General features: G+C 34.9%; 5 protein-coding genes and 1 long non-coding RNA gene across 12 annotated transcripts; 3 read left to right on the top strand and 3 right to left on the bottom strand.

Moving 5' to 3' along the window:
• The first annotated feature begins 5,260 nt into the window (after positions 1–5,260).
• Positions 5,261–13,783, top strand: LOC101255773 (CDK5RAP3 protein homolog). 2 transcript variants are annotated; one of them, XM_010319579.4, is made up of 10 exons: positions 5,261–5,417; positions 5,518–5,652; positions 6,654–6,748; positions 6,837–6,931; positions 7,037–7,172; positions 7,265–7,417; positions 7,508–7,888; positions 8,290–8,498; positions 12,679–12,811; positions 13,489–13,783. In XM_010319579.4, the coding sequence occupies exons 1-10, from the start codon at positions 5,357–5,359 to the stop codon at positions 13,615–13,617; spliced, it is 1,527 nt and encodes a 508-aa protein (XP_010317881.1). In that variant the 5' UTR covers positions 5,261–5,356; the 3' UTR covers positions 13,618–13,783. The 2 variants fall into 2 exon arrangements, with proteins under 2 accessions (XP_010317881.1, XP_004234786.1); XM_004234738.4 differs by having other exon boundaries at positions 5,262–5,417; positions 7,508–8,056.
• A 381-nt stretch (positions 13,784–14,164) lies between these two features.
• Positions 14,165–18,676, bottom strand: LOC101261495 (protein STRUBBELIG-RECEPTOR FAMILY 2). Of its 2 annotated transcripts, none has more exons than XM_026029856.2 (17): positions 18,532–18,676; positions 18,351–18,437; positions 18,146–18,278; positions 17,996–18,070; positions 17,854–17,919; positions 17,705–17,776; positions 17,552–17,623; positions 17,351–17,422; positions 17,211–17,276; positions 17,064–17,129; positions 16,654–16,982; positions 15,855–16,123; positions 15,499–15,764; positions 15,144–15,291; positions 14,883–15,022; positions 14,657–14,813; positions 14,165–14,547 (listed from the first exon to the last, which is right to left on the bottom strand). In XM_026029856.2, exons 2-17 carry the CDS (start codon positions 18,430–18,432, stop codon positions 14,353–14,355), a joined length of 2,208 nt encoding a protein of 735 aa, XP_025885641.1. In that variant the 5' UTR covers positions 18,433–18,437; positions 18,532–18,676; the 3' UTR covers positions 14,165–14,352. The 2 variants fall into 2 exon arrangements, with proteins under 2 accessions (XP_025885641.1, XP_019068258.2); XM_019212713.3 differs by having other exon boundaries at positions 18,512–18,672.
• Positions 18,677–20,879: 2,203 nt separating this feature from the next.
• LOC101255473 (carbon catabolite repressor protein 4 homolog 1-like) lies at positions 20,880–31,925 on the top strand. Of its 2 annotated transcripts, none has more exons than XR_740420.4 (12): positions 20,880–21,446; positions 26,664–27,384; positions 27,643–27,729; positions 27,798–27,881; positions 27,978–28,064; positions 28,156–28,242; positions 30,317–30,370; positions 30,448–30,539; positions 30,677–30,791; positions 30,975–31,122; positions 31,259–31,475; positions 31,562–31,925. XR_740420.4 is itself a non-coding variant. In XM_004234737.5 (12 exons), exons 1-11 carry the CDS (start codon positions 21,289–21,291, stop codon positions 31,402–31,404), a joined length of 1,779 nt encoding a protein of 592 aa, XP_004234785.1. In that variant the 5' UTR covers positions 20,880–21,288; the 3' UTR covers positions 31,405–31,410; positions 31,562–31,925. The 2 variants fall into 2 exon arrangements, 1 of the variants encoding a protein (XP_004234785.1); XM_004234737.5 differs by having other exon boundaries at positions 31,259–31,410.
• Positions 31,926–38,119: 6,194 nt separating this feature from the next.
• On the bottom strand, positions 38,120–47,713 carry LOC138347752 (large ribosomal subunit protein eL38-like). Its single transcript, XM_069296060.1, has 2 exons — positions 47,626–47,713; positions 38,120–38,402 (listed from the first exon to the last, which is right to left on the bottom strand). Exons 1-2 carry the CDS (start codon positions 47,677–47,679, stop codon positions 38,247–38,249), a joined length of 210 nt encoding a protein of 69 aa, XP_069152161.1. The 5' UTR covers positions 47,680–47,713; the 3' UTR covers positions 38,120–38,246.
• A 2,326-nt stretch (positions 47,714–50,039) lies between these two features.
• Positions 50,040–53,997, bottom strand: LOC138347751 (uncharacterized). The gene is made up of 4 exons (XR_011220286.1): positions 51,671–53,997; positions 51,239–51,365; positions 50,736–51,019; positions 50,040–50,610 (listed from the first exon to the last, which is right to left on the bottom strand). It is a non-coding gene; the product is annotated as an uncharacterized lncRNA (long non-coding RNA).
• A 6,251-nt stretch (positions 53,998–60,248) lies between these two features.
• LOC101254878 (probable galactinol--sucrose galactosyltransferase 2) lies at positions 60,249–70,422 on the top strand. 4 transcript variants are annotated; one of them, XR_011219928.1, is made up of 15 exons: positions 60,280–60,452; positions 60,598–60,788; positions 60,858–61,084; positions 61,161–61,251; positions 61,369–61,417; positions 61,493–61,584; positions 61,664–61,774; positions 61,872–61,970; positions 62,162–62,714; positions 62,875–62,942; positions 63,033–63,167; positions 63,315–63,363; positions 69,378–69,577; positions 69,684–69,772; positions 69,851–70,422. XR_011219928.1 is itself a non-coding variant. In XM_010319577.4 (14 exons), exons 2-14 carry the CDS (start codon positions 60,598–60,600, stop codon positions 70,157–70,159), a joined length of 2,214 nt encoding a protein of 737 aa, XP_010317879.2. In that variant the 5' UTR covers positions 60,249–60,452; the 3' UTR covers positions 70,160–70,422. The 4 variants fall into 4 exon arrangements, 2 of the variants coding, with proteins under 2 accessions (XP_010317879.2, XP_010317880.2); XM_010319577.4 differs by lacking the exon at positions 63,315–63,363 and having other exon boundaries at positions 60,249–60,452; XR_011219929.1 differs by lacking the exon at positions 60,280–60,452 and having other exon boundaries at positions 60,459–60,788.
• The last annotated feature ends 926 nt before the right edge of the window (positions 70,423–71,348 follow it).

Genomic DNA, 71,348 nt, shown 5'->3' with positions numbered 1-71,348 from the left:
TTTGACAGATTTTTCAGTAAATAGAGTCCTTATGTAATTAGGTTTTTAGTTTTTTATAAATAGTTCGAAAAATCTCGTTATTGAGGTTAGACTCTGCATTATTTGGTTATGCCCTTGATTATTGTTAGATTCTTGATTATTTTGAGATTCTTTTAATTGATTGTTGGTGATTTTTGTTGATTAATTAAGCGAACTTTCGGATTTTACTCTTTCTCATTGACGTAAGTACATGAATTCTTATACCATATATTTGAATAATGTGATTATGACTATGGTAACTAAACTCCATAACTAGGGTTGTGGGAACCATAGGCAAATAATGAGGTAAAACCTAACTAAAATAACAATTCTAGAATAGTGTCTTGCATGTATTGATAACTCTTTTGCTTAGAAGTCTTTTTAACGGATGGCCAACGATAGAACTCGCCTTAATGCTACTTGCCGGACCAAGGAGGTAGATAATAGGAAAAGAATTATCAACATAGATTTAGTGTATACTATCTAATAGGCTAGTATTGATTGGTACGAGATAATAACTTAGTCAAATATCGAATACGATGCTTAATATGAGGTTAAGATAAGGGTTAGGATAGCAACACACGTAGCCAGACCAAGGTGCGGAGTGAAATTTTCTAGATGTCGGAACAAGGATTTAGAAATACATAACTTATCACTTTGCATGCAAGATACTAGGAAAGAATTGTTATAGTTAGAGTTATCAAGTTATGAACCTGTAGGGAACACGTAAACCCTAGTTACTTTGATTGATTGATTAAACTCCAACATTCGAAGCTGTTAGTTGTCTCCTTTAATTTCGCTAGTTATTTTCATTTATTTAGAAATAGAAACCCCCCTTTTATCATATTGCTTTCCAAGGAAGTAATTGAATGAACAATAATAATAATAGATTGAAGTTAAGTCTAAACTATTTTCCTCATGGGAACAATCCCAACCTCATTAGTTGGGTTATTTACTTGACACGACCGCTTTACTTCTTATTTGAGAAGTAAGTTTGAGCATATCAAATATTCACGACAAGTGTTCAAAAAATACCTGATTTTTAATGAATCAATCACAGTCAATAAACACTTCCTTTGCATGAAATTGAAGAAAGAAAAAGGTGTGCTTAAGTGTTTTAGTCAATGTGACAAGATTTCTCCTAAGACAAGGGTTATCATTTTGTCGGCATGATGAAAATTGATCTTTTGAAATAGAGGTATCTTTATTAATCTTTTTAAATGGTATAGGGATATTAAACACGATGTTGGGAGAATTATTTTAGAAAATTCTCCTAAATGAAATGATGTGCTATCCAAGTATTTAAAAGGATATTCTTGATTCTTGTACTGAAGAAACAACCAAAGCCTATTATAGAAGACTTAGATGGAGATTATTTTAAAATATTAGTTGATGAATCGAATGATATATCAGAAAAGGAACAAATGACGCATATGTCACGAAGATGGAGACGTAATAGAGTGATTTGTTAGCATTATTAATGTTAGTGATACATGTGTTTGTTTATTAAAGGAGACAATTTATTATTTTCTTTCAGATCACTCATTAAGTCTAAAATTTTTGAAAAAAGTTATGATGGAGCTAGCAACATACAAAGGGAACTACATAACCTTAAGACTTTGATTTTAAATAGACTTCATCGGCATATTGCATTCATTGTTTTGACCACCAATTATTGTTAACACTTGTAGCTCTTGCAAAGTATGATTCAAATGTAGATGATTTTTTTAGTTACTAATGTGTTAAATATTGTTAGAGCATCTTTTAAGCGCAAAAAATTACTTTGAGAGCATCAAGCTGAAAAGTTAGAAGAATTGTTCATATCATGTGAAGTGCATACTAATCGAGGATTAAACCAAGAATGTATACTTTAATGTCCAAGTGATACTCACTAGGTTCTCATTATAGAACATTGGATAACATTATTGTTCTATTTCAATCATTTATTCATGTGCTTGAATTTACCGGACATGAATGTTCAAATTATACTAACAGATTTGTTGCTAAAAGTCTTGTGAGCATGATTTATAAATTTGATTTTACTTTTATGTTATCATTAATGTGAAAAGTTCTAATGATGAAAAATGAGTCGAACTCCTTATTAATGAAGTATGGATCAAGATATTGTCAATGTTATGAGATTTCTTTCTCTTACAAAGCAACGATTACAAAATATAAGAAATAATGAGTTATTAATGGATGATGTCTCTTTTTCTTTGTGATAATCATGATAATATAATAATTTCGGTATTGAATAGTGGTTACTTTTCATGAAAGTTCGAGCATTCTCGTGTTGTATATTTTTATTATTTGCGCGTTGAAATTTTTTATGTTATTAATTTGCATCTTCAAAAGCTTAAATACCATTTTGATTTTGTGAGTAGCAACTTGGTGTGACTAATTTGAATCTATTTAATTCATTTGGTGATTTTGATAAGAGTTGGATAAAGGAATTTACTGAGTATTATATGAATGAGTTTGATAGCAATAAGTTTCGAAATCTCAGTTATCAGCTTGATAATTTTATAATTTATAATCGTAGTTCTGACAAGATGTTCTTCAACTTGAAAGGACTTAGTGACCTTGATAAAGTATTGATGAAGTCAAAATTGCATCAAACTTGCCCACTTGTTTATTTTCTTATCAAGTTGACTCTCTTTTTTATGTTGCTTCTGCTTGTGAAACAAATTTTTTCATCCATGAAGTACATCAAAAATAAACTCGCAATAGTGTAGGTGATAAATTTTTGAATGGTTGTTTAGTTTGTTATGTTGTGCGCAAGAAAATTACAATCATTAGTAATGATGTTATTATTCATCGTTTTCAACATATGAAAAGTCGTCGAGCACAATTATGACTTTAAAATTAGAAGTCACTACGTCATTGTGACTTGTGATTATAAGTTATTTTTTTGATGACAATAATATTCATCATTGTTTTATCATTTACTTTTTTAATGGCATATTTCATTAGCTATATATTTATATTGTGTGATTGTAAGTTATTTTATATTAAAGGAAATGAACACCCACAACCTTTAAATTCTAGATATGTCACTGAATATGAAGCATAATTAGACAAATCATAACTAAGAAAAGTTATTAAATTTGATCTCTTAACTATCTATGAAATTTTCTGTATCTTAAATCAACATTGTAAAATAGGAAAACTTACATAAATATACTAGATTAAGAAAATATTTTTACCATTTATAACAATAACATTTTCTTTCACTTGATCATTTTTAATACGTTTATAATACAATTTAATACATATTACAGAGAACAATTTATAACACATATAATACAAGTTTATTGATGGATAATATATTTACACATTTTTATACACTTATAATATATTATGTCAATTTCTTACCAAACAAGCATAATATATTTTAAAACAGTTATAATACGCATATATTGCATATATAATTTACTTTTAATACATATTGCAAATTTATCATGATATTGCTATAGGAAAAAGACATAAATTCACTCCCAAAGTTTTCTCAAAAGTCAGTTACACGCTTAAACTAATATGGTGACCTATTACACATCTCTGCTACTAAATGGTGAATATTTATACTCCTGAGATGTGTAGCACCATGCTCACAATGAGATGTGTAGCACACTTGTGCCACATCAATGCCATGGCATTGCCACATCAGATGTCATATCAAATTTTGACTAAAATTCTCGAGGTCATTTAATTGTTTCTTCTTCAATGAACACCACCATGAAAGCACAACTATTGCCACCATATACCACCAATTTCACCATAAAATCAAAACGGTCACCACATATTTCACCACCTACAATGAAATCCACCATCAAAATCATAGTATCACCGTTATTGTCACAAAAGTTATAAAGATCCACCACAAAATTTGACATCCATAAACAAACTCATCAACAAAATTACGTCATCAGCATCAAAACGTACAAACCCGCCACCAAATATCACTAACATCATTGTTAATATTGATTTCTTCTTCTTCACCACCTTCAATTCCCATTTTTTTGCCACCCCTCACCAATAAATCCATCAATGTATTTTATTTTTTAAAACTTAATCATCAAGTTTATCAACCATCAACAAAGTCGAAGAAAATCAAATGCAATGAAAATAGTGAAATCGAATAAATATTAAAATAGAATATGATGAGGGTGGGGGGAGAGGATTTTGGTGGAGGTATAGTGAGGTGGATGAAAATTGGATATGAAAAAATAAAGAAGACAATTGTGTGTGAAAAAGAAGAGGCGTGGAGGGTGGGGGTAGGGTGGTACTAGAAAGAAGATTTTGATTTATTTAGTTTTACTTTTTTTACTATCAAACACACTTTCATTTTCTTATTTTTGTCACGTTAGTTTTAGGGGGTAAAAAAATTCATTTTTAAACCGTAAAGATGTGTAATAGATGTCATGATGGTTTAAGCGTGTAACTAACAAGTTGAAGGGTGAATTTATACCTTTTTCCTATTGCTATAAATGATACTGATAAATAAAAATATGTTACGAAATCGGTAATTATTTATTAGAGAAAATTACGCGTTAAACAAATTTATACTACTTAATTACTCATCATAGTTATAGTTTGCTATAATTATCACTAGTGACTAACATTATACATTAATTACGTGGGGTGACTTCGAACATGTATAATTAGCCACGTTTGTATATGTATAATTCGCCAGAATACACAATTACATATGAATAATATCCAATTATCTAATTGATATACATATGCAATTCACCTCTCTCCCACTCTCTGCCCTCTCTAACTTGCCTCTCTCCACCCTTTCTCAATCTCTCTTGCCATATATACTCGCTCGCTTCTCTCCTCCCTGTCTCAATTTCCCGTGCCATATATACAAATGTATATGTATAATATATAATTATCTAACCGGTATACATATACAATTCACCTCTCTTCCACTCTCAGTCCTCTCTCTTCTCTCTCTCAATCTCTCTTGCCATATATAGAAATGTATATGTATAATATATAATTATCTAACTAATATACATATACAACTCATCTCTCTCCCACTCTTTTCCCTCCCTCGCTCGCCTCTCTTCTTTCTATAACATATAGTTACGAATTATGAATCAAACTATAGTTATGAAGAGTAATTGAGTTATTTTTTATTAGCTGAAAGTTACTCTTATGAAAATGTAACCATTTTTCTGTAATGTCTGCAAGGCCCAAAAAGACCTTTTTGTGTTGGGCTTTGTTAAGGCCCATGATATTATCTAACCCATTATCTTACTTGTTGACAATCGCGCAAGTTAGCATATCGGCCGATTTGTTTGGGGAACTCCGGTGAATATTTTTGGGCGAAATGCAGAAGGAAGAAGATATTCGCAATCTTCCAATCGACATAGCATTCACTCGACTCGGAGGTAAATATCAACAAATAAACACTTCGGATAAAAGTTGCGATTTTTCATTCTAAAGTTTTTTATTTTATTTTATTTTCTGTATATCCATTTTCTCATGAAGAGTGGCTGGTTGATCGGAAAAGAATTCCGGCCGATTGGCGGAAACGACTTGCCGCCGTTAGAGCTAAGATTACGACGTCGTTTGCCTCGCTGCCTAGAGACATTGATCCTTACTTCCACACTCTTGATATTGAAGGTTTACTTCTTTTCCTTTGTTTTTATGCAATCAAATTCAGGGCTTGTAAATTATGCCTTTTAAGCCCTACATATATGCTCATCATCATGTTGCGGCATCTTAAATAGTATCATTAGTTTGTTTTATGCAATCAAACATAGGCTTGTAAAATTATGCTTTTAAGTCCTACATCTCTGCTCATTGTCATGTTGCGGCTGTCTTAAATAGTATCAATTGTGTTAATTTTCTATTGTTAGTCTACTTCCAAACTCATCTGTCAACTGCCTGAACAACTCTAGAACTTGAAGTGGCATAAGCCCATAATTTTTTTGTTTGATCTTTTCTATAACATCAACGAGAACAGGCAATCTTAGTTCTTTGAGAACCTATAAATAAATATATACATATATATATATATATATAGGTATATATTCATTCTACTTCCGAACTCATCTGTCAACTGCCTGAACAACTCTAGAACTTGAAGTGGCATAAGCCCATAATTTTTTTGTTTGATCTATTCTATAACATCAACGAAAACAGGCAATCTTAAATCTTTGAATATATATATATATATTCATTCAGGCTCTCAAAGAACTAAGATTGCCTGTTTTCGTTGATGTTATAAAATAGATCTCTTGGAACAATAGTTATTTTATGAAGAACTGAAAAATGTTGCTTACAGTTTTGGATAGGCATACATCTCCTGGTTCTTTAAGAACTTATTTTGCTTTTTTGTGTTACTAAAACCAGGAGGAGGATGACATTTGAAGAATTTTAAATATGTTTGTTCTTTGCTTTCTGACCTTTTATATGCCCCCCTTCATAGGCCTAAGTGGTATCAGGTGATGGAAATTTTACTTGTCAAAAAACAGAAACAGAAATTGGTGGAAATTTCATCTACTGCATACCATCGAGTGACAGTTTTGTTGCATCAATTCTCTGTGGTTCTGAAGAGGATCTTTCCTACACTATACTTTTGCGGAGTGTAAAGTATCTACTGATTAAATATTAACTTTTAGGGATCGGTTATTTGGAAGCCAAAAAAATATATGAGATTCTTCTGAAGTCAACTCAAGAAAGCCGTAATATTTTTGGTCGGCTTTCAGGTGATGCTGTAAGACCAACATCCTCTGTCTCTCTCTCTCTCTCTCAATATGTTGTGTGTTTGTTTCCAATAAAGGTTTTATTTCGACTCTTGACAGGGTGTTTGGGAAGCAGTAGTGCGTGCCTATGAGAAGGAATACATTTTTCTTGGTGAATCCGCTCAGATTATGGTTCAAAATGTTAACTATGAGATGTAAATTAACTAACTTTATTCACTCTATATGAAAAAAATTGAGTTATGATTGGACTCTAGTAATTTTCTATCAAGATGTATAATAGCAGTATGATTGTTTTGTAGCCCCTATCAAAAGAAGCAGATTCAGAAGACACAGCAGCAATTAGCTGAGTTGGAGCGCAAGGAAGCAGATATAAAAAGAAATGCAGCTCTTTCGGCATCTAAATATGTAGAGGCTTGTCAAGAGTTGGGCCTGCAGGTTTTAGTTTGCTTAACTCGATTTCTTTCATATAGCCTTTATCTTCAGTTTTCTTTCCATTTATAATATATTGACTTTTCTCTTCTAATCAGGGAGTAAATGTGAGGTCAGAACTTTTGGAAACTTCCACTATATCTCTTCCAAGCACATTTAGCAGAATCTTGGAAGTACTTACTGGTGATTCTGTCTCACGGGCTATTGAGTTCTACTCAGAGTTCGTCAAAGATGTTCATACGGAAAAGGATGTACGCGATGAACTTCCCTAAATCCATTGTTAGTGCAACATCAAAGTTTTATGTAGCGTGTTTTGCTAAAGTTCTTTGTTTTGGTTGCAGAAAACAGTAGCAGTTGTGTTATCAAATCTGAGAAGTGCTCGTGAAAGGCCCCCAGCGATTGATGTCTCTGTTAGCACTGAAGTTCTGGAAGTTATGAATGCTCAAGCAGGCTATCATGGCTTAAGTCAAATAACTGTAGAAACTGACACTGTAGCTGATGGGGTTGACTGGGATATTACTTTAGATAGCTCTCAGATTGATTGGGACATTGGCACCGTGGAAGAAACAGAAGAAAATGGAAATGGTTTGGGTCCCTATGAGATTGTTAATGCTAGCGATATTATGTCATCTCCTCGTAAAGATGATGTAAAATCTCATCAGACCTCAATGGAAGAAGGATTCCTTGCTCCTGAGGTCTCTGCATCAGAAATATCTTGGAATGTAAGTGTTGACAATCCTCAAGTTGATGTGATTGATAAATCACAAAATAATGCAGTGGAATTGCACTCTCTTCAAAATAATTTAACTGCCAACCCAGTAGCTATCCATGACAGGAGTCCTCTACTGGAGACAGAATACAGGAATAAAATACTTGATGACTTATTTGAGGTCTGTATGAATTGCAAAATCCTTTTTTTTTCATGACTAGTGTCTTTGAGATGAATTTTACTTTGTTTGGCACTAGTTTGTCACCTTTTGCTCTGGAAATAGGGTCTATTACTTTGGCAGCTTTATTACATTGTCGGTCATTTGGACTAACAATGTCTTCTGTTGAGTCATCTGGCCTGGCAGGTTTGGATGGTTTCTGACATCTGAACTTCTGTTTGATGCTTGAGCATCAGGTGAAAGCCTTCTTGAATCAACGGTTTATTGAGCTAAGGAACGAAGATACTACGTCTTTACAACATCAAGTCCAGGCAGTTGCTCCACTTGTTCTGCAGCAGTACTCTTCTGATATAATTCAGACAATGCTATCTGACGTTTCTTCAGCAATTTCATTGCTTACAAATAGGAAAACAAGGGATATGATCATGATCCTCAACTCCGTAAGGTACTTATAAGTTATGGTTTCCATGAATTTTGTTGCTTGTGCAAGTTTAAATTTTCTTCCTTTTTCAAATTGTTTTGACATGCTAAGTTCTTTAATCTGCATCCCACATGTGCACTAAGTTGCGGATTCTTCACTCTCGATGACGCACCCATGTTGGATTCTCCAAAAATATATTACTTTTGACGAATCCGACACGCTCCTGTTGACATTATTGAAGAGTCCGAGCATCATAGCTTTCTCATGGAATCTTCTTACCTAGTAACATTAAAATAAAATAACACTAAAGAACTTGCAGGTTCATAAAGACAACAAGAAATGTAAAAAAAGACTATAAAGAAGTTGAGAGGCAGTTCAGTCATTTTGTTGTCTTATCCAAGTATTATAAACTTGGCATTAGCAAATCCCTAGATATACTTGGTATTAGATAATACCACATATGGTATATCAAGTTATCCATGTATTAGGTGTGTTTGAGTTAATTGTGCAACCAAACACTGTATTGGGTGGACTAAATTTTAATAGGACTATTTTAATTAATACATCCTACCAAACGGCTCCTAAGAGTCTTCTTAGTCAAGAGGCTTGCGTTTCAAGAATAGCCATTTTTTGCATTGATAGTTCTCCCTACTTTGAGTAGTCTTCCTCATGGATCCTTGTACTTCCAGTTTAGCACATTCTCAAGCTTCATGACTTTGTTCCAAGAACCCTCCAAGCATCCAAGGTTGCGATTCAATGACAAGTCTATAGACTCTTTAGCCTGAATTCTTGTGTAAGGTTTTGATGAAACTTGGCTTGCATCATTCTCCCTTCCTTGAAACGTAGCAAAACCATAGGGAAGACAATCAAAAACAAGGACTTCATAGCATGAGGGTTAGCACAAGTGCTAACAAATCCACCATCTATGCCAAAATGTACTCACTTGTGGTATAACCAAACATAAACTATACTCGTGAAAAACAAATCCCCACATGAAGTGCAAAGTACTTGGCTAAACCCACCATCATGAAATAAGAACTTCCTGAAAATCCCAAGGTGTCAAGTACCAAGTAGGCAATAGCACATTGATTCTAAGAGACATAAAGCACAGTTGATCATCTATAGTAAGATAAAACCACTTACAAAGTGACACTGATCACATCACAATAATTTGAATTATCACTGGGGTCATAACGAAAGGACCTTCACAGATCATGGTCAAGATAACAATCATCTTCCCCGTTAGATCTCATAGACATAAGAGACACACTCAACACAAGTAAGAGCATCATCATATGCAAATAGATAATAAAGAAATGTGTCACACAAAATAACTTCATTCATGTTGTACTCACTTGTAAGATTACAATTGGCTTGGGCATGGACCTTAAAGGAACTCTTCCCTGTATTTGTTAGCATTGCCGCTATGCCAGACATAAGTCTGGAATCAGCAAAAGGAGTACATGGATGGAATATTACTTTTAGAAGGCTACTGCATGATTGAGAGTTGGAAAGAATTGTTGAATTTTTCAAGACTTGGAATCATTCTAAGGGTTCAAAGACACTGGAGATTCACTTATATGGAAGCCCACTACTAAAGGAACTTATTCTGTAAACTCAGCTTATAACATTCACAGACAGTCAACTAATCAGTTGCCTTGGAGATTTATTTGGAAGATGAAGGCTCCTGTTAAGGAGGTATCCTTTTCTTGGCTAGTAGCAAGAAATAATTGTTTCACATGATAAACTTCAAATATGGGGATTCAAACTGTGTTCTAGATTTTTTTTGTGTGGAGCTGCTGGGAAAATAATAGTCATCTATTTATTCATTGTCCTGTTACTGGACAATTATGGCAACTATTCTTGAACATGGTAGGAATGAGATGGTGGGGCAGTTAGTCAGAAAAATTGGTGGAAACTTGTCCAAGCTTGCATATGGTGGACACTTTGGAAGGAGAGGAACTATAGACTTTTGAAGACAGATATAATTTTGTGGAGTAAATCACGATGAATTCTATATCTTTGTTTTATTTTTGGTGTAAAGAAAGCTACGCTTAGGAGGCTGAATCACTAGTTGATATGATAGGATCCTTGTGAAGCAGTTGCCTAAGCTTGGTTAAGATTTTGTCAAGTGTTTTGCACTGTTATGGTGTAATATATATATATATATATATAGTCGTTACCAGTTCCAATAAGTAGGACAATCCAAAGAATAAATATCAATTTGAAAGCAAGAAGCACCTTCTTTTTTCAACATCTCCTAGTGGGTTATCACATAAGGTATAGCCCCCAATAAGAGCTACATAAGCTGCATCATCATAACAATTCACACCACTAGACACTACACTAGGAGTAATGTCATCATCATCAAACAAGAATTGTACTTGAAGAGAATAATCAATCAAAGGTGGAGAATTAAAGTATGTAATCTCATTCTAAGCAAGATGAATGTCATCTTCCAAGGAGGTTTCAATCGCATGATTTGTATGAGCAAGACAACTTAGACAAGCAATAGGATCTTCAACAAGAGATATGCTCAAAGAATCACTCCTTTTCAAATGACCAACTTTTTCAATGTCATGACTAACTTGAGGCTCACCAATCAAATCACAAAATCTCTCAATTAGTGAACTAGTATCCCAAACAAGTTGATCAACACAAAGTTTACATGACGATGTTCTATCAATCAAATCACAAGTGTCAACACTGGGTGGACACGAATTGATCTTACATGAAGAATCAATTAGGTCATCAATAGGATCAACTAGTGTATGAACACTTTTAACAACGATATTATTGCTATATGGTAAAGAATCACATTACAAAATGTATAATCATTTAAAGTACAAGCGTCAACACTAGGTGGAGTGGTGAACACAAATTGATCTAGCAAGAAGAATCAATTTGGTCATCAATAGGATTTACTAGTGTATGAACACTTCCAACAAGTACATTATTACTATGTGGCGAAGAATCATTGGGCTCAAACAAAGATAAGCTTTCATTCACACTTAGTTCATTAGAAATTGTCAAGTGTAAAGTTTAGCTATGGTATCTTGAGGATCACAAGAAGGATGTTCTTTACCTTGAAGTGAAGCTTCCACTCTCATGTTTTCATGCAAGTCAAACCGCTTGATCCAATGGACCAACAAATCCATGTAATCCTTAATTGTAGGCTTCTTGTTGGAAGTTTGTATTCCCCCATTCTCCATGCTCATACTTGCGCTAGAATTCTTATGAAGGGAAGGACAAGCAATTAGGTTAGATGGTGTTTGTGGCAACTCACTCACTCCGCTCCTCACGTCCTCTCCCTTTTCCAATCTAGAGTTGCTACCATTCACTCCTTACTCCTCTCTATCTTTTGTAAATATCGAACTCCCAAGACTAGATTTGTAGGAACTAGGAACAAATCTAATCCAAGATCTTGTTATCAATCAATACAATATTGAACTGCGAAAAAATAAAGAAACCCTAAAATCTAATAAGAAGGAAGTAAATATAGAAGATGTCAAGCAAGAAACTAGTTGTCAACAATAGCTATATTAAAGCTAAAACCTCCAATTAAGAATTCAAACAAGCACCTAATCTATAGAGACACCGCCAAGAGGATTATTCCTCAAAAGCAAGCAATCCCATCAACATTTCCTAACAACTATGGCCTTAGCCTCAAACACTCTCTAGAGTTGCACTAATTCATCATATCAAAATAATCTAAAGTCTAAAGGAGTTATTCTCCATTGTTTTTAGTCTAAGCTATCTATACATAAATACCCTTGATCAAATAAGGGTCGTCTTAGTCAAGAGGCTTGCATATCAAGAATAACCATTTTCACATTCATAGCCTCTTTCTTCCTACTTTGAGTAGTCTTCCACATGGATCATTGTACTTCCAGTGTAGCACGTTCTTGAGCTTCATGCCTTTATTCCAAGAACCCTCAATCAAGCCTCCAAGGTAGCGATTCAATGACAAGTCTACAAACTCTTTACCCCGGCTTCTTGTTTAAGGTTTTGATGAAACTCTTCTTGCATCAAAAAGTGTGCCGTTTGACATCTGATAGTGTTATAGCTCACTTCTTTTGTCACCATTATGAAATATTGATGTACACTATTATTTAGATAGTTATTCTACGAAGTTTGTGTATTGCTGACTTAACTATATTTGTTGGAAGTTGCATGCTGACTGCTGTATTTATTTAAATTCCAGATTTTTAGATCGGCTGGTCAACACTTTGGAGGAGAAAAAGCGTCAGGAAGCGAAGTTAAAGGACGGATTGAAGGACTTGTCTAGTAAGCGTATGGAACTTCAGAATTCAATGTCTTCATCCTGGCCAAAACAAGTGAGTTACGCCAATTTTCTTTAATGTAATTTGCAGTAGTTGCATATATGTGAAAACTTTGTTAGTCGTTGAGTAGTAGTAAGATTGACTACTTTAAGCTTGAGGTATTATTAGCTTCTCATAATTTTATAAACATTATTTCTCCTCGGATTTTGAAATGTTACTGATCTCTGAGAAGTGGCCAAGTAAATTATGAACCTTTACATAGAGTGCTTTTAAAACTTCAACCTTTGCCATGCTTGTATTGTCGAGGACAGTAACTCCTATTAGATCTTCTCAACTTCACAATGCTGCAAGTTTATAATAAATATGTTTGTTTGTTTTCCAGTTTTTTTTTTCGGAATACTTATCTCTCCCATAAAAAGGCACCTGTTTTTAATGCTCTTCGACAAACAGCATGAGTGCCTTTAAAATAGCCTGTGTAATATTTATTCATTTCTCCGAAAATAAGATAGTGGCTAAGTACAGCATAGCAGAAGTTCCTTGCTTGCTCCTCAGTCTTCACTACAGGAAAGGATAAACTTTTTCTAAGTTATTTTTGGCTGCTCATGTAGAGATCTTGAAAGCATTGCTTGCGGCTGTTCACTTGTCGAATGCATTTGTAAGAAAGAAAAGGAAGTCCCCCTTGGATCCTTAATTTTTTATCTGCTTCTCTTTTTTTTTTCCTCCTTGTGCAGGAAGCAGCTCTTGCCCAGACCAGGGAACTGAAGAAACTTTGTGAGAGTACACTTTCATCCATGTTTGAAGGACGGCCGGTGAATATCATAGGAGAGATTAATACATTGTTGATTAGTAGCTATTGTTAGAAGAGGCTTGAGCAACTCTTATACATCTTGTAGTTTTTGTTATTATTGACACTGTACAAGTTAGAAATACAGAGTTGAACCTGATGCTGGCAAAAACATAATCAGAATACATTTATCTTGCTTTATACTCTTAATAGACAAATAACATATCAATGCTTTGTGCTCCCATGGAATACCAATTTCATAAACGCAGTATTTTATCCTAACAATTGAGACTAGTTCAGCTTTGTCAAAGGCTCGTTTGAGATGTTCTTCAGTGGTGCAAAGTATGCCTGGTGGTTGTGTGAAGGCACCAAGGTGATGAGATAACTACTTTATTTTTCTTGATAACCTAGTAATTTTGAGGGCTAGTTGACACATGGTTTAAAATTTTCCGTGGATAATGTGTGTTTTAACTAGTATATTTTGCGTCATGAGTTCGCACTCTTATCACTAGACCAAACCCTTCAAGAATCTGATTCCATGGTGTGAAGTTAAATGTTCAGATTGTACCACTTCAACTGCTATTCAATCCCATTGCAGAAAGATGAACATCAAGTTAGCTCTAGACCTTATACCAACTCTTTGGTCTTCTTTCAAAGGAAGTAAGTCTTAGAAGCTGGGAAAAGCAAGACGAGAGGGAAGTACTCTCTCGAAGAATCAATGTGTGCACATTAAACTCCGTAAGCTACAAGCATTGCAATTTTAAAGAACTGAAAAAAAAAAACTGTACAAGGTGGAGCATATTGCAGAAGGTCAGATGGATAAGTAGCTTGCAGTTGGTGAAGCAAAGAAATGGCTGTTGGTTGAACGAAAAGATCGGTCACAGGGGTCAACTTCTGCTGTCTCTTTATCTTTTCCAGACTTTGCTTTTTCTTGTCCAGACATCTGTAACAGTGAGACCAGTGACTGAACAACTTCAGCCATTTGAGGACGGAATTCCTTCTGGGGCTGCTCAGCATAAGCAAATTTTTAGAGTGAAACCTTCATCTCAAAAAGCTTTTAGAAATTATCATCATAGTTAGCGGTAAAATAAGTTTGCAACATATAGAATTATTACCTGAATGCATTGGGAGATAATGTCAGCGTAGGTCGAAAGAGCCCGAGTGGAAATTATTCTCATTATTGTTGGATCAACCATCTCCAACAAAGACTCACTGTCGTGAAGCTTGGAAGAAGCCCACTCCACCAGTGATTGCTCTCCTTTTGGTCTTGAACTGCATCAAGATTAAGGAAACATCAGCAACAAGATTATGGTTTTGAACAAGTTGAGAAAAAAGTCAAACCTGTCAAAAGGCCGCCTTCCAGTTAAAAGCTCAAGAAGCAGCACACCAAATGAAAAGATATCAGCCTTTGGGTTGCCACTTCCACGTTTGACATGCTCAGGCGCAACATAGCCACTATCTGCAATAGCAATCTCAGAAGCCTGTCTTGCAACATTAACAAGGATCAGTAATTGGTTGTGAGTATCCGGAAAACTTCTGCTGTTTCTAGTCTACTTAATTACCATTTCCCTTAGCCAGTTAATAAGAAGAAAAAAGATGTACCTTGATTTTAACATTGTTGCTGGCCAGTGGTTTTAGGACAGCTAGTCCACAATCACAAAGACGAGGGTTAAGATCTTCGTCAAGCAAGATGTTGGTAGCCTTTAGATTGTTATGGGTGATGGAAGGCACACAGGACGTGTGCAAGTAGCTGCAATGTAAGTGGGATGATTAAATCCATATATACCACTAAGAAACACGAGAGGTAAGTAAAATATTATCCTCATCCAACTTACATACAGTATTTGCAGTCATCATTACAAGAAAGTGATCCATGGTGCAAAACCTATTTCAGGTGTCCGACCAGATCATAAATAAAAGGTTGAAAGAATAAGCAAAACAAGTATTGTGTACTTACTTCAATGCCCGAGAAACGCCAATGGCAATGCGGAGTCGGAGGCTCCAAGTCAGAGGCATGCACAAAACATTGTGCAAAGCATCATCAAGTGTCACTTTCCTTATGTATTCATACAAAAGGAGATGGTTGCCATTCCCCACAGAATAGCCAACAAGTGCAACGATATTAGGGTGCCTCAGATGAGATACAGTTCGAATCACTTCCATAAATTGTTCTTCTTCAGTTATGGAGAGTGCTACAGTCTTAATGTTCTTAACAGCCAGAATCTTGCACAAAAGAAGTAACAGGAGTAAGAAAAATTTGTAAAATTCTCTTTGTTGAATGCGAGAAGTTCTTAAATAAAGCTCCTAGGATACCTGTCCATCAGGGAAATCTGCTCTATAAACCGAACCAAGTGTTCCTTCACCAAGAAGATTATTGGGACTGAAGTTGCTAGTGGCCAACTGCAAATCTGCCACTGCATAGAGTTTGGCACAGATTGGGATTTTGCACTTCTTGGAGAAACTTCTTCTGTTCGACATTTTAATAGTCATGGTTGGTGCAGGTGGCAATTTCCATGAAGAAATCAGTGGAGGAGAGTCACTGCTAGAGGAATCTGGCCTATCGTATTCAGCAACTAAAGAACCTGAGATGATGAGAAAATGAAAAACCACCAGAAAACACTCCTTGAGAAATGCAGCTCATTTTCACAGAAGCTATTTCACTGTAAAACTGATTTTACGTGCATTAGGCATTATCCAGATTGTGCTTCATGATAATAAAATCTCACAAACCTCAACTTTGATAGAAGCGCACACACAAGATGCAGAAGGGAAATATTAATGCTGGCTGAGTTACTAGAAGAAACATGCAGGAGTTGATAGTTTTAGGCAGGGAAAGGATAACAAAACCACATTATATTTGTCCATGAACAAAATTTCGTCAGAATAGGTTGTATCAACAAAACTTTCATGCATGAGATGTTACTGGAAAACCAATCCAGAAGTGAGAAGACCTGAGCCTAGGTCTGGTGTACTATTTCTCTATCTGCTAGGAACAGACAATTGCGAAGTGCTCTGCGAAATTGTCAGCTTGAAACCATTTTAGCGAAAGCTTTGACACAAACAAGTTGAGGAAAATGGTATATTGAAGTGTTTCTGAAGAATTTTCTCTGACCTTGGGATGCACTAATTGGAAGAGACTGCAATGAACTTAAGCTGCCTCCTATGCTGTCGAGTGTCTGTTTTGTAGACCGATGAGTCCTAACAGCAACGAAGACTGCTGCACCAATTACAGTCATCACAGCTCCAACCACCATAATGACTATTCCTCCAGAGCCTGGTCTTTTCTTTCTGTTATCTCCTGATTCATGAGAAGGGTATTTCTCAATGGCACTAGATTCTGTTGTTGGAGGACTAGAGATATTCTGCTCATTGGGCATAACATCAGTAGGAAACTTCCAGGGAGGATAGTTTACTCCTATGCGAAACTGATTACCTCCAATCCTGATTATTAGGAAAGACATAAGCTATCCAAATGTAAAGCAAAATATACCAAGTAGACTTTGAATTCTGAAAGCTGTTTACCATAAGCTGTTTATATTTTGAAAGCTCTCAGGAATAACACCACTAAAATGATTATCTTCAATGTTCCTGAATTGACACATATATAATAAATTTGAGAGTGACAGTTTAAGCTTTTTGATTGACTCACTAAACAGATTACTAACTCACAGTTCATGTAGATGAAGGTCAGCCAGAAAAATTACTGATCCAGTAAATTTATTGCTCTGAAGATGCCTACGCCACAATACCTCATTCGTTACAAATGAAAATGGAAACTGGAGGCATATTGTCAGATGTGAAAAACTTACAATCTTGAAAGGTTCATCAGAGTTTGAAATGATACAGGTAGATCTCCACTGAAGTTATTGTGTGACAGGTCCCTGTTGAAGAAAATTATACTAGCACTTAGCAATAACATAGATAATTTGAGATTTTTTTGGAACAAATTTTACTCCAAAGACAAAAAGATTCACTAGATATATCATACATCAATAAGAAATATATCATACATCATTATAAGGTTGTCGAAGCCACCAAACACATCTGGCAGTGGTCCAGATAGAAGGTTCTGACTCAGATTTCTGCATTAAAAATTAACAAAATTTAGGAGTTGAGTATGAAATAGGAGAGATGTAAAGAAGCTGAACAGAGAATGTGCTTACAGGTGCCTGAGATGTTTCATTGAAGTGACGGTATGTGGAATTGTTTGATTAAAATAATTGGCCGCCAAATTTCTATATCCACCAGAACAAGAATATATTGAGAATGTATAGGTAAAAGAAGGAATTGAGAAAGATGAAATTGATCTTACAAATCTGTGAGATTAGTGGGCAAGCTATTTGGTATCTCTCCATGGAAATGATTGGAACTAAGATCTCTACATAAAAGAAAAAACAAGATGAGATAACTAAGTAATCAATCCTTGGAGATAAAATAATAAAGAAAAAACGTACAGGTGCTTCAAGTGTTGTAGACGAACAAGTTGATCTCCTTGAAGATTACCAGTGAGACTTAACCCTTGAAGTTTACTGCAGGAAAATAAGAACCGGTGAATCACAATGCTGATGTATTAGTTATTAGAAGAAGAAGAAGAAGATTTGTACATGTCAATGACTGATGATTGATGGCATGAAACCCCAGTCCATAATTCGTCACAAGGATCACCTCCCTCTAACTTCCAATTGTTAAGTTGTGTAGGGCAGTTTAGGGATCTGTAAAAATTTCTCAGTGCTTCTACTGCAAAATCACAATCACAATCACAATCCACATAAATGCTCAAATCAACCAATGAAGTAACCAAATATATACCTTCCTCAACGTCAGTGATGGCAACAGCTTGAAAGAGTAAAATTGCAAACACTACAAGTCTCTGCTTAGCCGCCATTGTCATCCGTCCTTCAAAATACAGAGATAATCATCAAAATACAGAGATAATCACCAAAATACAGAGATAATCACCATTCATTCACCAGAAAAACAAACAAATTACTGTTCTGGAGATCTAACAGACGAAGAATCTTTTCACTCCAATTCAAATACAGTTGGTTAGTTAGTTATAATAGAAACGCGCCAAATTTTTATCAATATTTGCATTTCCACCTCCACTTCCACGTGGAAGTAGAGGAAAGTCCACAACCAATTTCTAATCATATTTTATTTTATCTTTTTTTAAATAGTATTTTAGTCGCAATATTTTTCTCTATGTACATTTATTTATAAGAGTTCATTTATATAAGTTACGTTTTATTTAAAATATATATTTTTTTATTAATCACGTATATTTTAAAAGCGATAATTATTTTATTATCAGTATAATCAAAATTTGAATACATATAAAATGAAATAGAGCTAATATACATGCATAAACCATTATTTTTAAATACATTAGACGAGCTAGTATTTACTGCAATGTTTCTCAAATGAGCTAACTTATTACACATAGATGATATAATTATTCTAATAGAGATAACTTCATTTATGTCTTTAGCAAGCTAGTCTTTAATATAGTACGATAGAGATTGCAAAAGGATAGCCTTGTCATAGGTTGTTACCTTGGATCCTTGCTTAGCTAGTGTATCTGCTACGTAGTTATCCTTCCTAAAGCTATGTCTGATCAATGTTGTAACACCTCGAAAATCTAATAGACCTGAACAACAGAAAATTGGTTGAATCACGAAAAGGTTCACCGATCGTGAAGGGACAACGTTCCGTCACTTATTTGTGGTTCACACCTAGCCAGTGCGATGGACCACGGTGCCCACCACGAATTGTGGTCCCAATGACAAGTTGTGGATGGGTATGTCCTCATAAACCAACAGACATCTAGCTCAAGTGAAGAACCACAGTGGCCTTCACGGTCTGTGGTCCTTCACACGGTTGGTGAAGTGGATCGTGGCTGGGAGGTCCAGAACCAATATGCACTGGCCAACAATCATGACCCACTCGACGTACCATGGTTCCTTCACGACTCCGTGGGTGGGGCTCATCAGCTTTTAAGTTAGGATCAATTTGTCTTTTTCCTATGCATTGAATATTTAAACTATGTCATTTTACTCAGTTTAAGCCTAATATTTTAGTCAGAATCTACTCAAAAACTTTATTCCACAAAATTTATCTAAATTAGAACGAAAAAAGAGAAAGAGGCGTCCATTTCCTTCAAGAACAAGCAACAACGTTCTTAAATTGAAGGATTCAGTCCTGAAATCAAAGGATTTCTCTGGAGATTTCGCCACTAGGTATGTAGGAGTTCACTAGTGGGTCCCTTTCATCCACTAGATTCCTAAAATTTAGTCAGTTCCTTGATTCTCCATATCTTGTTCAGACCTAGGGTTTCTAAAACCTTAGATATTTACCATGAATTAGATGTTGTATTTTCCTAAATTGAAATAAGCTTATTTCTTGGAAAATTTGCTTAATTCCTTTTATGAAACTCAGAACCCTAGTTTATATAAATTTTCATAGTTCACAAATTATACTTGTCAGGTCAGCTAAACAATAATCATGCTCCAAATTTTGTATGTTACACTATTAATACATAAATATTGCATTCTCGTATTACATGTCAGTATTTTGAGCTATCAAGTATTTCAGTTACATTTGTGTCATATACATATTCAATTGGTAGTAAACTTAGCATCGAGAGGACTAGGGTTCATCATTCACTCATAGTCCCAGACTACGTGCCAGTAGGAGTATAAGTCCCCTTTGTTAAGCATCAGATTTAGTGATTATGTTAGTCATGCCTTTATTCGAGATTATACAAAAAAAACTGAATCATACAAATGTACCAACGAATTATACAAACCTGCCATATTATATAAATTCGCGAATTATACAAATGAGACAACTTAAATTGTAGCTACAACTCATAAATATACAAATTGTAGCTATAAAATATAATTGAATTTAGGGGAAAAGGATAATACACCCCCAAATTATCGTATATGGTATGCAAACTCTCCGTCATACTTTTGGGACATTGGTGCCCCTGCCGTTCAAAAACTAGAGCATATATACTTTTTATACTAACGGATATACACATATAATAATCTTATCCACCGATCCAATATTTATCGACGGATAAGATGGCGCCACGTGTTCCTATTTAGTCTTCCGTTAGAGTGAAGAGCATATAATGTTCTAGTTTTTGGACGACAAGGGCACAAATATCCCAAAAGTATGACGAAGGGTATTTGCATACCATATATGATAATTTGACATATATTTATCCTTTTTCTCTTAAATTTATTATAGTGACTATTTACGAATGTTTTCAAAACAAATTATGCCAAATTTAATGGCTTTTATATATATATATATATATATATATAGAAAATTAGAAAAGCTTAGACTAGTGTCTTCCCTCCTCTCTCTCCGTTTGTAAAACCCTAAAATCACATCTAATCAATCGATTCTCCCCTCCTCTCTCTGAAGTTTTCTATTTGTCTCTTAGTAACAAATTGAATCTTCATTGATTTCTCTGTAGTTTTGTCCATTTTCATTGAAGATCTATTCGATTTTAATCCAAATTTTGCTGTTGGTGATATTATATACTATTTTGCTGTTGTTGATATTGAGGGCAAAGAAGACTGGCGATTGTCGCAGAAGTCTGTTGAATGGCAGATACGCCGCATCTCCATTATATCTTGGATTTTTCTCACTTAAACTTAGTACTAGGAGAAGTTGCAGTTGTGTTGAGAAAAAGAAAACAGTGCGTTAACTTCAATATTTTTCAAGAAGGAGAACAATGCTGACTGTGGTGCGGGTTCATCTCCCGTCTGACATTCCCATAGTAGGCTGTGAACTTACCCCCTATGTTTTGTTGCGTCTTCCTGATTCATTACTCATTTCTGATGATATCCCTGAATCCGCCCCTGTTTACGGCTGTTTCTTGAGATATAAGTGGTCAGTTTCTTCTTCTTCTACTTCTTTATATTTATTTGATTGTTTTTCATTCTATGGATTGAACTGATTTTCTTGTAGATTGTTTGGTGACTTCCTCATTTTTTTATGCCAAACCTTCTCTTTTTGATTTATATTTGATTGTTTTTCATTCTATGGATTGAACTGAACTTTTGTTGCGGCTCATGAATGGCATTATATTTAGTTGTTCCAAGGAGATGATAATTATTGGTTTCCATTTAATTCCTCTCAAATAGGCTGTTTTCAAGCATACTTTTTGATCGTCAGATTAGGATATGTTTTTTGAGAAGGAAATTAGATTTAACATGGGTTTACGGTTGTGACTGTGAGTAGTAGAATGAATGTTATATGCTCTGGAAGAGAGCAACATCTCTGTAGATATTTTTAAATTGCTCCTTATCTTTCATTCAAGAAATATGATTACAACCAGATTTGTATTGGAAACTCCATTAGATCTCAATAAAGACTAAAAATACACTAGGTGATTTCTTCCCATTTGACTAATTTTCTGCGGGCAAAGCAACGCAATATTTGTGCTAGTGGGAGATAGCAAGTACCTGCAAAATACTTGTGGTGCATGCAAGTTGGTCCAGACACGACCATTATAAAAATGTATTGTTGAATCTGCCCTCCCTTCCTCCAAACCCCAACCCAATCCTTCGAATAATCATTTGAAAAGTTTGACCGGGGTATAATTGGAAATGTGTTGAGGCTTGATTTTGCTCGTAAGCTGCGACTAAATACCATAATGGTGTAATGGTAGAGTCTGGGATATTGTCCCAAAGTGTTAGGACCATTTCCTTTTTTTTTATAAAGAAAATAGAGCTCTGATGGGCCTGATTACGTCAGGAGGTAAAATTAAGTTGTTGTATTTAGCCATAGGAGCATTTGATGTGTATTTGATCTAATGAAGCAAATCCTACTTCAAGTTGTTTGATTTGCTATAGCCCAGAGTCCCCCTTGGCAGAAAGACATCTAGACATTTGTGGCAAAGCTTAACTTCATTTTTGTCTTAGCTTACAACAACAACAACAACTAAGTGGGTCTGGGGAGCTTAGAGTGTACATAGACCTTACTACTACCACGTGGATGTAGAAAAACTGTTCTTGAAAGATACTCGGCTCAAGTAAATGAAGAAGAAATTAATGAATAAACCATATCAATTAATAAGAAAAACAGGGCAGAGTCGTTCTTTTCTTAGCTTTAGGAAGTAATTTTGGTTTATGACTAATAGTTATGTAAAATATAGAGGTAAATATATGGTGTGACATACCACATCCTGCGTATTTTAGGGAAGTATCTATCTCTCCTATAACACTAGTTAAGATCTCTTTCTTTGAAGACTCTCCTGTAACTTATAAAGTTCAATCATTCTGGGAATTTCCTAGTCATTCAAATTTCTTTCAAGGACCAAATCCCATCCTTGTTGTGACCACATTCCAGCAAAAATCTCATCTTGATGTTGAGCCAAAGGCCCAAAGCAATGATATCTGGAAAAAGATCTTTTAGGCTCTCAACACCCATCCATTTGTCATCCCAAAAACTGTTTTTCTGCCAAACTAAACCTTGTCATTTGACTGATTACTGGGGAAAGGCCAAACTACTCTAATAGATTTCAGAGGCCAACACAATAGGGAGTATTATCCACTTTAGTTACCCATTTGTTCAATTCCTCATACTTTCTCTTAATCACCCTGTACCCGAAGGCTTGGTTCTCCTGATGGTAACTCCATAGACCATAGCCACTTCACTCTAAGGGCTTTGCGTTGGTTTTGGAGGTTCTTGATACCCTAATCCACCATGTTTCTTACTTCTGAAGATGTTCTATTGGACCAAGTGAAATTCTTTTTTTTCCTTATTGACTTGTCAAGTGAAGTTTCTTTTGATTTTGTCCAACCTTTGGACTACTGACTGAGTTACATGGACGATAGATAACATATATGTAGGAATAGCATCTAGAACTGAGTTTATCAAGTCTACCTCCCAAGACAGGACTTGAGGAGCTAACATAATCCAAAAACTGATTTCCATAGTTCAAGTGCATAATCCTTTTCTGAAGGAATCACGACTTCATTTGTACAACATGATCCTTTTTGTTGATGAAATATGATAGATGATGTAACTGGAATTTCCCCTTTTTGGTATTGTGCATGTACTAAATTGGATTGAAAAAATTCCACGTATTCCACTTATCAAAAGCTTCCATGCATTGTTGGATGGTCTGGACGACATAACTTAATAACCTTTAGAGGAACTATGCATTTTTATTCTTCTCTAATGACCTTTGACTTGTGGATCTTTTCTATATGTTGTAGTACATGCCTGCATAATTCCTAAATATAAAATTCAACGAGTGAACTATAGATGTTCGCAATTTAATCAGCGAAAGGGTCTATTTTTATATGTACTTCCATACATAATAGGTTGTATACTTAAATATCATTTTTTACTATTTATTACAATAATCTAGCTAGATGAGTAGATCTGCCACAGACAAGATGAAATCCTTATTACATCCTCTTTTTGCACAACAAACAATCTGCGGGAAGTCATCTACACTCAGCTGCGACAATTCCTGTAAAGACGAGGGCTTAGAGAGTCAGTACTGATTCGTATGGAATTAGCACGACCCGGCGATCAAATTCTTGGTGGGAATCATCAACTTTATAATGTTTTAAAGGTTAAATACAAATTGAATTGAACTAGATCTGAAATATAACATAGAGAAGTACGATTGTTTAGATCCTATCCCAGTGTCAAGTTCCCAGATAGGTTCTTATGATCTAAATAGCTAAACAAGCAATGCTTAATGAAACATTTTCGTTGTCACAAACTAAAAGAAAAGGAACCTTGTTCCAGCTACTCAGGGATTTCTTGGTTATAAAAAATATAAGTTGCTCAGACTCTTCACTTGGTGCCACACCCATGTCGATACGATGTGGGCGTGGGACCATATCTGATCTGGTGAATGGGTTTTGACCAAATTTGACTAAGTAATTTTGGACAGATTCAATAATTTCTGTAATCGAAATAAAAAGTAAGGTGAAATTGAAGAAAATGAAATGCCTTGTATATTTAAGTTTCTATTATCACTCCCTTTCCTTTTATCTCCTTTCATAAAATCCTCTTGATCAATATTTTTTTTATGACCCCTCTTATTCTCTCCTCAACTTTTTCGCATAATATCTCATAATTTAGGTTTTATAACTCTTCTTTTAGATATTTGAATTTGTTTTAGCTGAATCTCAGCACTTGTATCCATACATGGATCCATATCCCCGAATCTTATATTTAGATCATAGAGGATCCAACCTCTAGACCCGCACCCGTATCGGATACCCACACTCAAGTCCGAGCAACTTAGTTAAAAATAAGCTAAAGAAAAAGTAACATTTTTATGATCTTCTCTTGATAATATTTGTATCCTGTATCTCAATAACTTCCTTTTAAGTTTATCTTTTGCATTAGGAGATACTTATCATAAGATCAGGTTGTTTATGTTTATAATAGTTAGTAGATAGTTACCTTCTGAATATGTTTTCGCATTGTTGGTGTAAGCGTTAGTTGCAGGTATATGACACAAATGACACGGTAGATTGTGAAGGAAGACTTGGATAACTGCAGATTTTATTTTTCTTTATCGAAGAACTGCAAATAATTAATTGAATTTTGGTGGTGGAAGAAAAAGATCAATAAAAGTTACTTTATATATTAGCGATAGAACACGGTACTGTGCATCATTTTAAAAAGTTTTTGGCCCTTGGAATTTTGTACCTGTAGAATGTTTAAAATATTGCTCATTCTTGTTTCTTCATTTAAACGTTGGAGAATTAATTTTTATATTTCCTTGAGTTGACCTAAAAATAAATGTGCATCTCTATTTTTGTGCAATTGCCATAGGTGCACTATTAAGGAAAGTCCCTATGTGCGCTTAGTGTGTTGCAGCTTGTTGTTTTCCATCTTTTTGTTGACGTGTGAAATCATTATTTATGTACACAAGTATGAAGTCAATAAACAGAACAACAGTTTGCTTATGAGACACTATGAGTCTGTTTGGATGTGCTTAATGCTTTTGACTTATAAGCCAAAAGACTCAAGTTAGAATTTCGAACTTATAACTTTTGGCTTATTTTTGTATTTTCATTTAAAAAAAGTGCTCATAAGCACTGCTTTTGATATCCAAACACTCCAAAAGTGCTTAAAAGCTATTTTAACTTAAAAACAGCTAAATAGTCCAATCCAAACAGGGCTCTAAGATGTATGCAATGCCGGCCATGAATTTTGTCTTGCAGAAAGAGACACTAAACAAAAACTGCAGTCAGAGAATTATGTAGATGTTGTGGATGAATATGTTAATGATTACGAATCTATCAAAAAATATGTTTAATGTTTAGGATATTAATGGCCAGTAATCGACCGGTGACACTGGTCTGTGGCATTCATTCAGTTGTCCTGTTCTGATGGATGACATAGTTCCCATTTGAAGCAGTGTATAAGAAAAGTTGTTAAATTTGAATTAAAACGTTGAAATCGGATGTGTGTGTACACACACACACACATGTATGTATTTAAGTGCGTTTCTAATTGCTATCAGGCTTGTATGTCGATGTTAAGATGGTTTATTCCTCAAGATTTTATCACGTAGTGCATATTAATATGGAAATATGTATGCTTCCAAAGTCCTTGTTTTTTAAAGTATGAATTTCTTTTTGCCCCCCAGGGGTTAGTTCATTTTGCAATTGTTGAGGTACTTGTATCTAGTCACAAGTCCAAGCCCTGAACTAACCAAAGTTAGTCCAGTATTTGGGTGTAGAAGGGTAGAGGGTGGACCCATCCTTGAGTTTCAAAGGCTATGATTGGTTGGTTCCATAACAATTTTTTCGGTCATGTAAACAAATTCGGAAAATCCCTGAAACAGTCCACCACATTTGGGCGCCAAGAGAACTGCTCAGAAATCAACCACATGTGGGTACTGGATTGCTTCCTGGGGTTGCCATATTTTATAGTTGATATCATGGAAATTATTGCTTGACTAATAGTGTCAGTTGACAGTGGCTATTTGGCTCTTTAACTGAAGTTATACTTTTCTCCACTAAAAAAATGTGATTTGAGCTGTTATTTCTCCTTGCTGCCAAGAGAAGCAATATCTATTGAATTCCTTTTTCATTACTTGTTTGATATATTCTTTATTTTTTGCAGGTACCGAATACAAAGTGATAAACATGTTGCCATGTGCAGCATCCATCCATCTGAGCAAGCTACACTGCAGTGCCTTGCATGTGTGAAGGCCAAAATCCCTGTTGCCAAGAGTTACCATTGCTCCCCAAAATGTTTCTCAGATGCATGGCAGCATCATCGTCTTCTGCATGAACGTGCTGCTAGTGCTGTGAATACAAATGGAAATGAGGAAAATACAGGATCTGGTGTTAATACAAGCTTGACTTCTTCGCAATCAAGCGGTAGCTTGACAAATGGAACAACACCTTTTCCTGTAGTTGTAACTCAAAGAAGTGGTGGTGAAACCTGGTTTGAAGTTGGACACTCTAAAACTTACACCCCATCTGCAGATGATATTGGTCACACCCTTAAATTTGAATGTGCTATCATCAATGCAGTAACAAAATCAACTGTTGGAAATGCTAGTACCATGATGTCTCGAGTGATTCCTGCTCCATCTCCTACTCCACGTCGCTTGATTTCAGTTAGTGGAGTTGATATACCACTACATCTGGACTTAGATAGTCGTTTATCATCTTCAGGAACTTTTACTGTGCTCTCATACAACATTCTGTCTGATGCATATGCAACAAATGAATTGTACAGTTATTGCCCCTCTTGGGCTCTTGCTTGGACTTACCGGAGACAAAATCTATTGCGTGAAATAGCTGGCTACCGTGCAGACATTGTTTGCCTCCAAGAGGTACCTCCTATCACATCAGCTAAAATTTTATTATGTAATTGTTTAGGAGGGTCGCTTCTTGCTTCTATATTGCAATCTAGAGGATTGAATTTGTGAATTTGATGCCTGCATAATCAGCTACTTTAGCTTAAAGAATTTCTCTTTCTTCAAGTGTAGATGTATATACTTACCAGTATATTGTCATGTTAAATGATCTTGTGAATTGCCTATGGAATTATAAATACCCGTATCTTAGTGCTTGTATGCTTCTATTATCAGGTTCAGAGTGATCACTTTGAAGAATTCTTTGCTCCTGAGCTGGACAAACATGGTTATCAAGCTTTGTTCAAAAGAAAAACAACTGAGGTTTGTGGTGCATAGTGTGTTTTCATCTGAAAGTTTTTGATTTCTAATGACACTTTTTCTTTATGCAGGTGATCAGTGGGAATATAAATACCGTTGATGGTTGTGCCACATTTTTCCGCCGAGATAGATTCACACATGTTAAAAAATATGAGGTATGGAAGCACAGTATGTTCCTGAAAAGGGAATTACTCATAACACAATTTGTGCATTGATATTGTGACAAGAATCTTTGTATGCGCGTGTTGCAGGTTGAGTTCAACAAAGCTGCTCAATCTTTGACTGAAGCCTTAGTTCCCAGCGCCCAAAAGAAGACCGCATTAAATCGTTTGCTGAAGGTATCTTGTTGAATTTGTCACATTCCTTGTTGGCTTATGACGATTTTCATTCAGGTCTGGGCTTATAATCTCACTAATGTGTGCTTGGCAGGATAATATTGCACTTATTGTGGTTCTGGAAGCAAAGTTCAATAGCCAGGGAGTTGACAACACTGGGAAGCGTCAACTTGTTTGTGTGGTAAGGAACCTGGTGCTCCTTTCACTTTTCTGTTTAGAGTTAACTTCTGTGTTCTGTTCTGTACATCTATGGAATAAACTCAGCCACTTTCATTGTCGTGCAGCAACCATTTTACTATTATTTCAAGTTGTCTGCTTTTGACAATGCCGTTTTCTCTATGATTTTCATTGTATTGTTTCAATTTTCTTACTGTCAGGAGCACCTTTCCGTGTCATCTATATTAAGATTAAAGAAACTGTATTGATGAATCCAGATAGTCCCAAGACTTGAAATTTCTAGAAACGACGAATGAAGTTGTCAAAATAGATCTTAATAGTGGAAACTTTTGCATCTGACCTGGAAATATTATCCCAGGGTCTTTAAACGAGTAGAAGTCATTTAAATGAAGGTAGTTTGCCTAGTGCTTATATTTGCTTCAGTGTAGGTTCTTTAGGTTAAGAATGTTTATAATCTGCAGGAGGTTTCATGTTGAATGTTTATGATTTATAGAAGGTTTCATGTTTTAATGTTTATGATCTGCAGAAGATTTCACGGTTTAGTGTTTATGATCTGCAGAAGATTTCACGTTTTTATGTTTATGATTAGCTGTAGGTCTCATGTTTTCCTTTCGAGTGAAGCACTATTTGGCAATATGGCATGTCCTTTTGCTGCCTGTATCTTTATTTTATGTTTTGACCGATAGGCATCTTCTCCTGGTTGACAGAGTTGAAGGCCCTTGAACTATTGTAGATTTGTGTCCTTTGGAGGCGTGTTCATCATCCTCTTAGATTTCTAAAGTGATATCAATTTGATATATTTGAAAGAATCCTGATCTCTAGAATTTAAGAAGAATCTCCATCTTCTTAAAATAAAGGATTGTTAGACTTGCAAAATATCTTGACTAATAGTTGAGGGGGGTAGTTGAAGGCCTTTGAACTATTGTAGATTTGTGTCCTTTGGAGACGTGTCCATCATACTCTTAGGTTTCTAAAGTGATATCAGTTTGACATATTTGAAAATATCCGGTTCTCTATAAAATAAAGAAGAATCTCCATCTTCTTGAAATAAAGGTTAGTAAGTAAACGTGCAAAATATCTCGATTAATAGTTGAGGGGGTAGTAAGACAACTCTAGCTAGTAAATAGGACTATTTAGAAGGACTGTTAGTTTATAATTTGCTTTTCTCTATAGCCTCTAGGAATAAAGCACAACAGTTTTGGGAATATGCAAATTACGAAGAACGTTCTTTAATCATTTAATTCTATTGGGAAAAACAAGAACGATCTTTAACATAAACTGCTAATTTTGGAGCAACCCCTGAAAGAGTGCCACCTTCTGCATAGCTTGCTACATAAGTTACTCCTCCCTTTTGTTTCAGATCACATGGTGGAAATGAAATTATGCTCTCTCTCACACACATTTGTTCTTTCCTTTTTCATTTTCTTTGTGCGTCTGGGCATTGGTGATTGGTGAGAGTGATATCAGATTTGAATATAGTAACTGACAACAAGATGCTTTAAAATGTCAAATTTCTTCCCTGCCAAAAGGGCAATTTTGAGCTTATTTCATGAAACAGTCCTAGTTTACGCGGACCACATGTTGCGATAAGCTGACACAAACCAAAGCCTAATCAGACTCTGGTTCCTCTTCTCTACCTTAAAATGCTTTATGTTGTACCACATGCCTTTTTTACTTGTGTTCCATGACGTATTGTTAACTCTGATTGTGGTATAATTGATGAAGTACCATGGAAATGACTGGTATTCAGCTGCTATATTGGTAACTTAACTTAGATGCCTGGAGAAAATAATAAGGCCTTGAATCTTTGTTCTTCTAAGGAGGTCAATTTTAGAACTAGTTCCTTTAAGTAAGAGTTTTACCATGCTGTGGTTAATGTGAACTCAATTGATCTGGTGAAAACTTTTCTTCATTACAAGATTCTTGTATTGTGCCTAGGCAGCAGTCTCCAGTATGCTATTGTGAAAGTTGGAGCAACCATAAGTTTTACTTATGAATCTCTTATGGGCCGCACTTAAATTGGTGAAAATCTTCTGCTAGCGCACCTACTGAATACATTCCTTCATTTCTGAATGCAGGCTAACACACATGTAAATGTTCATCAAGAGTTAAAGGATGTCAGACTTTGGCAGGTTACTATTGGATAACAAATTAAATTGTTCATTTTATCTCAGTCTTGAAACTTGATTGGCAATTTGTTTGCATTTAGGTTCACACACTTTTAAAAGGACTAGAGAAAATTGCTGCTACTGCTGACATTCCAATGCTGCTCTGTGGCGATTTTAATTCAGCGCCTGGAAGGTTCATGTTTTTCTTGATTTATAATTGCATGTTCTCTCATTGGCAGTGTTAAGAGTTTTACCTCTATTACTTCCTCATTTTATGCAAAAATCAGGCTGGAACATTAACATTACTAATAAAAGCTCTTGGAAATGCAGTGCTCCTCATGCACTTGTTTCAATGGGGAAAGTTGATCCAATGCATCCAGAGTTAGCAGTGGACCCTTTTGGTATTTTGCGTCCAGCCACAAAGTTAACACATCATCTGCCATTGGTATCCACTTCAGTGACTTTAGAAAGCTCCTGTTTTCCATTGTCTTTCATAGTAGATATGTTTGCTTCGCCATGTCCCTACCCTTCATGAGCACATATATACATTTTTGTATTAGACTCCATCATTGAGAAGACTAAATAAGCACTGTGACTATATTGGTTATATTGGTATATATCTGTACAGGTAAGTGCTTACACATCCTTTGCCCGAGTACCTGTGGTTCCTGGACTAGCTCAGAAACGGAGGAAGCTTGATCCCAGTACGAATGAACCTTTGTTTACAAGCTGCACCAGAGATCATTTTGGGACTCTTGATTATATATTCTATTCTGGTATGGTTGCATGGTTCTGTCTTTAAGATATTTTACATTAATGACTTGTATTCCATTTTTATGTTTCTGCATGTGGTGATAACTATAGAATTGTGTTTAGACCAATATGTTTGATGGTTTTAATATGTGCTTCCAGCCGACTCTGTAACAGTTGAATCGTTGTTAGAGCTCTTGGATGAGGAAAGCTTGAGAAAAGACACAGCACTTCCTTCTCCAGAGTGGTCCTCTGATCATATAGCACTCTTAGCTGGGTTTCGGTGCAAGCCTAGAACTAGGCGCTGACAATGGGTATGCAATTTGTTTCTGTTGAATTACATATTTCGGTGCAAGCTAGAACTAGGCGCTGACAATGGGTATGCAATTTGTTTCTGTTGAATTACATATTTGCTTGTTCACCATTGTTGGTTTTTGTTACAATAAATTGTTCATTTTGGTGCAGGTCTTGCTTGAGGGATGAAGTTGAAGATAGAAGCACAAAACAATCCAAAGGACAAATATAAGTCATTGTAAGAATAGTAGCTGATGATATGGCCCCCTGCCTTCTTTTTTGGGTGTTCGCGGTGGGATAGCAGTTGATCCTTGTATTATGCTACCTTATCATCACATAGAAAAGTATGATAGTTTTTGATAGTTTTTTTTAAAAAAAAGTCACTGGAAATTTGCATCAATGTATGTTCTTTAGAATAAAAGCTGAGTTAAGAGTAGAGTTTACGGGCAGAGGAAGAAAACTGGATTTAATTTCCCCATGACTTTTGCTGGTTTGGTCGATAGTTGATTTTTTTACCATGAAGGTTAATTGGAAATTGTGGTCGCTGACTTTTTGTTTTTTGTGCATTACTGGGTGAAAGAGAGAGAGAGAAAGAGAGTCGGTTTTAAGAAATAACAATAACACCTCATACACATTTAAGATGATATATATCAAGTTATAATTATATTCTTTAAAATTAAACTACTTATAGCAGGTTATTATCGAGTTATATCATATTAATTAAAAATATATTTATTAAAAATAAATTATAAGTAATTATTTAAATAATAATAATTAATATGTTTAAATATTTACTTTTATTTTTTCAGCTATCTTTTTTAAACCAAACTCTTTAAATTTTTACTGATTTGTTATACATTTACCTTTTAGAGTTTTTAAAATAAATAATAAATTATTATTAATTAAATTTCACATTATATAGTTATCTTTAATAAAAGGCAGAATGGTCTGGTGGACCCTTATACTTGTATTAGTTTGTATTCTGGATACTTTTACTTAACCTTTTGTCATCTGGACCCCTGAATCTAACCAAAATGATATTTTTAAACCCCTTTGACCATGTGTGTAGCTCACTCTCCTTCTCATAAATCACATGTCATATCCACGTCAAATATATTAATGCATGTCATAATTATTTTATAACTAATTTTAAAAATTATTAATCAAAATTATTTAATAAAAAGTAAAATAATAAAATCTTAATTCAATTTTTAGAGTATTATTTCACCATTTTCTTCAACTTCATTACTCCAATTTCATGTTTTGCATTTTCATATGTTTTTTTGTGTTTTGTTTGATCTATTGATATGTCTGTTTAATGATAGAAAAAGTGGTGAAGATCTTGAGGAGCTATAATGAAAAAAGATGAAACCTCCATACATCCAATTTTCCAGTTCACTGTCAAAATCCATGGAGAAATTTCATGCCAAATCAATTTTCTTTTCCCTTCTTCATAACCATTTTCAGCCATTTTTATCCCAAACAAAACCTTTTTCTTTTCTTCTTCAGAATCTATTAACATCAACTTACCAAATCGAAGCACTAAATCGCAATAAATCGGATCACTAAATCGCAATCGCCGGAGACCACTATTTCACAGCGGAGTAAGGGAGAGAGAGGCGACACCGATCAATGTAGAGAAGAACGATGTGGTGAGGGTGCGAAGTGATGGCGGTGAAGAGGCTTTTCGGTCAGATCTAGTGGTGGGATGACTAGGTTGTTGATTTTGTGGAGGTTGGAGGAGGAATGGAAAATGATGATGGTGTGCGGTGGAGATGTAGACAGGTGAGGGAGAGAGTTTATCGATTACGCAGGCAAAAATGACGACGACGGTTGTGATGGATTTTCCATAGATTTTGGATGAAAATGGTGGAAAGGATGGGATATTTGGTTAAGAAGAAGAAATTTTTAATTAATTATTTTTAAAAAAAATTATTTATTATATAATTTTAATTTTTTTAACCCAAAAATGTCATCCACTCGCCTTAAGGAGTGTGAAATCACACACTATCGCCAACTCAGCCATCTTAAAGCCACATAAGCGTGGTCAATGGTCAGAAGAGTCCGACATATTGTGTTTTATTGAGTTTAAGGGTCCAAATGACAAATTGATAAGTAAAAGGCTTCAGAATACAACTGATACAAGTATAAGGTTCCACCAGACCATTTTGCATTTTTAAAGCAATAAATTATAGGAATTTGATTTTAATTAAATCCCTACTTTACCGTTGCCCAATTACTATCCACCCCCATCTCACCCATTACACGCCATCTTCCCCAACACGTCTAAATCTTCATCTCCCCCAAATCCCGTGACTGATCACCATTGCTATTACCCTTCATATATCAATTCTCAAACACGCCTGATTCATCCCCCATCTCCATCATCCCTCACAGATCAGTTCATCCCCAAACCCAAACATCCACATTAAGTTCGTATAGAATGTCGAGGAAAGGTAGTGAAACACCCTGTAAAAATAGAAGATTGGTCGATGAGTCACTATTTGATGACTTTCATGTTCCTTCATTCAATATTTTGACACAAACTCAACCGCAAAAATCAACTGGAAAAGAGACGGCTAGTTTCGTTAAACCGAAGATGGAAAAAAACAAAAACAAAGAAGCAAAGGAAAGAGGGAAGAAGAGGAAAGGAAAAGAAATTCAAAAATCGTCAGAATCCGAGTCTGACTTTGTTGACGAATTAAAAAAATACAACATAAAAAAAAAGGCATTGAAATTGATAGATCAACAAAAACGTCTTCAATAAAGGCGTCAGAGATACAAGCCACAAATAAATCCCAAAAAGTTGTTAAGGTCAGTAAAAAGATTATTTCAAATTTTGATTAAAATGTGTTGTGTAAGTGTGTTTAATTTTTGATTTTATTTGTCAATTTTATACTATATGAAATTTGTATATTTTATTTTATGTATGAGTTGAGTTTTTAGTATTGTATATTATAATTATATATGGTATGATTTAATGTTGTATGATTTGTATATGATATAACTAGAATACAGCTGTGTATAATTTGATATATAAAATGATGTATTAATATTGCATGATTTGTGTATGAAATAATTGATTCTCTATCAATACAGGAATATGTATTAATGTATAAAATGATGTATTAACTTTATATGATATGTGTATGAAATGATTTTATTGTCCATTAGAATATCAATGTATGAATGATGTATTAATGTTGTATATCGTATAATTTTGAATATTATAATACATATTATCACTGTATATTTTATGTTTTGATTTTAATGTATGAATTGATGTATGTATGAGTTTTATTTGTAGTTTAAAAGTCACAGATTAGTTTTTTTTTAAAAAAAATTCAATATGTATTAATATTGTATGAATTATGTATGAACTGATGTATTAATTTGTATGATTTGAGTATGATTCGAATTGACTGTCCATTTAATATAGCAGTGTATATTTTATGTTTTGATTTTGATGTATGAATTAATATATTGGTACTGTATAAGTTTTATTTTATAGTTTAAAAGTCACATATTAGTTTTTAACGAAAATCTAATATGTATTAATATTTGTATGACTTATGTATGAAATGATGTATTAGTTTGTATGATTTGTGTATGAATTGAATTGACTGGCCATTATATGGCAGTGTATCAATGATTTTTCTATGAAATTATATAGTATGTTAAAAGTATTAATTTAGTTTTACCAATTTTATAGGAGAAGAAGGTACAAACAAATTTGTCTTCGCTGATTTGTTGACCTTCCTCGATCAAGATAAGTGTTAGGATCGAATCCACACACACACACACTTGATGAATGAATGACAGAAGAACTTTCGAGAGAGAGATAAGAGATCTAGATAGAGAAAGAGAGAAACCAATAGTTCGTGGTAACACCCCGTGAGTAAACTTCCACGGCGGTGGGGTATATATTAGTGATTCAGAGTATGAAGAGTTACAGAGAATAAATGGAGAATGTACAGTATAACCTAAACATTGATCAGGCTCCACACACAATAAGTTCCAACAATTTTTACAAGAAACACCATTTGATATGATTTATATAACATTATTTCTTTTCTTTGCTGATTCCTCTCAATGAAATTATCCATGAATGTCAATTATTGCGCCATATTTTTCTTTTTGAAATTGAAAACGACAGAGATGACAGTGTAAATGGTACAGAGTTACACTTTGAATTAAAAGAATTTTTGTTGTTGTAACCGGTCTAAAATTTGGACCAATTTTTTATTTTGTTTCTGATCCGTCTATTCCTAATAGACTTATCGCAGAAAATTTCAAGAATATGGACAAAGTCCCCAAGTCAATTTTTTACTAGAAGTTTAGATTGAAAAACTTTTGGGAAGAGGATGACCGTTTAAAAATCAGAATTTTGTACTTCATTTTTTTTTCTGACTGCTTCAGATCCTTCAAAAGCAACAATTTTCAAATTATATTTTGATTTAGTTGATTCTGGCCAGTATGCCACATTTCCATGGGGGAATGAGTGTTTCAATTTAACACTTAAAGCGTGCACTCATAAGTTGCAAAACAATCCTTCATCATTCAAGTTCAGCCAGTTCCATATAGTCTTGCAGGTATTTTTTTATGAGTGTTGTCTTCAATTTGACAACGCAATTGCTATCCATGCTTCAGATCGTACACCGTGTATCCTGAACTGGAAGACAACAAATGACGTTATTTTTTTGATGATTTGAGCAAAACGATATTCAGAACACATGGCATTCAAGTAATTTTTTATTTATTGTTACTAAAGTAATTATAAATTATTACACATTCTCATATTTTTCTTTTCTGCAACATAATTTCAGAAATATGATTTTTACTGAAGAAGAGTTAAATGTCATGGATGAGACCACCTTAAATCAATCTCCCAGTCACCATGATTCTTAAGAGCAAGGAACCTCGAAAAAGTATGGCGTTGATGTTGAACAAAAATACGTAGATTTGAAAGCAGAAATTGCAGAGGTATAAATGAAAATATACGATTGTAATATTTTTAAAATTTTACATTATACATGTCAAACTTATTACTTTGTAATGAACATGTTATGCGGAATTGAAAGAGCTCAAATCTAATATTAGTTCCAGTCACATTTAAATTTAATAATATAATTATTATATGTTTTATTTTATTATTTTAATATATTTTTTCATACATTCACAAGATTGACAAGCACATGGTTGAAATCAAGAATTACATCGATAACTCGACCAAGCTGATAATTGAAGAGACAACATCGAATGTGCAACAACAGGTATAGATCAATGTATGTATTGTGTATCAATGTTGCGTAATCATAGTATGTATTAGTATTTTGTGTTATTTTTGATTTGTTTGTGATCATTTTATAAATTTGAAATGAATAATAGAATTTTTTTTATATCTGTATGAATATTATATAAATTTTGTTTTAATTATGTATGTTACTGTGTTTTCATACATATATTAATCATGTATAACTTTTGTGTAGAAATGCGTGACACTTTATTTTTCATATATGCATGAGTACTGTAAAAATGATATGTTAAAAATATATGAATTTTTTTAACATATATATGAAAACTGTATAAATATTGTATTAATTAATGTGAAACTATATAATAATGAAACTGCTTTTACAGTTTAGGTTATTTTAAATTTAGTTTAATTACTGTATTCATATTTGTGAAACTATATACTAATGAAACTATTATAATAATTTTTAATTTAATTTATTTCAAAAAAATAGAATATATTTGCATTTTCTGAAAACTAATATTAGGACGATGCTACTCCAAATGTTGCACAGTTTGATAAACCTCCAACGAATCAGCCTTCAAGTTCAATGGGTGGATACGTTCACATTTCAAACACAGATGGTATGCTATATACAATATTATGACATGTATGTTCTTTTACAAATTTATTTTGAGCTAAAGATTTTTTTCTTATCTAGATGAAGCTCAAAAGTCAATTGGTGATTTTTTCAACGACGACTTACCTAGATCATCAACTTCAAAACCACCAACTTTGGATGATTACCCTGATTTTACTATGACACAAATCATTTCACTTGATCCGATTCTAAACGCTACCACAACACCAAATGTGCAACCAAGACACAAGAATTTCGGCAAATATGAATCTTCTCCTTATATTCGACCGTCGAAAGTCGAAAACAATTCAAAGAGATTTCCAGTTTTCTTCCCAATCAAACATCCATTCGCAAGTCACAATGATTTTGACGTTCCAGCTGATATGATTGACCAGTTCAACCAATGGGGTATGAAAGATGTTTCAAATAGGCTTGGCAGGTATAGATATATGTATAAATCATATTATTTTATTTTACATTTAATAATATCAAAATTTTATACAAAATTTATTGCAATATTCACAGGAAAACAGCATATACAAATGTGAAAAATATCTTTCATCCTCAAATGGACTATAGCGTTGTCAAAATCGCAGAAAAAGATTTTTTCCACATAATGAGTCAACCGGACAGACCTTGGGAGGACGGGGTAAAACATACTTTGAATCAATATTATGAATAATATGTCTAAATTATATGTTACTTGATGTTTGAATTGTTGTATTTAATATTGTATGATTTGTGTATGTATTGAGGTATAAAATGAAATATTACTATATATGAATTTAGTAAAAATGTTATATACCTGCTATTTTATTAGTTATAAAGCCACGTCGTGTGTGTATATATATATATATTTAGAATGAACAGAACTTTAGATATTCAACAGGATAAGAATGGTAAAGGAACATAATAGTTCTACGAATTCTTGAGTATCTTCTAATCAATCTAGTGGGGGAGGGGACACATGAACTCTTGCATCTTCAAAGGTCTTGGATGCTCAAACCTGGAGGAAGTGACTGCTTCAACTTGTCAGCCTTCTCAAAGTCGGACACACAGAGTGTGTAAAGGTACTTGGAGCAGCGAACCTTGAACTTTACCATGTCCTTGTTCTTCTTGATCTTGACAGATCGTGCATCCTTCTGTAACAACCTGTTTAGTTGTTTTAAGCAGTAGATTTTATTTTTGGAAAAACAGACTGAGATGACGGAACCCACGACGGACCTCATGGACACGACGGACCGTCGAGGGGTCTCGTTTTAAAACACTTAGAAATTCTGAAAATTGGGTACTGAGAATCGACTCTCTGAACTCTGTGACGGACCTGCAGGACGGACCGTCACAGGCACGACGAACCGTCGTGATCCGCCATTTCAAAACACTTCAACTCTTGAGAATTTGGTACAGGGAACGATTCTCTGAACGTCGTGACGGAAGTGCAGGACGGACCGTCGTAGGTACGACGGGCCGTCACAGACTCCTTAAGGAAATCGAGTCTCTGACGAACCTGCATGACGGACCGTCGCAGGCGCGACGGACCGTCAAAGGTTGCGTAATCCCAGTCAGAGTCGGATTTCTGGTTAAGTTTTAAAGGGGCGTTTTGGACTATTCCTGCTATAATTATATATTTCGTGGGTTTATATTAATAACTCAATTTCTTGGAGGATAAAAGAGGTAACCTTGAGTTAAATTGTGGGTTATTATTGTCATCTTTTACACTTAATTACATGTTAATTAGGGTAAAAGAAAGAGGGTTTGAATAAGAAAAATAGAAAGAACAAAAAGAAAGAGAGAGAAGGGAATCGATAGAGAGAGACGCTCGAGAAGGGGGAAAAACACAAAGCTTTGAGAAAATTTGCTTGCTTGATCACGAATCTTCGGTGGAGGTAGGTTATGGTTTCTTTTATGCTATTCGTAGTAAACTCTTAATAGCGAATGATATGTATGGGTAGTATTGTAAACCCTTCTATATGCTTAATTGTATGTTTGCATGAATGTGATTATATGATTGTGATAAAATAAGCATGATGAAGCTATTGAATCCTAAATCTTGAAAGATAACCTAATCTACTTTGTTAATGATGATGCCTTGGTATAAAAGAAGGCTTGATGAACGAAAGTAGTGAGATTAGGGGATCGGGTGCCACGTTCCGGTACCAGGATAGTATATGAGGATCGGAGTGTCACGTTCCGGCATCAGGATAGGATATGGATCGGTTGCCACGTTCCGGTACCAGGATAGTATATGAGGATCGGAGTGTCACGTTCCGACACCAGGATAGAATATGGATCGGGTGCCACGTTCCGGTACCAGGATAGTATATGAGGATCGGAGTGTCACGTTTCGACACCAGGATAGTATATGGATCGGGTGCCATGTTTCGGTACCAGGATAAAATATGGATCGGGTGCCACGTTTCGGTACCAGGATAGAATGAGGATCGGAGTGTCACGTTCCGACACCAGGATAGTATATTGAGGAGCGGAGTGTCACATACCGACACGAGGGGAATAAGGATAATGAATCTTGAAAGATGTTAATATATTCAATCTAATGAACCGAATTCCCAAATGAGTATGATGAGGAGGCGTGAGTCCTCATTGATGTGCTTGGTGTTGTAACCAAGGGTTATGGTAACTGTAAATGCTGCATGCTAAGGATATTAGTTGATTTTATGATATTGCTTAATATATACTGTTTTCTATTTTGAGTTGGCCGATGATATCTACTCAATACCTGTGTTTGTACTGACCCCCTACTTTTATGTTTTCTTCTTTGTTATTTGTGGAGTGCAGCAAACGTGCCGTCGTCTTCAACTCAACAGTAATTCTAGCCAGTCTTCGTCACACCGGATCTTCAGGGTGAGCTAATGCTTCTAGCTTGGACTGGATCTTCTTCCTCATGTCTTGATGCCTTGAAGTTCCGGCATGGACTAACTTTTATTTGTTTTAGCTTCTTAGAATACTCTTAGTTTAGTAATTTGATCATAGATGTTCTTGTGGTGATGACTTCCAGATTTTGGGGATAATAATAGTTATTGATTTTATTAATGAGTTAAGTCTTCTGCATTACTTTCTATTGATATTATATTGAAATGTTAAGGTTTAGATTGGTTGGTTCGCTCACATAGGAGGGTAAGTGTGGGTGCCAGTCGCGGCCTGGATTTGGGTCATGACAAACTTGGTATCAGAGCATTAGGTTCGTTGGTCTCATCACACAAGAACGAGTCTAGTAGAGTCTTAAGGAACGGTAGGGGGACACCTTTACTTTTCTTTGAGAGGCTATAAGACTTTAGGAAAATTTCATTCTTTCTTTCGTGCTATTACTTGGATCCAATTGGTATCTAGGTGATACAAATTGGTATCTGACCATCTTCACTCTATTTCGCAGACGGTTAGAACTAGAGCAACGACTGCACCAACATCAACACCGGCAAGACAAGAAACATCTGAGCCAACCACTGAGACTGTAGTTCGAAGAGGAGCAGTGGCAAGAGGCTGCGGTAGAAGTCGTGGGAGGACGTCCTCTAGAGGAAGAGGACGAGCGCCTAGCCCATCTGGTACTAGGGCGGTGACTCCTCCACCGGCTGAGGAAGTTGTAAGAGAGGGTGAGGAAGGGGAGAATGAACAAGTGCAGAATGAGGAAATGCCACCCCAACCTACCCCAGAGATGATCAATCAGGTTCTGGCTTATCTTAGCGGGTTATCTGATCATGGCCAGACACCTCCAATGTTTTCTGCACCAGCACCTCAGGTTCCGGAGGTACAACATGCGGCTACTATGGCTCCCCGCATGGATGCCTTATTGGACATAGGCACGTTTCCACGTCTGATTACTGGGCCTATAATGACAAATGATCAGCATGAACTTTTCAGTAAGTTCTTGAAATTGAAACCTCCAGTCTTCAAGGGTGCTGAATCTGAGGATGCTTACGATATTCTGGTTGACTGTCATGAGCTACTACACAAGATGGGTATAGTAGAACGGTTTTGTGTTGAGTTTGTGACTTATTAGTTTCAAGGGAATGCCAAAATATGGTGGCGGTCACATGTTGAGTGTCAACCAACAGAGGCGCCACCTATGACTTGGGCATCATTCTCTAGCTTGTTTATGGAGAAGTATATTCCCCGGACTTTGAGGGATAGGAAAAGAGATGAATTTTTGAGCCTAGAGCAAGGTAGGATGTCGGTTACTGCATATGAGGCTAAGTTTCGTGCATTATCCCGGTAGGCCACCCAACTATGTTTCAGTCCACAAGAGCGGATTTGCCGTTTTGTGAAGGGGTTGAGATCAGAGTTGCGGATTTCAGCCTTACAGGTAGCGGCTACAGCGAAATCTTTTCAAGAAGTGGTAGACTTCGTAATAGAGGTAGAGGGAGTGAAGCCAGATGACTTCACCATGGCAACTACATCAAAAAGGTTTCGAAAGGGAGGTGAGTTTAATGGTTCTTACTCTAGAGGACAAGGTTCCGCAGGTTACTCAGTCCGACCAATTCAGTCTTCACTACAGAGTGTAGTTGGGGGTCCACCTCAGACCGGTCAACACTTCTCTGAGAGACCTATGCATGAACCCAGAGAGTGCTATGGATGTGGGGAGATTGGACATATTAAGAGATATTGTCCAAAATAGAGTTACAGACCTCCAAATGTTAGAGGTAGAGGTGGTCATGGTAGAGGCCGTTATTCTGGAGGACGTGGTGGTCGAGGTAATGGTGGTCACTAGAACGGCCGACGTGATGGGCAACCTGGAGCCATTACATCACAACAAGGTAGGGACAACAGACAAACAAATTAAAGGGCCCATTGTTATGCTTTCCCTGGGAGATCGGAGGCGGAGACATCTGATGCTGTCATCACAGGTAATCTTTCGGTTTGTGATTGCATGGCTTCTGTATTGTTTGATCCTGGATCCACATTTTCTTATGTATCTTCCTCATTTGCTAATGGTCTAAATTTACATAGTGAATTACTTGATATGCCTATTCGTGTTTCTACTCCGGTGGGTGAGTCTGTGGTAGTTGAAAAGGTATATAGGTCTTGTTTGGTGAACTTTGTGGGGAGAAACACTTATGTAGATTTGGTTATCTTAGAAATGGATGATTTTGATGTAATTCTGGGTATGACTTGGCTTTCTCCGCAATTTGCGATCTTGGATTGTAATGCTAAAACGGTGACGTTAGCCAAGCCTGGGACAGATCCGTTAGTGTGGGAGAGTGACTACACTTCCAATCCGGTGCGTATCATCTCCTTTTTTTGTGCTAAGAAAATGGTTATTAAATGGTGTTTAGCTTTCTTGGCACATCTCAAGGATGACACTACCCAAGTACCTTCGATTGAGTCGGTTCCGGTGGTCCGTGGGTTTCTGGATGTGTTCCCTGTAGATCTTCCTGGTATGCCACCAGGTAGGGATATTGACTTCTGTATTGATCTTGAACCGGGTACTCGCCCCATTTCTATACCCCCTTATAGAATGGATCCCGCGGAGTTAAGAGAGTTAAAGGCCCAACTTCAAGAATTGTTGAACAAGGGCTTCATTAGACCAAGTGCATCTCCTTGGGGTGCTCTGGTTTTGTTTGTAAAGAAGAAGGATGGGTGTTTTCGGATGTGCATAGACTACCGGCGGTGGAACAAGGTAACCATAAAGAACAAGTATCCTCTTCCTCGCATTGATGACTTGTTCGATCAGTTACAAGGTGCTTGTGTCTTCTCTAAGATTGACTTGAGATCCGGCTATCATCAATTGAAAATACGGGCAACGGATGCGCCAAAGACGGCTTTTAGAACCAGGTATGGGCATTACGAATTTGTAGTGATGTCTTTTGGTCTTACGAATGCCCCTGCTGCGTTCATGAGTTTGATGAACGGGATTTTTAAGCCATATTTGGATCTCTTTGTGATCGTATTTATTGATGATATACTGATATACTCTAAAAGTAAGGAGGAACATGAGGAGCATTTGAGAATGGTATTGGAAATGTTGAGGGAGAAAAAGCTTTATGCCAAGTTCTCTAAGTGTGAGTTTTGGCTAGATGCAGTGTCCTTCTTGGGGCACGTGGTTTCTAAGGATGGAGTGATGGTGGATCCTTCTAAGATTGAGACAGTGAAGAATTGGGTAAGACCTACTAATGTGTCAGAAATAAGGAGCTTTGTTGGGTTAGCTAGCTACTACCGCCGATTTGTCAAGGGATTCTCTTCTATTGCTTCCCAACTGACGAACTTGACTAAGCAAAATGTTCCATTTGTATGGTCGGATGAGTGTGAGGAAAGCTTTCAGAAGCTCAAGACTCTGTTGACTACGACACCAATTCTCACCTTGCCAGTGGAAGGTAAGAACTTCATTGTTTATTGTGATGCATCCTATTCGGGTTTGGGTGCAGTGATAATGCAAAAGAAGAATGTGATTGCTTATGCTTTGAGGCAATTAAAAGTGCATGAATGTAACTATCCAACTCATGATTTGGAATTGGCCGCGGTAGTGTTTGCATTAAAGCAATGGAGACACTATTTATATGGGGTTAAGTGTGAGGTCTATACGGATCATCGTAGCCTACAGTATGTCTTTACTCAGAAAGATTTGAACTTGAGACAGAGGAGATGGATGGAACTACTGAAGGACTACGACATCACTATTTTGTATCATCCGGGGAAGGCGAATGTTGTAGCGGATGCTTTAAGTAGAAAGGCGGGAAGCATGGGAAGTCTAGCTCACTTGCAAGCTTCTAGACGCCCATTGGCTAGAGAAGTTCAGATTCTGGCTAACGACCTTATGATACTAGAAGTAAATGAGAAGGGAGGATTTTTAGCTTGTGTGGAGGAAAGATCCTCCTTCCTTGACAAGATTAAGGGAAGACAGTTTGATGATGAGAAACTGCGCAGAATCCAAGATAAGGTATTGCGAGGAGAGGATAAGGAAGCCCAAATCGATGAGGAAGGTGTTTTGAGGATCAAGGGAAGGGTATGTGTACCCTGCGTCGATGATTTGATCAACACTATTCTGACAGATGCTCATAGTTCAAGGTATTCGATACATCCGGGTGCAACCAAGATGTACCGTGACCTAAAGCAACACTTTTGGTGGAGTAGAATGAAGCGTGATATTGTGCATTTTATTGCCAAATGTCCAAACTGTCAACAAGTAAAGTATGAACACCAAAGGCCCGGAGGAACACTTCAGAGAATGCCCATTCCTGAATGGAAGTGGGAAAGGATTGCAATGGATTTCGTGGTTGGTCTTCCAAAGACATTGGGAAAGTTTGATTCTATTTGGGTAATTGTTGATAGGTTAACAAAGTCTGCTCACTTCATTCCGATCAAGGAGACTTACAATGCAGAGAAGTTAGCCAAACTTTACATCTCGGAAGTGGTGCGATTGCATGGGGTTCCACTCTCCATTATATCAGATAGAGGTACGCAGTTTACTTCTAAGTTTTGGAAAACATTGCATGCGGAATTAGGTACTAGGTTGGACCTTAGTACTGCGTTCCATCCTCAGACCGATGGTCAGTCTGACGAACGATTCAAGTGTTGGAGGATATGCTTCATGCATGTGTGATAGAATTTGGTGGTCATTGGGATAGCTTCTTACCCTTAGCAGAGTTCTCCTACAACAATAGCTATCACTCAAGCATTGATATGGCCCCATTTGAGGCACTATATGGGAGAAGATGTAGGTCTTCCATTGGTTGGTTTGATGCATTCGAGGTTAGACCTTGGGGTACTGATCTTTTGAGGGATTCGATAGAGAAAGTGAAATCTATTCAAGAAAAGCTTCTAGCGGCGCAAAGTAGGCAAAAAGAATGCAGATCGAAAGGTTAGAGACTTAGAGTTCATGGAGGGTAAACAAGTCTTGCTGAAGGTTTCGCCCATGAAAGGGGTGATGCGGTTTGGTAAAAGGGGTAAGCTGAGTCCAAGGTATATTGGACCATTTGAAGTACTTAAGCGAGTAGGGGAGGTGGCTTATGAGCTAGCCTTGCCTCCAGGGCTGTCCGGAGTACATCCGGTATTCCATGTGTCAATGTTAAAAAGATACCATGGGGATGGAAACTATATTATTCGTTGGGATTCAGTTTTGCTTTATGAGAATTTGTCTTATGAGGAGGATCCTGTTGCTATTTTAGATAGAGAAGTCCGCAAGTTGAGGTCAAGGGAGGTTGCATCCGTCAAGGTGCAATGGAAGAATCGACCGATTGAAGAAGCCACTTGGGAGAAGGAGGCAGATATGCAAAAAAGATACCCACATCTGTTTAAAGATTCAGGTACTCCTTCTCGCCCTTATTTCCTTCTTGTGATCGTTCGGGGACGAAAGATGGGTAAATTGGTATCTATTGTAACAACCTGTTTATTCGTTTTAAGCAGTAAATTTTATTTCTGGAAAAACAGGCTGAGATGACGGAACCCACGACGGACCTCATGGACACGACGGACCGTCGAGGGGTCTCGTTTTAAAACACTTAGAATTTCTGAAAATTGGGTACTGAGAATCGACTCTCTGAACTCTGTGACGGACCTGCAAGACGGACCGTCACAGGCACGACGAACCGCCGTGATCCGCCGTTTCAAAACACTTCAACTCTTGAGAATTTGGTACAGGGAACGATTCTCTGAACGTCGTGACGGAAGTGCAGGACGGACCGTCGTAGGTACGACGGGCCGTCACAGACTCCTTAAGGAAATCGAGTCTCTGACGAACCTGCATGACGGACCATCGCAGGCGCAACGGGCCGTCACAAGTTACATAATCCCAGTCAGAGTCGGATTTCTTGTTAAGTTTTAAAGGGGCGTTTTGGACTATTCCTGCTATAATTATATATTTCGTGGGTTTATATTAATAACTCAATTTCTTGGAGGATAAAAGAGGTAACCTTGAGTTAAATTGTGGGTTATTATTGTCATCTTTTACACTTAATTACATGTTAATTAGGGTAAAAGAAAGAGGGTTTGAATAAGAAAAATAGAAAGAACAAAAAGAAAGAGAGAGAAGGGAATCGATAGAGAGAGACGCTCGAGAAGGGGGAAAAACACAAAGCTTTGAGAAAATTTGCTTGCTTGATCACGAATCTTCGGTGGAGGTAGTTATGGTTTCTTTTATGCTATTCTTAATAAACTCTTAATAGCGAATGATATGTATGAGTAGTATTGTAAACCCTTCTATATGCTTAATTGTATGTTTGCATGAATGTGATTATATGATTGTGATAAAATAAGCATGATGAAGCTATTGAATCCTAAATCTTGAAAGATAACCCTAATCTACTTTGTTAATGATGATGCCTTGGTATAAAAGAAGGCTTGATGAACGAAAGTAGTGAGATTAGGGGATCGGGTGCCACGTTCCGGTACCAGGATAGTATATGAGGATCGGAGTGTCACGTTCCGACACCAGGATAGGATATGGATCGGGTGCCACGTTCCGGTACCAGGATAGTATGTGAGGATCGGAGTGTCACGTTCCGACACCAGGATAGAATATGGATCGGGTGCCACGTTCCGGTACCAGGATAGTATATGAGGATCGGAGTGTCACGTTCTGACACCAGGATAGTATATGGATCGGGTGCCACGTTCTGGTACCAGGATAGAATATGGATCGGGTGCCACGTTCCGGTACCAGGATAGAATGAGGATCGGAGTGTCACGTTCCGACACCAGGATAGTATATTGAGGAGCGGAGTGTCACGTACCGACACGAGGGGAATAAGGATGATGAATCTTGAAAGATGTTAATATATTCAATCTAATTGAACCGAATTCCCGAATGAGTATGATGAGGAGGCGTGAGTCCTCATTGATGTGCTTGGTGTTGTAACCAAGGGTTATGGTAACTGTAAATGCTGCATGCTAAGGATACTAGTTGATTTTATGATATTGCTTAATATATACTGTTTTCTAGTTTGAGTTGGCCGATGATATCTACTCAATACCTGTGTTTGTACTGACCCCCTACTTTTATGTTTTCTTCTTTGTTATTTGTGGAGTGCAGCAAACGTGCCGTCGTCTTCAACTCAACAGTAATTCTAGCCAGTCTTCGTCACACCAGATCTTCAGGGTGAGCTAATGCTTCTAGCTTGGACTGGATCTTCTTCCTCATGTCTTGATGCCTTGAAGTTCCGGCATGGACTAGATTTTATTTGTTTTAGCTTCTTAGAATACTCTTAGTTTAGTAATTTGATCATAGATGTTCTTGTGGTGATGACTTCCAGATTTTGGAGATAATAATAGTTATTGATTTTATTAATGAGTTAAGTGTTCCGCATTACTTTCTGTTGATATTATATTAAAATGTTAAGGTTTAGATTGGTTGGTTCGCTCACATAGGGGGGTAAGTGCGGGTGCCAATCGCGGCCCGGATTTGGGTCGTGACACTTTCCTCCTTGCTGTTAGGAGGAAATCCTTGATCTCATGTATTTGCTTGGGCATGATTAGGTCTTCAAATTAGGGTTTTGCTGCTATTTCTGCTGCTGCTGAAGGAGAAGACCACCACATCGTATATTTTTTATATCCGTATGTTGTATTAGTATATACTTGAACTCTATTTTAGTTTACGTAACAAATGCTATTTTTTAGAATTATTTGAATTTGTGTAATAATTGATGTACAAATTTAAGTAAAAACTAATGCATTACTAATCTATGAATTATGTATGAAACAATTTTTATGTTTGCATTATGTGTGTATGAACTATGTATGCAATATGTATATATATTGTTTATATAATGTGTGCACATACTGTTATAGATGTGTATATGTAAAATTATGTATTATCTTTGCAAGAAGGCAAAATACTCCCAAACATCAATTTCATACAGGACTGTTGGCTGTTGAATTATGGCGTGGATTGACAACATTGAGAAACAGTGGAGACTGTCAGATTGCGACATGAGATCAATTTCCCCCGACAACGATGTTGGTCAGTGTATTAGAGGATTTAAGCTGCTTGCTAACATTTCTTGGGGCAGAATCGACGAAATCCTTATCCTTGTCAATATTTCTGAGAAATTCCATTGGTTTCTTGTTGTATTCAGAATCAAGCGTAGAACTCTACATGTATTCGATTCGGTGAGTGGCGAAGTTGTTCACAACAAATTAGTTAAAGAAAGTGTTGATAAACTTGCAACCATGATATCATTATTTCTGACAAGTACAGGATTTTATGGCAAAAGACTTGATCTATATGCAAACAATATCCCTGAATATCAAAACAAGTCTCAATCCGAACCTCTCAAATCAAACACGTGACACATGTTCTTCAACAAGAAGACAGTTTCAAGTATGTAATCTCTATACTATATTGATTTCATATATTAATTACTATAGAAATTTTTTAATTTTAAATTGGTTACAACAATTGTGGTCTATACACCTCTCTTTTTGCCGAATATATCAGCAATGATATTTTTGATGTGTCTGATATTGATGTCGATGCAACATATCATCGTCATAGGTATGTCACGTTACTTTGGAACTATGCAAAATCAAAGAATGAAGAGGAAGCAATAAGCGACATTGAAGTTACGGGTACAGTTGACAGCAAGTATGGTAGACCTCGCACTCAAAAAGAAAAAGTTATGGACACTACAATTATTCCACTCCAAGACCACAGATAGGAAATAGAAAAATTTTATTGCACGCTTTGCATTCACTTTTGAACTACTTGTTTTTTCAAACAATATAACAATTTATGATATTTTCCATTTTTTTATTAATATGAGTTTCAATTTTGTTTATATAATTTATCAATGTTACCTTTATTTTTGTATGAACTGATTACTACGTTTATACATGTAACACAACACTTTTACTATCTTATCTTTCAACTATGACAAATATCATATATTTTTTGATACACATACATTATCACTTCTGTATAAATATGCATCCAATGTGTATGCATATTGTTTGAAATATTTGCAACTTTATATGAACTAATTTAACAATACATTCATGTACCAAAATATGTTGAAAATGGTTTATCATTATGTATGAACTTTTGTATGAAATATGTATAAATTATGTATGAACTTTTGTATGAAATATGTATGAACTTTGTATCATTATTATATTTGAATTTTGTATGCATTTTGTACACAATTTGTATATCAGCGGGATTCATTGTACATTTTAGAAATTTTAAAAAAATAGTAGATCCATATAATATGAATGTTGTATGCACTATATACTATGTATGAAATTTTAATAATAATTGTATACATTAGTTAACACTTATACTATCTTATATTTCGAGTATGATAAATATCATATATTTTTTGATACACATATTATCACCTTTGTATAAATATATATCAACTATGTATGCATATTTTTTGAAATATATTGCAACTTTGTACGAAATAATTTAACAATTCATTCATGTACCAAAACTTGTTGAAAACATTTTATCATTATGTATGAAACTTTGTATGAAATATGAATAATTGTATACATTAGTTCACACTTTTATAATCTTATATTTCGAGTATGATAAATATCATATATTTTTTGATACACATACACATCACCTTTGTATAAATATGTATCAACTATGTATGCATATTATTTGAAATATATTGTAACTTTGTATGAAATAATTTAACAATACATTCATGTATCAAAATTTGTTGAAAATATTTTATCATTATGTATGAAACTTATATGAATTGCGTATGCCATAATTAATAGATGTTAATTGATGTATGATTTATTTTATTTCATTTTTGTATGAATTTTGTATGAAATTTGTCTTTCAGTAGTATTCATGTATGTACTATGTACTATGTATGAAATTTGAATAATAATTGTATACATTAGTATACATTTATAAACAGTGTGTTTCACTGTTAATGATACCAAAATGCAATACATACATAAAATATTGTGTCTAACAGTCAAAACAACATAAACACAAGAAATCGTTTTTTAAGCACTGGATAATTTGAACATGTCTTTCTGTTGTGTCCAACTTAACGACATCTACTGCAAGTAATTTTTGACCTTTTGAATTTTACGTCAGCAAACCCCTTTCATCGCTCAAGTTTTGGTCTTCCCGTTGTTTTCTTTGGACCGTGTGGCATCATTTAGGCTCTGAAATATAACTTGGTATATCTCATGTAATCTCACATGGGATAGGTTTAACAGGATGACATATGCATCTTTGAAATTCTTCAGTCTATAAAAAGCAGAATAAAAATCTGCTTCATGCAACTTTCTGTGTCTAAGAACTGTGATTATATGACCACATGATATTTCATAATGTTGAAATCTCTCGCACTTACACATATTTGTGTTCAAGTTTACTATGTACTTCTTTGCTCCTTCAGCTACATCATGCATATCTGGAGTTGAAGGTATCACCTAAACAACAATTTCAATGTGAAATTGTTAATATATATATGCCACTAAATTTTTTAAAATAAAATACATTTAATTATTATTGAATTGAGAAAAAAATATTCTCATATTGCAAGACAAAACAATACTTTTTTGGAGATACAAATCATTTTTTTGTCAGATTAGATGTTTGTTTTATCAGCCTCCTCATTGTGCTTGTGAATCCATCTTTGAATTGTTATCCTCATAAACTCAAGAAGTGAAATCACTTGGCGATGTTTGAAGTCATGGTCCATGTGCTCTTACAATTCAAATAAGCTCTTGATCATTAGGTATAACCAATATCAAATAAGTACGGTTTTTATTCGTGGATCAATCTGGTATATTCTTCTCATAATCGTCTCAAACTGTTGTTTTGTATAAGTCTTTGCCACTGTAAAAAATAAAATCTTCAAATCTTCAGTATTCCTATTGAAATTCGTCAACACATTACATGATAGGTGTCATATGCAAGCATAATGTTCACATTGAGTATATACAGTGGCAGTCCCTTTTTATATGCTCTCATTTCGATCTGAAAACAAACTGTATAGTAATTTGTTTTATTTTCACAGTTAAAAAAACTTCTAATTATAATTTACTTTGAAATTACCTAGTAGTTTGGCATATGATTTGGCCGGATCTCCACGCACCAATTTTATTACTTTTTCTTTAGCTCTCCATGCATGTATGTATATTAGCGAAACACCATGCAATTTCAACATATCATCAGCTATATCCTTTGGAGTGTATACAGTAGATGGATTAATATAATTATCCATTACTAGGACAACTACAATGTTAGTTATCCCCTGACGTCTTGCATACACTCTATATCTAACAGAACAAGTGTGTTCAGCATTGTACTTCCTAACTTTGAATAAACTTGATTTATTCAAACTAGATGCATTCATCATTCAAGAACAACTCTCAGAAAGACAAATAAGGTGATAATTGTTTAACAAATAAAAAAATATACATTTAAATTTTATAAAGCAAAACAAATCAAATAAAAATATAAATTAAAACAATGACGTCTACTTACTTAGATGCATTCGAATGCGCTACACGAAAACTGAATTTTTCGACAAGTCCAACATGCCTCATCACCTCCTTAAGTGTTTCCCTATTATTGTAATTCTGATTCTCAGGTACAAATAGGTTGGAATGGTCACTTATTACATCATTATCTCCATTCAAACATATAGAATTGTTAGAGTATAAATCAATGTTAGTTTGTGTTAAACTAACTTCAGAATGTATTCTATTAGTAATATATCCAGAATCTTGATTATACATCTCACAATCTTTCAAAGAGATGCACAATGGATATTTTGTAAAGAAATCTAAAATTACTCTCTTTTTATCTAGAGAAACCTTACCCCAACACCATTGTGAATACTAATAGGTGGACACATATCACTAACAATATATTTTATCTCAATAGCACTTATATTAACATCTATATTAAGTTGCGATATTATCGCACTAACTAGACCACTATACAAAGTAGACACATCATATATGATGCCCTCTATCTAAAAATCGACATATTTACCTGTTTGACAATATTAAAATAAAAATTAGTACAACATAATACATATTAATTGTAAAATACCTATCATACACACTTATTATACCTTTCAAAAAACTATACCATATCGTAATTACTTTGAAAAGATAGCTCATACACATAAAAACATAAATTCATACCCATTTCATATACAATTAATATACATTTCATCATCACATGTCATTTCTACATTTTTTTCTCAAACAGAATATCTACAAAAAATAAAAATAAATTTCATACACATAATGAAAACATTTCATATAGAATAATTTTCGTTTACCAAACAATAACATATATTCAAAATATATTAAATACTAACATAATACATAATTCACTCACAAACTAAATATCTACAAAAAGTAAATACAAATTTCATACACATTGGGAAATATTTCATACAGAATTTACCTTCGTTTACCTAACAGTAACATATATATTTAAAATATACTAAGAACTAACATAACACATAATTCATTCACAAACAGAATATCTACAAAAAATAAATACAAATTTCATACACATATTGAAAAAATTTCATACAGAATTACCTTCGTTTACCAAACAGTAACATATATTCAAAATATACTAAATACTAACATGATGCATAATTCACATACAATTCATACACAATTATTAAAAAGTACATCATGTCACACATAGAAATTGCTATCCACAACAACATTCGTACTTTAAAAACACAACAAATTGGAATCTTCAATTTTATTATAACTTATACATTTATATAGTTACGTTCTTTTTTTGAAATATGATTTATAATAAAACAGTGTTTCATACAAAAAAATAATATTATATAATGATAACAACCAAACACAAACCAACAAAATATAACAAATACCAACTTAATGAATTTCACCTTCCACCATGTTTAATTAATATAGATAAAATGTTGTTCATCACAACAAATCACGTTTTTTCAACAGCAAAATGTATTCAATCAATACAAAAAAAAAATGAAATCTGCTAAAAAAATTGAGAGATACGCGAGCAATAAATACAGATTTTACAATGATATCAATTTGTTAGAGCGTTTTAAGGAAATAAATCACAACTTAATTTGATTTTCAACTAAATTGAGTGTTTTAAGGTAACCAGATATAATTAGATTATTTTTTAAATTTCCTTAAAAGGTGCTAATCAGTTATCTTTCTATTAAATGTATTTAATTGAAATAAAAAAAAGATGTTATTTTTCATTTCAAAATTGGTCCTTTTTTTTATTAATTATTTAAAATTATTTAAAATTTAATTTTCTATTTTAATAATATGCTATAACTTGCTATATTAAATGTTATACATTGAAAGACAAACTCTAATGCTATAGATTGAGAATATTATTATAAAATATGCTATATACCTAATTTTAACGTCGCAATGAATTTGCTCAAACTGAAATGAAACAATTAAAACTTAGTTTTCATGGCCAATCAATGATAAAAAATGAAAGCAACCTTCTTGTGAGTACATTTTAAAATGACAAAATTTATCTCGGTCATGAATCAGATCTAGATTGTGGGCAGTTTTCTTGATGGTCATTATTAAAAGTTTTTTCTTTACCATTTTGCTATGAAGAAGATATAATTATTATGAAATTATAATAGTTGATTAGGAATTAATTAGTGTAAAACATAGTTAAAAAAAAGAAAAGTTAAAAGTAATAAAGAAAACAAAACAAAAATATATATAAAAAATTATAATTTCTGATATGGCGTTGACATAACGTTGATGTGATAGCGGACCTAATACATTACATACTATGAGAGTAGTGTTACACACACCACGATGGTATTAACTTAATTTTAAGTAGTAAATGTGTGTAATAGATTGGCATGATAATTGCAACGTGTAACTGATTTTCAGGACAAATTTAAAGAAGAATTTATGTCTTTTCCCTAAAAATGAAGAACATGATGACTACATGCATGATTTAACACATAATCTTCACATAAGAACATGCTTTTGATGAAAACAAGTAAATTAAGGGGCTGTGTGCCCAACAAATTTATAATTTGAAATCATGACTAAGGTAAAATTGAAGTTTTGTTTGGATATGCAATTTTAAGTTATATATTTCGCTCATAAACATAAAATCCCCATGAACTATAAAATTATTAAAATTGCGTCAATTCTTTATACAACCTTACCAAACAAACAAAAGTTCATAACAAAATTATAAACACATCACAAAGTTATTCTAAAAAATTCCAACATATATTTATTTTTCAATCAAAAAACGAAATCAAACATGAGTTGCAATAAATACACTATCACACAACTATGTTCTCACTCTTTGACATTCTCGCAAAAAAATAATCATATATAGATGTAATTTTTTTTTGTGGTCAATTTTTATATATATTTGTAAATATATGAAATTATGAAATGAAATTCCCAAATCAAGATCTTTAGAGAATTGAAAATTTCATCTCATGATTTCAAATCATAAGATAAAATCGCATGTACAAACATTCACTAAGAGTTAAAATCTTACTTACCTCAAAATTAACAACTTAGTTTCACTTGGAATGTCAAATTTGAAGAATTTTTTAATGGTAAAGCAACAACAAGATGTATACCTTAATACTTGCACCGATAATATTTGACAATGTCTTTGATGTAGATTCACTCCAAATCCAAGAAATTACACGATCAACTCCGTCTCTCAAAGAAAATGTAGTGAAATTCACAAACTAAGAGTGTCCTTAGTGTGTTGATTAATTTTTGTAAAAACTAGGATATGTTTTCTTTTCTGATCTTTATTTTTTCATTCTACCCTTTTTTCCACGTTTAAAAAGATACTTTCGCTAGAGTCTTTTAAGGAGGGGTTGAACAGTTACTTTGTAATTATTTCCGCTTGTTATTTAAAAAGCATTATCCATTTAATTAATTAATTAATTATTTGGATCAAATAGAATCAGATAGAGTCAATCAAAATCGGATCGCGTCCCCAAAACAAAAAACTTACATCTCCGACTTTTCACGCGATAGACAAGATCAAACCAACAGAACATCAATTATACACACAATTCATACAATAAATAGTTCGTGTGACATTTGAGCATCAAGAGCTTACCTTTAAGGTTTTACAAACCCTATATAGGAATCCAGTCACACGTGAAAAGAATTCACTCTTATTTAAAGGACATTATTACTCACAATACCCAGACATCATTCACTACTTCAGTAGTTACTTATTCGATACCTCATCTTCTTAAAGAGGTTAATTCGAGTTCATGTTTAACTTTGTAGACACTCAATACTAATATGCCTAGTGCAATAGCCAACTTGTGTATACAAGTTCTTTATTCAATTAATCTTCTTTTCTTTCTACTCGAATCTATTTGTTCCAACTCAACTATTTTTCTAGACATGCACTGCGTTACCAAATCATTCATGCCTATTAGTAACACGCTAAAGTTGCAACGTTGATTGAAACTTCAAGAAACAACAAAAAGTCTAAGGGAATTTTGTTGAAAAGTTATTTTTAACTTTTCGGGATCTCACATGATGAAGAAGCAGAGAACCATTCTTTAATTGACCCATTGATCGCTTCACACATGTGGTATGAAGTACGTGCAACGATGTTTTCACTTTATACAGGTGTATGTGTCATTTGTTTTGGTTAATAGATATTGTATAGACCTTGGTCTATGTACTTTTAGATGTTTAACCTAGTTTCTCTCCTCAATGATCCTTAAACTCATTTTCTTAGAGAAATACTTTTGTAGTTCATAAAACGTGACATAATATAGTGGTGTAACTCATTTCTTCACGTTCCTTGATGGAAGAGACGATTGTTCATGTGAGAGACACAATCTTGCGACTTGCTTGACACATTTTTTCTTACAAAATATTACATGCATATTATATACAAATATAAATTCAATAATATTGTATAGAAGAGAATATTATAACAACTAAGTTATCATACAATACTTAAATATCATCACATTTTACACAAACCTAGAGCCTTAACATGCTTTTCAAACAAGCCTCCAAATGACCTTCGTCAAAGAATTTAGTGATAATGCACAAGTACCCCTTCAACCTATGCCCGAATTTTCAGAGACACTTATACTATACTAAGATCCTATTACCCCCTAAAATTATTTCATTGATATTTTTCTACCCCTTTTCGTCCTACGTGACACTATCTTGTGGGCCCAACGCTGGTTGATTTTTTTTCAAGTTAGTACCACGCAGGTCGAAAAGGGGTAGAAAATTACTAATAAAATAAGTTCAGAGGGGGGTAATATGACCTTATTATAGTAAAAGTGTGTCTATGGAATTTCAGGCATAGGTTGAGGGGGTACTTGTGTATTTTCCCAAGAATATATTACAAAGTTATTTCTCCACTTGTCACTGCATCTTTCACAAAGTTATACTTGACGTCTATGTGTTTGATGTTGTTGTGATATTTAGGATCCTTCATGTATACGATAGCCATAATATAGAATCATAGGATCCTTAGAATTTTTTGCAATACCCAAATGCTCAAAAAATCTCTTTAACAAAACAACTTCTTATACTGCAGATGCACAAGCCACAAATTTAGGTTCCATGGTTGAAAGAGTTGTGCAAGTTTGCTTCTTAATTTTCCATGAAATAACATCACCATTTAGTAATAAAGCATAACCGATATTGATTTTCTATCATTCCGATCACCAGCCTAAATATCATCTATTTAACCTTTAATAAATAAGATTCTACTATAACATAATGAATGATCTGCAGTTCCCTTCAAGTATCAGAATATTCTTTTTACTACTTTTCAATGGCCTCTTCCAAATGACCTCTTCCAAGATTGAATTGATACCTACTAACCAAACTTATCACATAACAAATAACTGGATGAGTATACATCATATCATACATTAAATTCCCCACAACACTAGAATACAGAACTCGAGACACATCTTCCTTTTCTTTTTCTGTCTTGGACACATTTCAAAACTTAAAGTTTTACCTCTTGCTACAAAAATATCCATGGATTTGCAACTATATATTCGAAAGCGTTTCAGTATTTTCTTTATGTGAGTCTTGAGATAAACTCGAAATTTTTTGGACTGGTTTCCATAGATTTTAACACCCAATATATAGTCGGCTTCACCCATATCTTTCATGCAAAATGATATTGAAAGTCATGACTTGACAAATTTCACATACTTGCTAGTATATAATTATATACGTAAAGAGAAAGAACTAGAAATTTCTTGTTAAACTTTTTCAATGCAATGATCTTTATCGATCATGGTGAAATCAAATGACACCACGCCGAAATCACTGCATTGAAGATTGCTTTAGGCCATAAATTAATCTTTACAATTCACTTACTCTTTTCTTGGCCTTTAATAACGAAACTTATTGGTTGTTCCATGTAGATTTCGTCATTTAATTCTCCATTGGGAAAACTGGTCTTCATGTTCATTTGGTGTAATTCTAGATCTAAACGTGTAACAATAGCTATAAGTAATTGTATGGAGGTAAACTTCACAATTGGTGAAAAAATTTCCACATAGTCTATTTTAAATCTTGAGTAAAACCTTTTGCCACCAATCGTGCTTTATGTCTTTCTATTGACCTATCAAATTTGTGTATAACTCTGAAAATTCATTTATTTCCAATAAATTTACGTTCCTTAGGAAGGTCGACTAAATCTGAAACTCTGTTGGTTCTCATGGACTAGAATTCTTCTTTAATCATTTTTTTACCATTCATTCCTTCTATGTTCGATAAGGCCTTAGTTACATAACGTGGACCCTTAAACGGTCCATAAAGACTTCCTTGAAGAGGCAATTCATCAATTTTTTAGCTGAGGTCGTTTTGGTCTTTCCCCTATGTGTTTGGTACTTAAATTACGTCATTTTAATTTCTATTTTAAGCCTAAATCACGATATTTTACACCTAATTAAGGGATCTCTAAGTGTTAATTAGTTGTTTTACATTCCTTAACACTTAAAGTCATTAGGACAAGGTTCCAAGAGGATAAAATCTAGGGTTCGAGTGTTCTTTGAGTTTTTATGATTTCGCCATAAACTTCGTTCTTCCAGGTGTGAAAGGCTATCATAGTGATGGACCGAGTTTGTCCTCACATCTTACATCTACTTTTTATCAGTAAAGAATAATCAAGGGTTACATCCTTAATTTTGATAATTCTTGAGATGAGTTTCTTTGATGAGTATCAAGGGTTACATCCTAATTATTAAGTTATTATATCTTGCATTGAGATTCTTGAGTTGGTTGTTCATGTCTATTTTTTCAGCATGAACTTTGTTGTTGAGTTTTAATGGAGTATTTGTAGAGTTATGATATTGAGAACCCTTTTTGACCAAACAATGGTCTTCAACTAATATTTTGAGAAAGAAAATTGATATTTGTGAAGAGTTCTATGCATGGTTGAGAAAGTGTATAAGGAAACTATGTATTCCCATATGTATCATATTTTTTGTTAAAAAGAGAAAATACATAAAGTCACCCCTAAAGTTATTCTGAATTTTCATAGACACCATAACTTAAAAGAAGTCCTATTACCTCACAGAAATATCGAACATCTTTATAAAAGAACCATTTTGACCCATTATCTCTACCGCAAACAGACGCGTGGTGCTCACTCTTTTTATTAATTTAATTTAAATTAAATTATTCAAAACCCGACTCGACCCAAATCGTTTCAATAGAAAAAACTCTTGTTCTCCATTGTTCACTTCTTAGTTTCTCTCATTATTTTCTTCAATCATAGGTATTGTTGAAGATCATCTCCTACAATTTTGATGTTTGTTGGTCAAATAAGTTGTGCAAAAAATTACTTCTTTTTTCCGATTCCGAAACAACTTGGGGGATTCCATTTTTCTCTTAATGGGAGTTTTGAATGTTGCTTTATATTGTTCTTTCTTGAAGATCATCTCCTACATCTACTTTTATCAGTAAAGAATAATCAAGGGTTACATCCTTAATTTTGATAGTTCTTGAGATGAGTTTCGTTGATGAGTTCTGAATTCTATTTTCTAATTATTAATTTATTATATCTTGCATTAAGATTCTTGAGTTGATTGTTCATGTCTATTTTTTCAGCATGAACCTCTATTGTTTTGTTTTAATGGAGTATTTGTAGTGTTATTATTGAGAACCCTTTTTAACCAAAAAATAGTCTTCGACTAATATTTTGAAAAAGAAAATATCAATTTTGTGAAGATTTCTATGAATGATTGAGAAAGAATATAAGGAAACTAAGTATTCCCACATGTATCATATTTTTTGTTAAAAAAGACTAACTTTGATTTCAAAAAGAACTTACGAATTCAGAGATGATTCAGAGCAATTTCGTCTTTTAGAGGTTATTTTGAGTAAGTTCTTCCCATAGATGAACTTTAAACGAGAAAGTACTTCCCAGTGACGTTCCTGATGATCAGATACATCTCAAGGAGGTCTACATCATCCAACAATTTGAGAAGTACCCTACTAAAGACCCTTCCTGAATCTAGGAGAAGTTTAAGAGAGAAAAATCAAGAGAACAAGACAAATTCATCAACAAAAAAATTACAATTTTCTTTTATTTACTTTGGTTGCAATGAACTTTTATGCTATGAAAATTTGTTGGAAATACTAACTTCCTAGTTGGACAGTTATAATTGATTTTAAATTAAAAAAGCCAAGTAAAATATTGAGAAAGCGTGTTCTTTTTGCCTACATTTAAGTGAAAATACTATTTGCTATTAAAAAGGAGTCCATAATGTGGTTTTATTGAATTCAAATTGTAAATAAATATAATAAAGCTAAAATGCATATATTTTTGAGCACTCACAAGTCACAACCAAACAACTGATTTGCAAATTAATATTATTATATAAATATAAAACTCAAAATATTCAGTATTTTTATTTTTTTTTCAAAATTCATGTTTTTTTAATTGTTGTTAAAAGAAACTTTGAGATATGGGCTTATAATTTGAAGATATGTAATTAGTTATAATTATTTAAGGAAATTAGTCTGAATTAATAAAAGATCAAAAAGTAGGTAGGTTGCTAAACAATTCCGTATTTAAAAGAAAAAAAAGAAGAAGAAAGAGGAAAAGACAAGTTTCACATGCCAAATTGTGGAGTGTACGTGTTATGTATGTAGGGAATAGGACAGAGAGTTAGTTCTGGAAAAATGATGTAGTGTTCTAAATCCAACAAAGACTTCTTTTTTTCAACCAAATACCAATCATTTCTTTCTTCCCTCCCTCAAAGGAGTTTCAGGTATAGTTTTTTTTTTCTTCGAAAAAGTACAATCTCATCTCACTATAGTAACACTATATGCTTTGTATTTTGGATCACTCATTAAATCTATGTGATTGACTCTCTTTCCCTTGACTCATAATTTCATTGTGAAACATCTCCTAAGATGACAGTGACACCTAACATCTCCATAAATGATGGCAACCTCATTGTCCATGGCAACACCATACTCAAGAGTGTACCTGACAACATTATCTTAACACCTGGATCTGGTGTGGGACTTGTTACTGGTGCATTTATTGGAGCAACTGCTTCAGAGACCAAATGCTTCCATCTCTTCCCTGTTGGGGTCTTAGAGTAAGATCTATTTGTCTATTTTATATCCCCATAACCATGCCAAATGGATTTTCATTTTCTTGTTATCAGGGATACTCGGTTCATGTGTTTATTCCGTTTCAAGCTATGGTGGATGACTCAGAGAATGGGGACATGTGGAAATGATATTCCTTTGGAGACCCAGTTCATGCTTCTCGAGACCAAAGACGACCAGGGCCCAATTATTTACACCGTCTTCCTCCCTCTACTTGAAGGACAGTTTCGTGCTGTTCTTCAAGGCAATCAGATGAACCAAATCGAGATTTGCCTTGAAAGTGGTCAGTTTCAATCTCAATTATATTCTTCCATCCATTATAGAAACTAGAAACAACCAATTATGCCTTGTTTTTGCAGGAGATAATGCTGTTAAAACCAACCAAGGCCTTTATCTTGTCTACACCCATGCTGGGACCAATCCCTTTCAAGTCATTACACAGGCTGTGAAGTAAGCTCCAACTTCTTTATTTGAAAATAACTTTGCAGTAGTGTGAAATAGTAATGTCATTGCTACTCTAACTACAAGCCTTTCTACACTCTGTAAATAATGTGTTCTGTTCAACAGATCTGTTGAGCAACACTTGCAAACTTTCCATCACAGAGAGAAGAAGAAGGTAATAGTTAGTTGTTTATTTATTGTGATATCACCATTATCTGAACCAGGTCTGTTAATATCCTCTATCATGTAGTTGCCCTCAATTATTGATTGGTTTGGGTGGTGCACATGGGATGCCTTTTACACTGAGGTCACAGCAGAGGGTGTCGAGGATGGTCTCAACAGGTAATTTGGTTGTTTCTTAGTTTTTGCTTGGACATGTCTTTCGGCTCGAACTAATTCATGTTAAATACTTTTACCACAGCTTATCCAAGGGTGGTGTTCGCCCACGTTTCCTGATAATTGATGATGGTTGGCAACAGATTGGCAATGAAGCACCCAAGGACACTAACTGTGTAGTACAAGAAGGAGCACAGTGAGATTTCTTGCTATGTTCAATAATTATTTTACCGTAACTTGTAGAATTATAGTAAATAAAATTGCATGTATGATCTCCCATGTTTGTTTTGTAGGTTCGCCAACAGGCTAACAGGAATTAAAGAAAACAACAAGTTCCAAAAAAAAGGCCTGAAGCATGTAGTGGAGGAAGCCAAGAAACAACACAGTGTTAAGTAGGCTTGCAACTTCCGATCGTTGTATTTTATAGAATTTCTAAAAATTGCACACACCACTATTCCTTTTTACTTATAATTGAATTCTTAGTTTTCTGTTGAATTTAAAGGACGTCTCAGCACTCGAATCTTTTCCTCTTTTCTCAAAGGATCTACTGGTAGTGAAGTGATACATACTATTTTCTATGTAGGTATGTATACGTATGGCATGCCCTAGCTGGTTACTGGGGTGGAGTGCACCCTGCTGGTCCTGGGCTCGAGCACTATGACACTGCATTGGTGTACCCCATTCAGTCTCCTGGTGTGATGGGAAACCAACCTGACATTGTTATGGATAGTCTTGCAGCTAATGGCTTAGGTTTAGTGCACCCAAAAAAGGTCTTTAACTTTTATAATGAACTACATGCCTATCTGGCATCCTGTGGGGTTGATGGAGTCAAGGTTGATGTCCAGAACATCATTGAAACACTTGGTGCTGGCCATGGTGGTAGAGTATCCATCACAAGAAGCTATATCCAGGCCCTTGAAGCATCCATTGCTCAAAACTTTCCTGACAATGGATGCATTGCCTGCATGAATCACAACACTGATGGGCTCTACAGTTCTAAGCAAACCGCTCTAGTCAGAGCTTCTGATGATTATTATCCTCGTGATCCAGCTTCTCACACCATCCATATATCTTCTGTTTGCTACAACTCATTGTTCTTGGGAGAATTCATGCAACCAGATTGGGACATGTTCCACGTTAGTGTCTGACATTTAATTTACCTTTATTTTTATACTTGTTTTTGACGATTCAATGTTGGTGCGTGATGTTTGCATATGATAGTCATTTGAACTGAGTCAGTAATGAATGCATTAGATGTAAAATAAGGTAATTCAATAACTTAGATGTTTATTGCAGAGTCTTCACCATACTGCAGAATATCATGCTGCAGCTAGAGCAGTTGGAGGATCACCAATTTATGTGAGGTAATTTTTTTTTATTCGCGTCTGGTTCTTCCTCTTTCTTATTAAAACTTGGAACTGTTACTTAACCTTGTCTCTTTTTATGTCATTCAGTGACAAACCCGGAAATCACAACTTCGAGCTTCTGAAGAAGCTTATCCTTCCTGATGGATCAGTACTTCGCGCTCAATTGCCTGGCAGACCTACTCGAGATTGCCTATTTGTTGATCCAGCAAGAGACGGGACAAGGTTTGCAATTCTCTCCTTGTATATATCGTTGCTCGTCTGTCCCTTATCATTATTATTGAACTTCTATAAAATTAAAAGGTTGAGTTATAAAAGAGGAAATGTTGAAATTAACAATATTAATTTTATCATTTATATTTTATTCATTAGATAAAAGTTCATGAAAGTGGGATACTGCATTGCGATCATATATGTGAAGGTAATTAAGATAATATAGTCTTTAATGGTATTAATTTATCAATGATTCTTGCTTGAATGTAAATGTCTTAAACCTATGTAGTTCAGGACTTGATTTTTACTTTTCTACTCCTTTTATCTTTCCCTTACTGACATAATTTAATTTTTCATAATATCTTGCTCTTTCTAGTCAATATTGTTGGTTAATAATATCAGAACTACAAGATATTAGAAGGCAGAGAAGTAAGAAGAATATCAGCGCAGATTCCCTAAATCACTAACTAACTCCTAAATAATAGGAATAGATGGCTAACAACTAATTGACTACGTTTTATTTAATATAAAGCAGTAAAAATAAATCAACTGCAGTTCAAAAGTAAATTCCTAACACTCCTCCATGCTCTGAAAACTGCAAACTCAGATTCTCTATCTAAGAATCTCAAACTTGCTGATTGGTAAAGACATAGTGAATATTGTTAGGACCGAAAATAAGTAGGTATAACGCGGAAGCTAGCAAAGCAAACCTCAAAAGACCACGAGTAAGAAGACAACGAGAAACATACCAAAAGACACAAAGATTCAACGTGGTTCGGTCAATCGACCTACGTCCACAAAGGAGATGAGCAATCCACTATAAATATGAGAGTACAAAATAAAAAGAGAAACAACCTCAACCAATTCACCCGGAATACATGGGAGGTTCACACAAGTGATAACGTATCATGCTTGTGACCCACAAATTCTCTCCCTAACCAAAACTCTCAAAGCCCTTAAGACTACATTGTGAATGCTGATTAAGTTAGAAGGAACATTCCTCTATATATAGAGTCCTAAACCTTTTCCTACCAGAAAAATGATTAGTCAATCCAAACCTTTTCCTAAAAGGAAAACCTATTTATGGTAAGAAATCAGGGCAAATAAAACCCAACAAATCTCCCCCTTGGCCTGAGTTTCTGACAAAATAATTTTGTCCACCTTCTTTACTTAATCTTCAACAACTTGCTTCTTCTCTCCATAATCTCCTTTGCAAAATTTATGTCTCAACACAGAAAACCTCTCTGAAATAATTTCTCCAACAAAATCTTCATTACTGTCAAAAAGGTTGCGGCTAGAACTACACCCGTCAAGATGAACACCTCTTTCTAACCTGGTTCAATCATCGATTATCGAATCACTGAACCTGACTCTATCATTGAATCTGGCTCTGATACCCTTGTTAGGACCTCCACCTGTAGGGCCTCATCAAAAGACTCTGGTTCCCCCTCATCAGTCAACAATAGATAGTGTAATGAAGGTGAATACCTATCTGGTGCCCTGATGGATCTGGATGATCTCTTTAACACCTGCTCAGGTGTAACTTGCTCCACTTCAGATTCTTCAGTAGGAGTTGGTAAAGTATCTGCTTCGACATCTCTGGGGTTACTCTTCTCTAACTCAACCTCAACTCCCACTTGCTTTGTAATCTCTAGAACCTTCTGCTCTCTGTCCTTGTACAGGACAGACTCATTAAATGTCACGTCACAATGTCTCAGGATCTTTCTGTACTTGTCATCCCAAAACCTGTAACCAAACAAATCAGAACCATATCCTATGAAGTAACACTTCATAGCCTTGGCGTCAAGCTTGTCTCTCTTTTCTGGATCAACATGAACATAAGCAGTGCAACCAAAAGTCCTCAAGTGTGAGTACTTGAGTTCTTTTCCTGTCCACACCTCCTCTGGAATCTTAAACCCTAAAGGAACTGATGGTCCCCTGTTGATCAAGTATGCAACTGTACTCACAACATCCGCCCAAAGTGTTTTGGGCAGCCCACAGTGTATCCTCATACTCCTTGCACGCTCATTCAATGTTCTGTTCATCCTCTCAGCAATTCCATTCTGCCTTGCCTTACCAGGAATTGTTCTCATCAATCTGATTCCCTCAGCTGCACAGAATGCCTTGAACTCTGATTTGTCATACTCTCCTCCATTGTCAGACCTTAGACATTTGACTTTCAAACCGGTCTGATTCTCAACTTCAGCTTTCCACTTCTTGAAAGTTATAAACACATCTGACTTATGCTTCAAGAAGTAAACCCATACCTTCCTGCTGAAATCATCAATGAAGGTAACATTAAATCTGGATCCTCCAAGTGATGATACTGGAGATGGTCCCCAAACATCTGTATGGACCATTTCCAACCGCACTTTCTTTGGCTCTCTAGGAGTCTTTGTGAAGCTTACTCTTTTCTGTTTGCCCATAACACAGCCCTCGCAAAGACCCATATCAACAGACTTCAGACCCTCTAATGCTCCTTTTGCAACCAGCATCTTCATTCCTTTAGTACTCATGTGTCCAAGTCTGTTATGCCACAGACATGAACCGGAAGCACCTTCAGCAACAGCGGCCATGTTTATACACCCTGCAGTGGTGTACAAGGTTCCAGATTTGGTGCCACGAGCTACTACCATAGCACCTTTCACGATCTTCCACGAACCTTTCCCAAACTCTGCTGCATATCCCGTGCTATCCAACTGACCAACAGAGATCAGATTTTTCTTGATCCCAGGAATATATCTGACATCCTCCAATGTCCACTGGTTTCCCGAGGTGGTCTTTATGCCAACATCCCCCTTTCCTTCAATCTCTAAGGCTTTATTGTCAGCAAGATATACTTTTCCAAAATTTCCAGATTTAAAATTTTGGAACAACTCCTTGTTTGGAGACGAATGGAAAGATGCACCAGAATCCAAAATCCATGATTCAATCGGGCTGTTCACACTAAGGATTAGAGGATCCCCAATGTCCTCTGCTGAATTTACAGAATCATTGTCATCTCTAAATTTTTGATTCTGTTTCTTCTTTGGCTTTGTATAGTTCGTCCGAAAGTGTATTCTCCACAGTTCCAACAAGTCACGTTTGATCTGTTCAGGGATTTTCCTCGATTCTTTGATTTTGATCGACCATGTTGATTTTGGCCTTTCGTCTTACTTCTCCCCCTTTGATCTACGCTGAGAGCACTGCCCGATGAATCTCCCACTTCTCGTTTGCGAATACTTTCGCTAAGAACAACATCACGGATTTCATCAAACTTCAGTTTCTCAGATCCACGGGAACTGCTAATCGCAGCAACAACAGTATCCCAAGACTCGAGCAGAGATGACATCAAAATCAACGCCTTAATTTCATCTTCGAAATTAATATCCACAGAATTGAGTTGACTCACAATCATATTGAACTCGTTTATATGATCAGAAAAGGATCCATTCTCAGACATCTGTAAATTGAACAATCTACGCATTAAATATACTTTGTTCATAGCCGATGGTTTTTCATACATGTTTGACAGTGCCTTCAACAGACCGGATGTAGTCTTCTCCTTCACGATGTTGAACGCCACGTTTCTTGACAAAGTCAACCGGATCAACCCTAGAGCCTGGCGATCCTTGAGTTTCCACTTCTCCTCCGTCATGGATTCCAGCTTCACCCCGGTCAACGGTTCGTGAAGATCTTTCTGGTACAGATAATCTTCGATCTGCATCTTCCAAAATCTGAAATCGGTTCCATCAAACTTCTCGATTCCAAGCTTTGAACTATCCATCTTCAGTGATCGTGTTGAATCTCCTTAGCTCTGATACCAGTTGTTAGGATCGAAAATAAGCAGGTGTAACGCGGTAGCTAGCAAAGCAAACCTCAAAAGATCACGAGTAAGAAGACAACGAGAAATATACCAAAAGACACAAAGATTCAACGTGGTTCGGTCAATCGACCTACGTCCACAAAGGAGATGAGCAATCCACTATAAATATGAGAGTACAAAATACAGAAAGAAACAACCTCAACCAATTCACTCGGAATACATGGGAGGTTCACACAAGTGATAACGTATCATGCTTGTGACCCACAAATTCTCTCCCTAACCAAAACTCTCAAAGCCCTTAAGACTACATTGTGAATGCTGATTAAGTTAGAATGAACATTCCTCTATATATAGAGTCCTAAACCTTTTCCTACTAGAAAAAGGATTAGTCAATTCAAAACCTTTTCCTAAAAGGAAAACCTATTTATGGTAAGAAATCAGGGCAAATAAACCGGCGTTATATCTCCATATTTTTGCGCTGCTCTCGAGAAGAAAAACTTTATTTTGAAGTGCTTAGTTCTTCAATGAAACACATGATTATGAGATATAGCTATTTGCTTCTTCATTGTCCTTTGATGCTTCCAGTCGGCTCCATATGCAGACCAACCAAAATTTTCTTTAGCCACAATGCTTGATTTACTGCTGTTGCAGCTGCTACAAACTCAGCCTTCGACAATAGAATGAGCCACCATATCTTGTTTCTTACAATTCCGTGAGGAAATGCCAGAACCAAGACTAAAAAATTCCCTGTATTACTCTTTGCATCATTCTCGGAACCGCCCCAATCACTGTCGAAGTACCCACAAAGTTCCATAGGTTGTCTCTTCTAAAACTTTACTTCATAGGTGATGATACCTTTTACGTATCACACAATTCTTTTGGATGCTTGCAAATGTACTTCTCTCAGATAATCGATGAACCTTGATAAAACACTTACAACATACAATATATCGGGTCTTGTTGTTGTAAGACCAAACATTTTGAATTTCTTGAGAATTTCCTTTGCCTACTTTTCTTGGCAAACGAAAAACTCATCTTTTCCTTGAGTAATCTCCTTTCACAAGACCAAGATCAGACATTTTGAAAGCTTGCCATATCTTGCTTGAGCTCATCAATTAGCATTTTTGTAATCAAAAGGTCATACACAAAGAGAAACAACAAGAATGGCACTGCTATTGCATTTAACATACGATGTGAACTCTAAAAGACTCTTTTAAATATGATGGTCTAACAAATAAAGAATTGATTTGAAGCTGGTTGTCTAAAAAAATAAAAAACACTATATTTGAAGGGTAAAATAAATAATACAGTTGGAGATATGGTGTAATTGTTATACGTAATAATAATTAAAAGAAAATGTTACATGTTAACTTTTAATGCAAAGTGTTCTTACTTTTAGATGAGAGAATATTTGGTAATTCAACTTTTAAAGAATATGTTTTTGTAATTTTACTTTACACTATTATGCTTTCCATCTTCCCACTTTTAGAATCGTATAAATAGTAATATAGGAATAATAGAAAGAATTAGGCAATGTTGTCAATCGGCCATTCGATTTACGAGAAAATTGGCCCAACTTTTTTAAATTACCCGAATTGTCTGGAATTCACTTCTTCTTCTTCCTTTCACTTTAGCCATTAATGATTTATTCTTCCTTCTTCTCTTCCTCCTCATCCTTCTTTCTTTCTTTTCTCTCTGTGTCCTTCTAGTAAATACCTTAGATAGTCATCCATTTTTGAGAATTTGCCTTATAATATTTCTTTTGTTTTTTTAGGACCACAATATCATCCTAAGTCCAACTATTTTCTGTTTTTCCTCAAAATGTACACTGCTCTCTTAATAGGCTGTCATGTCACACTGCTTTTTTTAAACAAACAAAAAGTTTTTTTTTTAACAATACAATAAAAGATTTTTTAATACTCTGTGTCCAACAATAGTTTTCACTATTAACTTGGCAAGCCACTTAAAAAAACAATAAATAATAGGGGTAATATTACTATTTTATCCTTGACTTTATGATATTTAATGTTTTAGATGATAAATAGTAAGTACTTAATAGCACGGGTTACACCAATTACAATTACGAGTTTATTAAAATTAATGGTGATTTATTGTTAAAATTGCTTATTTAGTTTGTGTTCTCTCTTCCTATTACTTGTTCACTATTGGACAGGACTGAGGGGGAGTAGAACCTTGCATGTAGCAATTAAGAAACTTGATGGAAATTAAATGTTATAAATTGCTTATTACGTTTGTATTCTCATTGAGCATAGTAATTTTGATTTGTTATTTTTTTGTAAGGTAATTAAAATTTGATTATATTTAGAGTAAAGGTGAAAATGGTAATGAAATATTAAAAGTAGGAGGATAAAATGTGATGAAGCTTAAGCTAAGGTTGATGTTTTTATATTGGACAGCTTACTCAAAATATGGAACGTGAACAAATACAGTGGTGTGGTTGGTGTATTTAACTGCCAAGGTGCTGGGTGGTGCAAGGTGACAAAGAAGACGCGTATTCATGATGCATCCCCTGGCACACTTACAACTTCAGTCCAATCAACTGATGTTGAGACCATTGATTGGAATGGGGATTCTATAGCCTATTGCTTTACATCAGGTAAACCAATGACTGGTGTTAGGATTAGCAATTTATGACTGGTGGTACAATTAGCAATTTATGACTGGTGTACAATTAGCAATTAATCTATTCAATCTATATATAGGGAAACTGGTTTTCCTACCCAGAGGTGCTTCATTGCCTGTAACACTTAAAGTTCTTGAATATGAAGTATTCCACTTTTCTCCTGTCAAGGTAACACCTTTTTCTTAACTTTGCTTCTTTAACACTTTCTATTTTTATAACTAAAATAAACTATTATTATAATTGTAGGAAGTTGTGACAAACATATCTTTTGCTCCAATTGGGCTGATGGATATGATCAACAGTGGTGGTGCCATTGATCAGTATGAAGTACATTCTGATGGTACAAGCCAATCTCGAACTGCAACAGTCTCACTCAAGGTCAGGGGATGTGGCCGCTTTGGCGTTTACATTTCCCAAATACCCGTCAAATGTTCAATAGATGGAGCAGACACCCTCTATCACTACAACAAAGAATATGGACTGCTGACTATGAATATCCCAGTTCCACAACAAGAGATGTACAAATGGAATATTGAAATTCAGGTATATAAGTAGACAGAAGAATCTATTCTAAGTGGCTGGCTGAAAGCTTTGTACTGTCGATGATTTAGAATGAGTCCCCTCGTCAACATTCTAGCGTCTCTGTAATAAAGCTATCTACATAGTGTGGAAGGTTGAATGTGAATACGGCGTTATCGACCTTCTCCATCTTATATATATATTTCATATCATCATGTATTATATTATAAGTGGGAAGCTCGAAGATGTAAAGTTGAATTACCATTTTATCCCTATACTAAATAAAAATGTTATATTCATATTTGATTATTTTATTTTTGAAAAATATTGAGCAGTAAACTTTTTTTTACTATTAATAAATTGAGAATATTTGAACAGTTATGAAAATTAAATAATCTAAACGTTAAAGAAAATGAAGAGACAAATGTTAGTTAATGAGAGCAAATAGGTAGAGATTTAAGTTGCACATTAACTAAAATATAGAAGCAGTTACCTTTACATTGCTAGAATCTTAAAAGTTGTAAATTTCAATACAATGAATCTCATAGTTAATATATTAATATATGTTATTTTCAATGATAAATACATGAAAGAAGCTAAAGAAACTAATTAATCATTTAAAGTGAAAGTATTATATAAAGCCAAGAATAGTTTTCATTTTCCTCAAGTTTCCTCTCCATTTTTATGGGCTCTAAAGAAGAGTATATCATTTCTCTGAGCAGTTTTTTTTCTCAATCAATGTCAAAGTTAAAGGCTATTAAAATACGCTATGAATGTTGTTGGATTTGTGCAAGAATTTCAGCTATGAATGTTGTTAGATTCATCAAAGAAATTTCTTAGTGAAGAATACACTCATGACACTTATTATTTAATTTCCTTGTTAGGGCTTAATATGTGCAACACACAACATTAATTTTACGGTAAAAGATTTCTATATGTTACTGATTTTACACATTTCATTAACGTAGCACACAACATTTCACTTATTCATTTAAATATTGTAGTTGTATAGTTTTTTGGATTTTGGATCTTAGAAACAAAAACACCAGGATGCTTATCAATTTTAAGAACATGTAATTTGTATTTTCTATTTTATAACACATAATATAACTTAAAATATTGCTAATCTATAATTTTCACAAAAATATTTTTATTTATATTGCCACACGCACGTGGCGCGTACCTAGAAACTAGTATTATTATAAGTGGGAAGCTCCCATCTTTA

Source organism: Solanum lycopersicum, chromosome 3, assembly GCF_036512215.1.
Source record: "Solanum lycopersicum chromosome 3, SLM_r2.1".
NCBI classification, from domain to species: Eukaryota; Viridiplantae; Streptophyta; class Magnoliopsida; order Solanales; family Solanaceae; genus Solanum; species Solanum lycopersicum.
The sequence above is the reverse complement of the archived record's forward strand: the minus strand, read 5'-3'. Positions and strand labels throughout refer to the sequence as shown.

What these genes read in the sequence shown, in the direction of transcription:
- LOC101255773 (XM_004234738.4), top strand. Translation starts at nt 5,357, where the DNA reads ATGCAGAAGGAAGAAGATATTCGCAATCTTCCAATCGACATAGCATTC. An exon ending in AGCATTCACTCGACTCGGAG is followed by an intron (nt 5,418 to 5,517) that starts GTAAATATCAAC and finishes TTTCTCATGAAG; the next exon opens with AGTGGCTGGTTGATCGGAAA. An exon ending in GTCGGCTTTCAGGTGATGCT is followed by an intron (nt 6,749 to 6,836) that starts GTAAGACCAACA and finishes GACTCTTGACAG; the next exon opens with GGTGTTTGGGAAGCAGTAGT.
- LOC101261495 (XM_026029856.2), bottom strand. Translation starts at nt 18,432, where the DNA reads ATGACAATGGCGGCTAAGCAGAGACTTGTAGTGTTTGCAATTTTACTC. An exon ending in GCAACAATGTTAAAATCAAG is followed by an intron (nt 15,023 to 15,143) that starts GTACATCTTTTT and finishes GTTGCAAGACAG; the next exon opens with GCTTCTGAGATTGCTATTGC. An exon ending in TTATCTCCCAATGCATTCAG is followed by an intron (nt 14,548 to 14,656) that starts GTAATAATTCTA and finishes TATGCTGAGCAG; the next exon opens with CCCCAGAAGGAATTCCGTCC.
- LOC101255473 (XM_004234737.5), top strand. Translation starts at nt 21,289, where the DNA reads ATGCTGACTGTGGTGCGGGTTCATCTCCCGTCTGACATTCCCATAGTA. An exon ending in TGTTTCTTGAGATATAAGTG is followed by an intron (nt 21,447 to 26,663) that starts GTCAGTTTCTTC and finishes TATTTTTTGCAG; the next exon opens with GTACCGAATACAAAGTGATA. An exon ending in ACATTGTTTGCCTCCAAGAG is followed by an intron (nt 27,385 to 27,642) that starts GTACCTCCTATC and finishes TTCTATTATCAG; the next exon opens with GTTCAGAGTGATCACTTTGA.
- LOC138347752 (XM_069296060.1), bottom strand. Translation starts at nt 47,679, where the DNA reads ATGCCCAAGCAAATACATGAGATCAAGGATTTCCTCCTAACAGCAAGG. An exon ending in TCCTAACAGCAAGGAGGAAA is followed by an intron (nt 38,403 to 47,625) that starts GTGTCACGACCC and finishes TTGTTACAGAAG; the next exon opens with GATGCACGATCTGTCAAGAT.
- LOC101254878 (XM_010319577.4), top strand. Translation starts at nt 60,598, where the DNA reads ATGACAGTGACACCTAACATCTCCATAAATGATGGCAACCTCATTGTC. An exon ending in TTCCCTGTTGGGGTCTTAGA is followed by an intron (nt 60,789 to 60,857) that starts GTAAGATCTATT and finishes TCTTGTTATCAG; the next exon opens with GGATACTCGGTTCATGTGTT. An exon ending in GTCGAGGATGGTCTCAACAG is followed by an intron (nt 61,585 to 61,663) that starts GTAATTTGGTTG and finishes CTTTTACCACAG; the next exon opens with CTTATCCAAGGGTGGTGTTC.